We start from the raw sequence: 71,793 nt of genomic DNA, 5'->3' as shown, positions 1-71,793 counted from the left end.
GTTATTGGTACACCGGAACTCCAACTGGAAAGAGTAGGAAAATTGACCGCCGGCCGGGTTTTCCAAGACAACCCCTGCTCCTGCTAGCGTATCTGTTCTTGACCCGTCAAAATATAACACCCAAGGCTGGAGTGAGACTATGGCTTGATAAATCGTGGCGTACTCTGGTAAGCACGCTAAATCCGGGCGATCTAAAGTTATGGCAGCGACCTCTAAATCTCTAACCGCGGGGACATCCAGCATAAGGTGATGTGCCAGAAAGTCTGCGATGGCTTGCCCCTTTACTGCTTTCTGTGGCACATACTGTAGTGAGAATTCTGATAGGGCGAGCACCCACTTGCCAATACGACCTCTCAAGATAGGTCGTGATAGCATATATTTGACTAGATCGGTTTGAGCAATGATGCAAGTAGTAAAGGACAACATGTAATGCCGCAACTTGCATGCTGAGAAGTATAATGTAAGACACAGCTTTTCCATTGGAGTGTGCCTTGTTTCGCAATCTGTGAGTGTCCTACTGAGGTAAAAGATGGCATGTTCAACACCATTTTCATCATCCTGAGCGAGGAGGCTGCCAATGGAAGCCTCAGCTGCTGAAACATACAACTTTAATGGAAATCCCGCTCTAGGAGGAACAAGCACTGGCGGGCTTGCCAGATAGGCCTTGATTTTGTCGAAAGCCTCTTGGTGTTTAGGTTCCCACACAAACTCGTTCTGTCCTTGCAACTTCAACAGTGGGGAAAACGGATGGATTTTGCCTGAAGAGTTAGAAATGAATCGTCGCAAGAAGTTGATCCTACCCAATAGTCGCTGTAATTCTTTCTTCGTTCGCGGGGGAGATGCATTGATGACCGCGTTTGCTTTATCCTCAGGGACCTCAATGCCTCTTTGATGGACAATGAATCCCAGGAAATCTCCTGCCTGAACTCCAAAAACACACTTGGCGGGATTCATTTTAAGCTTGTGTAGCTGCATGCGCTCGAAAACTTTTCTGAGATCCGTGAAGTGATCTCCACTCTTCTTAGACTTCACGATGACGTCATCATGTAAACCTCTAAGATCTTCCCAAGTATGTCGTGGAAGATCAGGTTCATGGCTCTCTGCTATGTTGCTCCGGCATTCTTCAGTCCAAAAGGCATGACCACATATTCAAAAACTCCTGCAAACCCAGGGCAGCGGAATGCGGTCTTGTGTCTATCTTCCTCCGCGACCGGAATCTGGTGATATCCTGCTGTGCCATCCATGAAAGACAACAATTCATGCCCTGCAACTGCGTCTACCAACATGTCTGCAACCGGCATGGGGTAGACGTCTTTAGGTGTAGCCAAATTAAGGTCTCTGTAATCTACACAAACCCTCATCTTTCCATTCTTCTTGCGAACAGGCACTATATTGGATAGCCACTGATTGTACTTGGCTACTTTGATAATGCTTGACTTGTGCATCTTTTCAACTTCCTCTTTGACCAGAACTTGGGTTTCCGAGTTCATTCTTCGCGGTTCTTGCTTCACAGGCCTCTTATCAGGAAACGTTGGTAGTTGGTGGCATACCAAGTCTGATGATAGGCCTGGCATGTCCTCATATTTTTCCGCAAAGCAGTCCTTGAATTCCAACAATAATTCGACGAGCCTCTGTTTCTCGCTAGGCTCTAAGTAAGTGCTGATAGCCACTTCTATAGGCTCATCAGTTGTTCCCAGATTGACCTTATCAGTAGGGTCCCTAACCTTCGGAGGTGTATCATCCAATGCTGCTGGAGCAAGATGAATCTCTTCTTCCTCCTCTTCTTGGTCCGTGAACTCTTCATTAACAATTTCTAAGGTCGCGACTCGATCATAGGCCTCTTTTTCCACCAAGTATGAGGATAGCCTCTCGTACAAGGAATGGACAGCCTCTACCTCTTCCTCCATGAGTTCGTGATCCATTAATTAGCACTTGGAGATGGCACCGCATATCCAGGCCTTTCGAGGTCGTTTTTTGCGACCGCGAGCCCCCATTGTGCCAATTCAGAGGTCGTCACCCCTGTGGGGCGGCCCTTATCATCAATACCAATGACTTGTAAAGGAGAGATTGGTTCTAGGTAATACCTTGCGTCCAAGTAGTTGGCAGACACCGAAAAAGGTCGGGGGTCTGCTTTAATAATTTCTGCCTTGTCCGCGACTCTGTCCCATATGATCAGCTCCTGATGAAGGGTGGATGGGACACAATAACTCCTGTGGATCCAGTCGCGGCCCATAATTGCGCTATATGCCGCATAGCAATCTGTAACAAAGAAAGCGTAAACCCCTTCTGCTGGACCCACCTTGACTCGTAGGAAAATCAAACCCAATGTTTTGGTCACAGTCCCCGCGAAGTTCTTTAGCGTAAGGGAAGTGGATTGGATCTTCTCTTTCTTGATCCCTAGTAGATGCATGGTTCTGGTAGTAATGACATTCACAGCCGCGCCGGTATCAACCATTATCTTGCTGACCTTAGTCCCATTCATTTCTGCTGTGATATACAAAGGTCGCATGTGTTGCACCATGGCGGGTGTGGGTCTTGTGAAGCTCATGAAGAAACTCTTATTGTTAGCATCTTTAGTCTCAAGGAACACTGCTTCTTTCACCTGCGTTGTTGCGGCTGAAGTGATCTGCAACTGCTGTTCTCCAATCGCGTCAGTTTCTACACATTCCTGCGCAGCGACTGGTAAGGCATACTTAGCAGGGAGCACATAAACCATATTGCAAGAGGTATCCACCATTTCTGTTTCGTCCATGTCATCATCAAGATTGAGCTTGGGTTCATCTGCTGGGATATCGGCGTTGAGCCGTTTAACCATGAAAGCAACCAATGATTCTTCTGTGGGGATCACCACCTTAGCTTGTTCGTGCTCCTGTACCATGGAAACCTGGTTCAGTGATTCAAAAATTTGTTTTGCCGCTGGCACTTCCTCTGGGAGAGCGACCACCAAGCTTTGAACTTTCTGCACAATTGCGGACCGATTGTCTTTGCCCCCCAGCCTGTCAAAGATGGAAGGCTTGCTATTTCTTCCTTCGCGAGATACTCTCCGCCAAACATTGACTTTACGAGCTAGTGGCGGTTCTTGCCTCGCGGGAACTAAGGACTTCTCCTGAGCGCTGCTCTTGGGGGCACGTGGCTTTTGCTCTTTGTGCCATACTTTGGGCTGCTGTTTCTGAAGTTGCGGGGAAACGAATCTCTTGGAGGCCAGTGCCTCCAATTGTCTCTGATACTCTTCTGGAGGTTTCAATAATTGCGATGGTTTGATCAGTCCTTGATCTAGTGCTTCTAAGGTTCGCTTTGCTTCTCCAAACCTCCGCTGGAGTTTTCTCTTCCTTGAAGAGCTCATCTCCACCGCCTTGCCCTTCTTCTGTGTATACCATCTCCCTTCTTTGATGGAGGACGTTGACACTGGCCGAATGTAAGGTCTAGTTAAAACCCCTTGCCGCTTATCTACTTGCTCTTCTTCCCTCGCGGTTTTCAACTTTTTGAATAAGTTTGAGTCCCTTGGAGAAAGAGTTTCTGAACCACTGTATACTCTTGGGCTGCATGGTTGGAAGTTTCTAGAGGATGATACTAACTGTATTGACGGTAGAGATCCAAAGCGGACAGTCTAGTATGTTTCCTCATCTAGGGCTTGAGTGTCACATTCTTCCTTGCACCGCGAGCATAGGACGATGGGTAAACGAGTCTTGGATTCCCACTTCATGACTTTGTCTCCAACCCTTTTCAAATCCTTAGCCGCGTGGTCTGGACTTTGATTCTGCTGATCTTTTTCACCCCATGCCACGTCCACCATGTTGATGCCGGTGTCTGGGAAGGGATCTAGGTCCACCAACGCTACTGCTGTTTTTGGTGCCTCTACTTGCAAACTACCGTTATTTAACCAGATTTGGATCTGATCCTTCAGCTTAACACAATCGGCTGTATTATGATTCCACATATTATGGAGTTTGCAGTATTTCTTCCCCCGTAGTTGCTCTGGTTTGGGAAATGGGCTGAAGTCGGTTTTCACCATCTTCGCGGCGATCATTTCATCCAAGATTTCATGCGCTTTGTTCGCATCGTAAGTATAACTTGTGAACTCTGGTTTGGTGAAAACCACCGACTTGAGCTTCACCGGCTCTTTGCACAGTTTCAGTTGCTTTAGCGTTGCAGCCTTTTTCTCGGTGAGTTCCAGGGCAGCTATCTCATCTTCTTCAGACTCATCAGCCTCTGCTGTACTAGATTCCTCACTCTTGTAGTAAGGATCAAAGGAACTGGATTGATGGCTGAGTGCAGCCACTATTCGGCGTTTCCCTGGGATGTATGTCCCCTTCGAGGCGTTTTTCATAGCGTCCATCTCCCTGAGCAAGTGCTCGAAACTTCCTACTTCTGTGATCAGTTCCCCCATGGAATTGAACATGCTTCCATGCTGTTTTTTGCGTTGGCGTGGCTCTAAGCCTTTGATTGCCAATTTCACCAGTTCTTTCTCCGGCAGAATTACCTTCAACTTTCCTTTCTGGATCTGAAAGCGCTGAAGGTACATGACAGCAGATTCAGTTGGCTGCTGAGCCATCCGGGTGAGTGAAGCCAAATCTACTTCCGGCTCGATAGTCCCGAAGGTTTCCTTAAACAGCTTCTCCATCGCGGGCCAACTCGCAACTGATCCCGGTTGCAGCTTCGTGAACCAGGTGAAGGCAGACCCTGATAAAGAAGTAGCAAAGATGTTACACTTCAGATTGTCGTCATTCTGGTACTGCCCACACTGTACTCGAAACCTAACCAAATGGGCCGCGGCATTTTCGACTTCCTCTCCCGAGAAAGTAGAGAACGTAATGTTCTTATATCCCCTAGGATAAGGTGTCTGTGTAATATGCGGTGGGAAGGGACCTTGGTAAGCCTCCTCCAGGTTAGGCCTCTGGTTCGCGGCCCTGATCATTGCTTCTACCTCCTCTCTCCTTATATATCTTGGATCAGGAGGAGGTGGGTGAACCACTGTATCATCAACTGGAAAGATCGGCGGTGGCGCCTGTGAAGCCTGATTAACCAAAGATATGCCGCCTCCATGGGTCGTTTTGTGTCCGGTTGACGTCTGCGACGTAAAACCCACTGCTGGCTGACCCTTTGTGGCTGCGGTGACCTTCGCTGGACTTTCAACCCGATCGATACCATAATGACTTGCTGGAGGTGGATCGTGGTGCACGTATTCAACTCCGTCGCTGTCATATTGGGGAAACAGGCTATGACCAACAGAGGCCCCTTCATTGATTTTCAAAGTCCTGGTCCCTTGTGTGACTGATGACGCGGCGTTGTTCTTCCCACCCGTTGCCAGAGTAGTCTCTTTACCTCTGACTGATACAGCAGTAGCGGATGTGGCTGTATTGCCGCCGCTTGCTTTTTCTCGAGCATTTGGTGGTATGTACTTACCTGACCCTGTAGGCTGGCCGAGGGACCCTAGAATAGCATTGGGGTCCCCTAACACCTTATTCAGGACATCTCTTGCCTGATCCATCTCAGTTTTTTGCATGGCAACTTGGATCGCGGTATTGGATCCCTCACTGCGAATAGCCGCGACTTCTGTGAGAACGACCTTAGTCTGCGCAGCTTGGGCATTTATCAAGGTCACGAGCTGTTCATGTTGCTCCTGGGATTGTCGTGACGTGTGGTCTATATGCCCTTGCAACAGCTCCGTATTGCGCTCCATCTCCAGCCTGACTTTCGTTATCAGATTGTTGGACATCCGTCGCTGCTCCTCGAATATTTTAGCCGTCTTTGCCCAGAATGTACTATTGTTTTTTCGCATGATGTTAAGTTGCGCTTCCAGGCTGGTGTTTTCTGGGATAGGGATGGGTACAAAAATATCCGCTCTCACCTCGTCCTCAGCCACCCTGGTGGTATCAAACACTTTTCCGGCCTCATTAGGCTGGACGGTGAGAACTGCCTCGCCCTCAGTAGCGGGATGTTGATCTTCTCCTCGTTCGGTCGTCATCTCTGTTGATGGCGTGTGGAGAGAAAATCTTTGAATTACTAATTCTTCTAAAAGACCACGACAGTCTGCAAGCGTGTGCGGTCTGTAACTGGGGGTCTTATGTTTCAGGCAATTAACGTAAACCTTTTGGTAAGGGTTATCGTCTGACTTCCCAATGGTGAATATCTGGCAGTATGCTGTATTGTATAAGTAGCTGAATTCAATAAGACTCTGTGAATCAAGGTTTAGACTTGCGGCCCAAGTATAGTCGCCTAGACACAAACTTTCTTTCAAATCCTTTGGGCAACCTTACTGAAATGGCCAGGTGGGGGAGGGCGAACAAAAGAGGCAGAATCCATTTAGGCATGAACTACTCCCACATAGTGGTTTAGGCCCATTTGCACGCACTTCTGGATTCAATAACCTGTTATGAACGTTGTCCCATTTCTAGACACCATTTCACATAGGCTATACTTACTAAGATGAGAAAGATCATAAGTGTGAAGACAGTTCAACAATTGTTAATAAAAACTGCCCTTAACCTTAAGGGACCTGAACTAGGCACCAATAAGGAGTTTAGGTCAATATTAACAAAAGAGACTTCACCTATTCCGTTATGATTCACAACCCCTTACTAACCTCAATTTCTTAATAGTGGTGTGATTTACAGCTCACAATAGGTCCCACTGGGCGTGATAAAATGTTTTGGCTCCAATTTTGTTGCAGCTGGTCAACAGTCTCTTTTCTTGTGCGGGCGTGCCAGCACCGTTCGGGTGCGGTCGTCGGGGGTGTCCCTTGACCTGACTTCTTTCAAGAGATTGTGGACGAGGAGAGCACCAACCTCGTCATGGGATTCTTTGTGCCTCGTGGCGAGGACTTTTGCTGAGCTTCTTGTAAATCACAATCGATACTCGATGTTGTAGATCGAGCAGAGCGAGAACCACTGGGAAGTGAGGAGAACTTGCTAAAGCGTGACTTTAGCTTGGCTGGGTTGCTAGGGCGTTACCCTTGCTTGGCTGGTTCTGTAACCGTTGTGGTCGCGGCACTACCGTCGGCTCCCGAGGAGACTAGGACCGAAGTACGCTGACAGAGGGTTTGGTGGCACTGAAAGTCGGCTTCTGAGAAGACTAGGACTAGGAGTGTGATCACCGGTAAGAGAAAGAGAAGGAGAGGAGTTGCTCTTAGAGAGGTTGCTCTAGAGAGAACTTAGATCATCTTAGAGATGTTGTTGTTGTGAATGTGTGTTTTGTGATGAATTTGTAACCTCTATTTATAGGCTACCATGCCAACTACTTTGGCATTAAACAAATGAAAGTGGAGCACTAATTGGAGATAAGGGAGGTGGAGATGGAGCATTAATGGAGATAGAAATGATGAATTTCGGAGATAAGGAGATAAGGAATGATGAATTTGGGAGATAAGGAAGCACTTTCGGCTCCTTTATTCCTTCATGTATATCTCCATCAGGAATTCATATTTTGGCCGTGACGTCTTCATAACAAATGTTCCACTATGAGTGTAGATCATGCTGGTAAAATTTCAGAGCTTTTAGTATAGTGGTTGGGCCGGAAATGCTGTTGGACCCCTTACAGGTCCAGTTTTCCAATTTTGCTTCTGCAGAATAATGGACTGATCTTTTGAAGGCCTTCCACTTCTATCTGGATCTTGCACTCTTCATAAGAAATGTTTCTTAGGATGTCTAAAATGGTTCTGCAGAGTTTCAGCCCATTTCGAGTTCATTTGGTCAGGCGACCGCTCCTTCTGTTTAGCTCGGTTTCTCCTAGCCGAAGTAGGAAAATGTGCTAAAGTTGACTTTCCATTTCCATGCTTCCACAGTAGGCTTTATTTAGCCTCTAAATATATATTTCGAACTTGTCGACAATATATAGCTTGAGCCACTGACATTGGCTCAATTTCTCCAAAACGTGCCTTGTCAGGCCAAAATGCTCATTTTGGGTCCAAACAGGGTCAATGGGTCAAATAAGCTGGACACAATAGACCCGCCTTTATTTATGGTCAAATTATTCGGTGAGTTGTGGTTTGTTAGTTAGTTGATTTAATAAATATTGCGAAGGTCATCAATTTGATATACAAGATGAGTGCATTAGGATGAAATGGGTAGGGTGGGGAGTAAAAATAAATAAAAAATTGAAGAAATATAATTAGTGAAACAAATATAAGTTGTTTAATAAGGCATTCACCTATGAATTGGTAAAAGAGTGAGCTTTTTTTTTTTTTTTTATCCAAGCATGGACGTTCGAAAAATGACTAGATATTAAAAAATAGGACTCTGAGCTAATACTTTTCGATCAAGAAAATGCAATAGATAGACAAAACAAACTTGTTACTCAACAGATAATAGGCTCATTTTTTAGCAACTTGACATCCTAGCATTCAGAGAACAGATGCTTCAACGTAATCCACGATATGGCTCATTTTTCTTTTAGTTCCTTGGTGGCTTGTATTTTTTTAAGAAACATCGGCATTTGCAATACAAGTTTTTTGTGAAGATGTGTAGGGATTCTAGATAAGCCTTTCTTTTTATGACTAAAGCAGAAGATAGGCAATATTAGCTCCTCATTATTATAGTTCACATGAGACGACGGTTACCTTTTCCATCATGGAAAAATGACCATGACACCCGAAAACCAAAACTCAATGAACTAAAATGCCTACTTGTTCAGTCGTTCCTTCATTATATTTTACTAAAGAAAATAATGAGAAAATACATGATGGAACTAGGGTTGTCAATTCCCACACGATCAGATAACATGACTCGAAATCCGCACTAAATAAAGCATTAAAAAGTGAGTCGGCCGTTGGTCAACCCACCAACACAAACTGAACCTGTATAACCCGATTATGCAATACTTCTTCTTGAAATTTTGGACGTTGGGAGTATTTGATCATAGGATAAGACAATTTGAAATATTTTGCTTTATAATTATTGGATTTAATTATATATGAATTATATATAATTTTATATTCTTTGTCTTGTGGAGTTTCTGATGTATTTAATGAATTTATGCATTTTTTAAATTAAGTGGGTCACATTGTTAACCATTAAATAGGTCATTTTGTCTAACATGACACGACCTATTTATTAAACGGGTTAAGCGGGTTGGAAACGGGTAACCCGTTTAATAAATAGGCTAGGTTTGAGTTTAAATTTTTGACACAATTATTAAATGGGTTGGATTTGGATTTGTATCTTGTGACACAACAAATATCTTGACCCGACACGACCCATTGATAGCCCTAGATGGAACATGAGAAAATAATCCAAAATCTCTCCCTGAAAAAACCAAGGTTAAGCTTTGCTATTGGCAAGTGCAATATTGATGCTGCAACAATGGCGTATCACCCTAGAACCTGCTGTGGTCAAGGCAAATAAGAATAAACGTGGGCGACCTGTTGGTAGCCAAAAAAAGGTGCCCTATGGTACTGCTTGGAAAGGAAAGAAGACAAAGGATGCAGGTAATGAGAAGAAGAAGACCTCTAAGGTCAGGAAGAATCTGAATGAGGATTTGGTTAATGCTAGTGACTCTAACCCTAAAGGGAAGGAGTTGGCCCTATTTTAATTTTCTTTACATTTATTTTCAAGTCTGGTGTGTGTAATGACAGTTTCTAGAAGCTTTTTGAGATGTTTTTATGCTTTCAACGGTACCACAATTGCATGCCTGGCAGGCGAGGTATAGATGATTAATTTTTCCTTAGGAGGCGAGTCTATTATAGCATGTACTAGGCTTGCTTTTAAGCAAGCGTTATTGGTTTGTAATGAGCTGCGATCCTTGGATAGAGAATTAGTTGTTTCCCCGCAAATTTTTTTACTCTAAAGTGTTGTTAGCCTCTATCCTATTCAAGGCTGTTGATCTAATTTAATCCACTTTCATTAAAAAAAAAAAAATTCTCTCTTAAAAACAAAAAGAACACTCAATATAATGACAATTAAACCCAAAAAACTACCAAGGACACCCAAAAATTTAAAACCCAATGAACCTCCTTTCATCTCATGCCAATAGCAACACAACAAAAGTTACAAAAATTCATGTAATCTCCATCCGTTGTATAATCTAATGGCTAAGAAGGTAACCACATCACCTGATACAGCATAAAACTATGTGGTTTCCACATTGTCCTTAGGGATATTGACCCAATGCCCAATTTTGAGTCAAGTTACTCCCACTTACTCCACTAAGAAAATCTTACTCCCATCTACCCAATTTAAACACAAGTGACATTTTACCCCCAATCTAATTAATAACTACAAACTTCTCTCTCTCTCTCTCTCTCTCTCTCTCTCTCTCTCTCTCTCTCTCTCTCTTCGACGGCAAAGACAACGCCTCTGCTAGAAGTCATCGCCGGAGTCTCAGAATCCGATTTGGGAGTGGATTGATTAGGAGTTGACGGCGGCCTTTTCAGGTTCTATTTCGGTGTGTCAATATGGAAGAAGTTGAGGTGGCCGACAATTGGAAGTCGCCGGGTCTAGTTAGACTTGGTTTTGGTTCAAGTCCGATCTCTTGCCGGAATGGAGTCTAGGTCAAACGTCGGCAGTGTCTGAAGGATTTGGGTCATTGACGTCGGCGTTTGAAGATGGTTCACAATCTGGTCTGATGCACCAACAAGATTTGGATAATAGTACTCATCGTCCGGGTTCTCGGGTTTCGATTCCGATGGGGCTCCAAGTGACAACCGTTGTCGCGGCAACCAGTGTCATCGCTGCAAGGAGTGGGAAATGATCAAGGGATTGGGTTGGGATTTGTGTCCGGCTCGATTTCCAGTAGGACCTCGTCAGTGTCTTCCACCAATGACCAGCTAAATATGCACGACCCCAGTCAATTCGGGCTTTCAGGTTGGTTTGGATTTCGGGGGTTTTGCTGTTTTTGATCAAATTGAGTTTCGGTGAATTTGATTCAATTGAAGAGAGTAAGATGTACAGAAATGAGCAGTTTTATTGGATTTGGTAGTTGTCAAAAATAGCCGCCTTGTCTATTTTGTATCCTCTAAGAAACAATTGGTTTTGTTTGTCAATTGCTCAATGATCAGTTTCACGTTTGTATCTTCAAGTTTGGGATTTGGATTTTGTTTCTAGTTGTTTTTCCCTTAAGTTGATGATCAAAATAGCTGGATTAGCTAATTATTGGGAGGCAATAATCATTTTATTGGGGCAATACACTTATTCTTGAGAGCAATAATCATTTTATTGGGGCAATACACTTATTCTTGAGAGTAATAATAATATTATTGAGGGGCAATAATGTTTCTACTGGGGGCAATAATCATATTATTAGGGGGCAATAATGTTTCTACTGAGGGCAATAATCATATTATTATGGGCTATTGTGGGGCAATAATCATATTATTAGGGAACAATAATATTCTCCCATGACCTATGAGATCTCTGATGAGCTTTTTGAGAACTTCCAGCGACTTGTGACGGGACTCCAGTGACCGGTGACGGGACTTCAGCGACCAGTGACCGAACTCCGACGGCGGTGACCAGTGACCGGACTCGGTAGGCCGGTGACTGAAATCCGGTGAGTATTGACCGGACTCCGGTCAAGTCTTCATTGACTTCTCTCTAAGTGACAATGAGAGAGAGGGCAAAATTGTCTCAATAATATACACAAAATAATAAATAAAAAAATTTAATTGGGTATTAGGGAAAAAAATATATAATTTGTTGGGTAAGTGGGAAATCTGATAAGATGCTTAGGTAATTGGGGTTAATGAAGCTCAATTTTGGGTAAATGGAAATTTTCCTATATACTTGTCCTTAACGTTGTAGTTACCTCTGTTAAAAAAAACAAAGGGCATAAAGAAAGAAATTAAAGAACTGTCAAATTCTCAATCTTGTCTTCTTCTTCTTTCTCTGTTTGTCCCTCGCTATCATGATCAAATAGTTTCCTTTTAAGCGGCGATTATAATTTTGATTTTAGTCTTCTCTTGGTTTACAATTTTGAATCTTAAAGCTTTGATTTCTTTCACACGAAAGACTATGATTCCTTCCAAAAATAGCTTATGGGTTCATCAGTTACTACTTATTCCCTTCTACCCATTCTTCTGCTTTTTTATTTGCATCAATAATTTCATATTGGAGATGATTGTTTCTAATTAATTGGCTATGTATATAATTCTTGGTTCCTAGTTTATGCTTTAATTGTTTACTTTATACATCTCTCAGGCATACATACATTGAGCAGGTATTATCATTCAATTGTGCCTGAACTCCGGGCACCTTAACTTGAATTCTTAGCTATATGAAGTATGCATGAAGTATTGTTTGAAATGGCTATTGTTAGAGCAACTCCAACGGCTGGAGTCATAAGCCATTTTGGCTTTGGCTTCTGTGGGGGACGTCTCCAACCATTCTGCAAGGGGAGCCATTTTGGCTTTTGAGCTATAAGCTGAGTCAAAATGACTCAACATTGAAGAACAAAAGCCAAATGGGGGAGGGAAGAGAAGAGGCGGGCCCCGCCTGCATGTGTTGCATGCGCAGCTGAAGAGTGCGACGCGCCAGAGGGAGAAGACAGAGGCCACTCCCGCATGACGACAAAAAAACGGATCCGCAGTGGCTGACGCGCATCACACGCGCTGAGAAGCAGCCGACACATGGGGCCCAGCAGCGCAGAACGGGCAACAATCTCTCCAACGGTAAGAAATCTAATGGCCCAGATTCAACTTCATTAATTCTATTTAAAATGAAAGGCCCAGATTAAATCTTTCTAAACATAAAAAATTAATATATATATATATATATATATATATACATACTGAATATCTAATCTGACGGTTCAAAAAATTGTATGGATTAAAATCAATGGTCAATAATAAAGTAAATGTGTTTTAAACCCAAAAAAATTGAAAAAATAAAAGAAAATTTTCTAAAAAATCAGGAAAATATTTTTTGCCCGTTGGAACAGTAACTTTAACAAATTCTATAAATACCAACCCTCTTCTTCATAATTTTTCACACCAAAACATCTCCAATCTCCTCCAAATTTCATTCTTTTTCACCATTGTTCTTCATCTAGCTAGCTTTCAATTTTTTAGAAGATGCCTAACCCAAGACAAGAGTGTTGGAAGGACGCCGAAGATATAGCCTTGTGCATAGCTGTAGTTACCGTTGGTGAAGACGGCTCTAAGGGTACTAGTCAAGAAAAAAAAAAATTGTGGGAGCGTATACATGAAGTATATGAGACTTGCAAGCCTGCCGGAGGCGTGGTTAGATTGGGAGGAGGGTGTGATGGTCGTTGGAAAAAGATTACACCGGCATGCGCTTGATGGCGTCAAGCTCTTAACAAAGCGGCACTTCTTCGAGGAAGTGGTGATAATGCCACCGACGAGGTAACCCTCCTTATTCTTGACGTTTTATTCTTATTTTTAAAATTAATTTTACCGTTATTTTAACATGTTATGTATATTGACTTTCGTATAAATATATATAGTACATGATTAATATCTTCTTATTTATAGATATTACAAGCTAAGTCAATCTATCGTACCTTAGCTAAAGGAGAGGAGTTTGCGTTTGAGCATTGTTGGCCAATATTAAAGGATACAAAAAAGTTTAGCAATCCTCCGGGCATGAATGTCGGTAGCTCAAGTTTTCCTACCTCTATCAACTTAGAGGATGACGGCAGTCCCGCGAGTGAGTCCCCAAGCTCTTCAAATGTGCATGCACGCCCCCCAGGTCAAAAAGCTCAAAAGGCTGCTAAGAAAAAATCCAGGCAAGACGAAACAGATGAACTCTTATTGCAAATGCAAAGGATTGCAGACCAAGGAGAGCGCGATCTCGAATACAGGCTGCGACTCAGGGAGGAGACTAAATTAGCTGAGCAGCACGCGGATGATGCTCGCACAATGAAAGTGGATCCGTCAATTTTCACACCCAAAAAAAGGAGTTATTGGGAGAGGAAGCAAGCACAGATTATTGAGAGGGAGGAACAAAGCTCTAGTGCTAGTGCATTTCGTCAACCCTCCTTTTCTCCATAAGAAAATACACCACATAGTGAAAATGACTCTAACTTGGACCTCTACGTGCCAGTTCAAGAGACTCAATGGATGGGGAGAAATTAGAAATATTTTATTGGTTGTACTTTTTCACTTATGTTTTTCAATTATGAAATAAAATTGTTGCTATATTTTATAGTTAACAAATAAAAACAAAAACTTGTTTTTATCTCACTTTTATTCATAACAATAAAACACACTGCATTACAAAAGCATAAACACACTGACAATAAAATAAAACCACACAATCAAACCAAAGCATAAACACACAAACAATCAAACCACACAATGGCCACATTGCCAATTATTGAAAGCGTGAAAATACAATCTCTTCATCTGCGGTTCCGCTCTGCTTGCAACTTCATGTTCCAGAGGTGATTAACCAAATCTCCTTGAAGGACTCTATGCACAATTGGGCATCTAACCCCCTGGTAACGGGTCATGAACTCCTCAAGTTCAGGACGGTTGCGCTCAACCTCATTATCATCCTCATACCTCTCATATATTTGTGCTTTCCTTGGTCTGGTGGGGATATCATCGGGGTCAAAAGGCGACTCTTCATCTTCTTCACGCTCATCATCGACAATCATGTTGTGCAAAATAATGCAGGTCATCATGATGTATGATAGATCCTCCCTATCCCATCCACGGGCGGGTCCTCTTACTATTGCAAAACGAGCTTGGAGAATGCCAAAAGCCCTCTCCACGTCTTTTCTGTATGACTCCTACATCTTTGTAAAATGAGCTTGCTCTGGAGTAATTGGATTTCTAATTGCTTTCACAAAAGATCCCCATTTAGGGTAGATCCCATCGACTAGGTAGTAGCATTGGCCATATTCTCTATCACCTACATAGTACGAAACTCGAGGAGCCTCACCTGTGCATATTTCGTTGAATAATGGAGACATTCCAAGTACATTAATATCATTAAGGGAACCTGGAAGTCCGAAATAGGCGTGCCAAATCCAAGCATCGTATGATGCGACCGCCTCCAGAATGATTGTGGGTTTTCCCTTATAACCAGTAAAGTGCCCTTGCCATGAGGATGGGCAGTTTTTCCACTGCCAGTGCATACAATCGAGACTTCCCACCATTCCGGGGAACCCCCTTTTCTCAGCAACATTGAGCAACCGCTGCAAATCTGCCGGAGTTGGTCGACGAAGGTAATGATCGTGGTACACATTCCAGATTGCTCTAGTAAGTGCGACAAGATCTCCAAAGCTGTAGATTCAGCTACGTCTAGAAACTCATCACACAGGTCAGCCGGAAGCCCGTAAGCAAGCATCCTCATAGCACAAGTCAGCTTTTGTTCGGTAGACAAACCAACTCTGCCGGTGGCATCATCAGTTTGCACGAAGTACGGATTGTGGTTGGCGACATCATGCATCATTTGGTCAAACACATGAGGTCGCATTCTGTACCTTTTGCGAAATATATCGCCCTGGAACCTGCACGGCGAAGTGAAGTATAGATCTTTCAATCGTCGATCCATAGCTTCTCGATCTCTTGCGATGTACTGGCGCCCGGGCTGTGAACCACCCCACTGTGATTCTTCCTCTTGGATCCTCAAGATATGAGAGGAAGCTGCCTGCATCACCAGGGCTCTTTGACGATTTCTTGTAACGGCATCTTCTTCCTCTTGCATCAGCAATTTCCGTAACCTATTCATTGCAACAAGGAACCAAAAATATAAAATGAAAAGGAAGTTCAGAATTTCTAAGCTTCTGATATGAGAAGAGATGTGTTTGTGAATTGGTGAGCTATGATGGAGTGAATGACTCTGTATTTATGGAGGGTTGGAAAAGGATATCTGAAGATAGGATACGACACGTGGCAGATAAAAATCAAAAACGTAATCTAACCAGCTTTTCAACGACTGACACGTGGCACTAGAATCGGTAATAAAGTTGAGATAGAAAATCTTATCTTATCACGTGATAAATAAAATCTCAACCGAGATAGAGATAAGATATCGGATCCGAATAGCATTGACACGTGGCACGAATATATATATTCCCAAAAATAAATAAATAATTTTTTTAATCAATTAATGACGATATATTATATAACATAATTATATATGTATGATATATAAATTCATATTGTAGTTAATTAATTCTCTACAATGATTAATTTATTAAATGACTTTGGCTTTTGACTAAACATGGTTGGAGATGGAAAAATTGAATGAATAGTGATGACACTAGGGGAGTCAAATTTTGCATATGGCTTTGGCTTATGACTCTATTGTTGGAGATGCTCTTAGCGGATTTGACTTCTTCATATAAAACATGGTCTATGGAAAATTTTCCAGTGAAGCCTAGATGTAGTCGACATAGCATTAGAGTACATATAGCTCAAAGAAGAAGAAAAATGGCAAATCTTGTTTCTGTTAGGCTGAGTTTATATATATATATATATATATATATATATATTGTATCTGGTTATGTGAAACTTCTTTATTTTTTTCGAGTGTTCTTAGCTCGCTTAATTAATTATCTAGTTATTTTCATGCAAATTACTGAACAATATATCTTTTATTATAGATCGCTTAGAGCATTTTTAGCAAACTCTCTATTTGAGCTCCTTAGCTATTTTGGAGAGCATGTCTAGCTTTTTATATATTTTAGCTGCTACACCAGACTCCTAAGAGCATCTTTAGCAGTGCTAGCTATTTTTGAGTTAAATTTGAGCTAAAGTAGCGAGATAGCTAAAAGTTAAAACAGAGCCACTGGAGGCTGGTGCAGCAGCTAAAATATATAAAAAGCTAAACTTGCTCTCTAAAATAGCTAAGGAGCAAAATTAGAGTCTACTAAAGATGCTCTAAGTGGCTCTTTATTATAAATTTTAGCTATCTCGCTCCTAAATATAGAGAGTGAGATGAGGCTCTCTATAATTTAAAACATTCCTATTGAGTTATTTTATATAACATATAAATATATTTAAACTAAATATATTTAAACTATTTAATCTTCATTTAAAAAATAATATAAATTCAAAACTAGCTAGAATAGAGAGCACTGATGCAGATGTATTTCTAAAATGGATAGCTAAAATGATTTTTTAGCTACTTTAGCTAAAATTTAACTCAAAAATAGCTAGCATTGCTAAATATGCTCTTAGGGAGGAGATCGATCAATATACATATTGGTGGAGAAAACTATCGATCATAACCATAATCAAGACTGAAACAACTACTTGTGATTTATTCCTATTATACAGACAATACTCTCACATGAGTTTTCCACACAAGTAGACAACTATAGTATCACATATAATGCAAATCAAGTCCATCATGGTTTGAGTACTGATAAGGACTTGGTGCCAAATCCGCCATCAACCACGAAATTATGGCCGGTGACGAACGCCGAGTCCTGCGACGCCAAAAACACCACCGCATCCGCCACATGTTTCTCCTTCAGCAGCCCATCTCTGCTTTCGGAATAAACTGCTGCCATCATCTCCTTTAGCTCTTTCGCCCCAAGCTTAAATGTCTCCCTCACCATCGGCGTCCTAACCAAACCCGGCGACACGCAGTTCACGCGCCGCCAGCTACACGCTTGCCGATGGCACTAGCACCAACACCGCGTGCTTCGACATCGTGTAGCCCGTCACGCCCGCAGTCCCACACTCCGCCACTATGCTAGCCGAGCACACTATGCTGCCTCTGGCTCCCTTCCCCCACCATCACACGCGCCGCGTGCTTCATACATGCCGCTATCCCCCGGGCGTTCACCTCCATCACCTTATCGAACCATGACAGATCCAGCTCCAGCACCGTTTGCACTGACGAGGGGGTTATCCCCGCGTTGCTGTACATCACGTCGAGTTAGCCGTACTTTTCGACGGTGGAGACGACTAGCGATTCAACCTGGCCCTCATCGGTGACTTCGCAGTGGACGTAGGTGCAACAGTGGGAGTCGATGGATATGGCCACTTCTCGGCCCTTGGCGTCTTGGACGTTGGCGATCACGACGACGCGAGTTCTGTGGTCGGCAAAGTGGCGCACGGTGACTGCATCGATGCCGCTGGCTGCGCCGGTGATGATGGCCACCTTGCCGTGGAGCTTCTGGAGTTGTATGGGCTGCTCATTCATTGTGTTAAGCTACGTGAGTGGATATTTTATAGGGAGACTTGGAAATTTAAACTAAAAGAGTCAAAAGATTATGAAAATTACACCTGTCCCCTTTGATAACATTTTAATAGTCCACAATTATTAGGGCCGCGGCTGCATTGCACCAGCTTATTGTTGACTGCCTTTATGGCAGATTGTAGTTCATAAAATCGGAGTTTCAAAACAGAGGATAGGAAACAGTTCTAGCAGGCAGGAAAGCTGACTGAACCCAGGGGGCATGGCCGCATTGTACCTTCATCTTGGGTTTCCTTGGAAGAAATATTTAGGGGCATGAAAATCACTACTAGAAAAACCCCCTATCACATACAGATGAGAATCTGTGTGAAATCAAAGTATTCCATATAGAAATCCATATGAATACGTCAATACACACAGTACACCGACGGATTCAAAATCCATACATATTACTGACGTTGCTAATACTACTTGCACACGGATTTTTTTTGTCCGTCTAAATGCATTTGGTGGGTCCCACTTAAATCACAACTATTGCTCCTACGTCCAATCACCCAAAAAATCTGTGTGAACATATTTATACAATTTTTAAAATTGAATTTATTGAATTATTTAAATATGTACACATTTCATTTAATATTTTTATTTCTTTTTTCTTTTTTGCTTCACAATAGAAACTCATTGAACTCAATTGATACACACATATGAACTCGATTGATATACACATAAGAACGATACTTCTACAAAATCGATGAGTCAAAACATCTTGCAATTTTACTAAAAGCTGCACTTATGTTAATTACGAACACCCTCCTCATCCTCTTCCTCATCATCACCATCAGAATCACCATTATCATCTCTAGTTGCCTGACTTGCCTCTGCATGTTCCTCTAGAAAAGCAGAGAGGGCCAAATTCCCAGCCTTATCTACCTTGTGTTCTTTCTCAGTTGTAGTCTTCATTGATTTACCCAGGCTCATCTGTTGCAAGACAAATTTGAAACTATGATTTACCCCAACCTTTTCACACAGACGTCTGTGTATCACCTTAAATCATACGGATATCCGTGTGAATTTCATACGGAAATCCGTGTGTATTTTTGTGGCCCCATTTTTAGAATATATTTCACACGGATGATTGTGTGAATATAATTTTCACATGAACATCTGTGTGTACCACAGTATTTTTCACACAGACTTCTCTGTGTGTGAATATCATTTGTGTGCATTGGGGTGTTTTTCTAGTAGTGTTAAAGAAAGGAAGGAAATAATGTCATTCTGCTTTTGATTTCAAATGAAAGTAATGATTCCCTTGTTTATCCTGGATTTTCTCCCAAATGTTGTAGGATGGAAGCCGGAGATTCAATGGACAAAGATGACTTGACTTGACTATATCAGAATATTTCAAAAGAAGGGAGAAGCATAGAAATGTTGAAACTAGAAAAGATGGTAGTTATTCAACTGCATGTGAAAGTTCTGTTGATATTTTGATGTCAGAAACTGTCACGCCTCTAATTTTGAATAACAAATTCAAATCCGAAACATGAATAATAACCAATGCAAATAACGTCTTGAATTTTTTTCTTAACCAACGTCTCACAAAACATAAAACAAACCTCGTAGCAAACTATCTCTCGAGTCAAATATTACAATACCACCATAAATAAAAATTACGCTCAAAAGAGTCTATAAAACACACCAAAATAGACCAAGTGCTGACGTCAACCCCGCTGCCTTACTCAGCTCGCTCTCCACCCTGATTATCCTGACCTACATGATTATCCGCTACACCGTTTGAATAGTGTACCGGGATTGCAACAACACAAAACCCGGTAAGCTTTTTGCAAAGCTCGTGAGTAAATAAGAAATGAATGATTGATTTATTAAATCACAATTCTTTTAACTCAAGTAAACAACCAACAATCTCAACATCCACAAAGAAAACGTCAAACCAACTCACTGGAAAACAACAAGGAATACATTCCCTCAATCTCCTAACCACAAATATCACCACTTTGGTCCAATTCCACAACACGTTAGAGCTCTAACTACGTCGTACCTGTCACCTTGGCCTAGGTTCAAGTAACAACATATTCCCAGGTTAACTTAATAACCCTCGAACTTTGGACCTCCCTGTCCTTAGAACAATATACTTCGGTTAACATTTAACCGTCGAACTTTGGACCATTCCCCTGCCCTCAGAACACATACACTCCGGTTATCATTAAACCGAAGAACCTTAGACCATTTGGTCCTCGGAACCCTATATTCTCTACTTTCTATTCAACTCACAAGGTCAACATACTTATCACAAACATTCATCAATCATCATTATCACAATTAATCATGGCAATTGCACAAACAATATCATATCATAACAAGCTATCACAATTCCACACACACCTCAATGTCACACCATTCCATATATAATCACGTAAATATATATATATATATATATATATATATATATATATACGTAATCATCCACTCAGGAATGACCACTAATACCAACTATAGTTCACACGGAGTAAAAACCAAGAAATTCATTTTTTATATACTTTAAAACTCATTCCTTAAAACCATTTTTCATGCATAGCAATTAATTGTACAATAAGGAAATTCGGTTCGTAAATGAACCATGTGAGATTTACTCACCTCCAATCGCTATGCGTCTTCTCAACAGCTAAAAATACGGTTCACAATCGTCTGCCAACTCAAACCGTCAATCACCTAACCAAATACGATAATTAACTTCATGTACAATTCAAAAACGTACTTATATGAATATCCAACGGTCAGATCTTCACCCGTGACCACACAAAGTCTTCGGGACAATCCTACGATCATTATATCAAAACTATAAGTCTATCGGACGGTCTGAATCTTCACAGATCACAAATCGAACTATAGAAATCGAACGAAATCGTAAAATTCATAACTAAATCATACGATATCCAAAATTCACATGCTATATATCGAAATGATTGTATGAATACATAGAACATAAAAATGGGCAGAAACTACCCTTGGGATCCCTGGAGGTGGCCAGAAAAGGCCGCCGGAGTTAGGGACAGATCTGCCGTCGACCACCGCTAAAGGTGTCGGGGCCGGGCTTTTCCTCTTTGTTGAATCATTTTGAGCAACTTTCATAACTAGCTCGAAGTCAGAAAATGAACGCAAGTGATCGAAAATACCTCAAACAGTCTGGTTTGGCCGGAAAATTTGCAGAAAATGGTGAAGCCTCCTACGAGCGTGAAATTGATCTCCCCAGGTCCCCGCCTTCTTGGTGCTTGTTCAGAAAGTTTAGGCGAGTCTAATGAGCCAATAATATCGAGTTTTGGTGGCCAGTAGCTCGAGATATTCACTTCGCACTCAAAAAGGCTGGAAATGGAAACAAGCTTCCTGCCGCCGCTACAAGCCATGCCACTGCGCAAGGGTGCCACTGGCAGCTGCGCAAGGTCAAGACGAAGCCGTGGGAGGTGGTTTGGTGTGGTTTGGTGGTCTTAGGAGGGAGAATGGAGCCGGAGACTCCTTACTCTGTTTTCAACTCGGGCTAGGGAGAGAGAGAGAGAGAGAGAAAAAAAAAAACTGTGCGGCTACCAAAAATGGAAACCCTAGCTATTTTTAGAAAATCCCAAAAACAGTTAGGTATATATACCCAAAATGGAAACTTTTCAAAACGCGATAACTTCTTCGTACGAACTCCGATTCTTGCGTTCCACATATGCACGAACTTGTATCGACGAGCTCTACAACTTTCGTGAAGGAAGGTTTCCCAAATTTCGTACGTACAAAAAGTCGATTTTAATGACCCCCTTAAATAACGTTTGTTTTGAAAATAAACTCATTCGAAACCAAATTTCTCAAACAACGACATGCGAATCTTGCCCACAATTCATATTTTATATAATTGAACAAATATAGAATTACGAAATATTTAACTGAGAATTTCTAGTCTTCACAGAAACATCAGTGAAAGAGGTGATGCTACGTCCGACTTTGATTTGGGATGTAAGGCTAAGAGGAACCTGAAAACTGTAATAGTGAATAACACAAGAACTCGAGTTGATGAAATGGTAAGTAGGGTTAGCAGGGTTGAGTAACAGGTTTCAGAGCTTAAAGCCCTCAGAGTAATTCATTCCACCGCAGGGGATTGTCTAGCCCTCACATTTTTTCAATTAATCATTTTGCAGGTGTATGAATGTTTTCTCGCATTTATATAAGTGCTTGTATTAAGAGGAGCAGTAGGGGGTTATAATGAGCTCAAAAACTACAAAATTGAGCTGCATGAGCACGATTGAACCTCCATCCCTAAAACCTTTAGTTACAAAACAGCGAACCGAGTTCTAAAATGAGCAAAACAGCTCCAAAAAATATGCAAATATAGTCCATGTTTGCAATCAAATATACATAAATATCTTCTTCTTACACGTTATATCTTCATTTTCACTGTCTCTCGAGAATCAGCGTCTCTCAAGAGAGAGACTTACTTTATATACACAATTATGTTCATACTAAATCAATCCAAAGAGAAACTTACACAGAAATGAAAACAACCTATTATTACCAATGAAGCGACTATGATATGTGCACAAAGTGTGACGTTTTTAACAACATGTATTTTCCCGTATTTGGATAAGTTATTCTCTTAAAATCACTAACTCTGACATAGTTTATATTTTTAGGTACTTCAAGGTCGGAAATGGAGAAAAGAGGCGAAAAAGAGCAGAAATGAGCGTAAATAAAGGATATGTCATTTTAGAAACTTTCATCTTTCATTTTAGGAAATATTTCCTATTTTGTTTTAGGGAACTTTCTTCCTTTGAACCAACCTATTTCTGATTTTCCTGTTTTAAAGAGAGAATTTAGGAGTCCATCCCATTGAGGACTCTTGAGTGATGAAATCAAGGAAACTTGAAGGAGAAGATGAAGCACAAAAATAAGGAGGAAATCAAGGAGTTTTATTCACACAAATTCTCCTTATTTCGTGGAGATAAAAGGGGAGTGTTTATATTCAATATTTATTCATATTTATCTTATTCTCTACTGGTTATAGACTCTAATTAATTTATGATTTTCCTTCATTATAAGAGTTTGTTGTGTGCACAACTCTTGGAACAAGAAATTATTGCAATTCAAAGGAGGGAAAGGTGGAGTCTGCCGTGCAAAATTCTAGAGAGTTTAAGAGGATATGTCATGTACTCCTTATGGAATAAAATCAGAAAATACTAAAGAGGAATAAGCAATGTATTTGGTCACTATTCAAGGGAAAAAGAAGGAGCATTGCATGATTAACTCTAGAGATATCCAAGGAATATACTGTCAGTCATTTAGGGGAAAAGAGATCAGAAAATTCAAGATTTTGTCATGAGAAAATCAAGGAAATTTGGAGGATAATTCACCTCTAAATGAATGGTCAAGATCACATCACAAGAGAGGAGGATTCTCTATAAATAGCAGCAATTATTGACTCCAAAACCATTACTTCTTGACGTAAATTTCAGGTCATTAGCTGGGTTCTCTTCTCTCTAAAACCCTCCCCAAAATTAAGAAAAAAAAAGCCTCTTGCCATGAAGAGCTTTAGGACTTCTCCAAGGCTGTTTGTGTTCTTCAAGGCCTAGTTGTGTATTCTCTTGACGTTCTCCAAGCTTCCTTGAAGATCAAAAAGTGTAATCCATGACCCTTATTTCTGTTTGAGAAAAATGCACCATCAGTGCCTCAACTCTTGTGCACCGGCCAATTTGATACCTGCACTCTCAATGGTATCAATGTGATACCTGAACCCATATTTTGCTATCAATGAGATACTTCCGTTAGATTTTGCTAACGGCTCCGTCAAATATCTGACGTGGCAAGCACTTGGACCTAAAAATGCCATGAAATGACGTAAATGACATCAGACTCTATCAGACCTTGATTTCCCGCCATTTTCCATAGGGGATGACCACCATTCCCTCCATGTTTGTACTCTTACCATGAAAACACATATAAGAGAGCCATTTTCCATAGGGGATGACCATGAAAATGAAAATCTAATTTAATGGGGAGAATGGGTAAGCATTGAAAACACATATAAGAGACCACATGTACTGAGCAGAAAGCCAACTAGCCAACCAAACTTCCCATTCAATTCTCTTTCGTCAACGACTTCGTCACCACCATTTCCTCTGTCGTCGTTTTTCAGAACCGCCGCGACTCTTGCCTCTCCCACCTCCACAACCTCAGCTCTAAGTTTAAGCATACAAAATGTTCAATGCGATTTCGATTTCAGCTTAAACCAAAGTTCCAAACTTTGCTAAAGCAATGCTCCATTAAACCAAAACCCAATTCTCTAATCACAACCAAAACCCAACAAATTGTAAAATCCAGTTCTCCAATCACAACCAAAACCCAACAAATTGCACACAAACCTTCACAAGGGTACGAAGCAAATCACAATCAAATACCTTAGAGAGATTGCCAAAGAAATCGCCAGCTACAGGAGACACAAAACCCAAACAATTAGCAATCAACACAATCCATCAACACCGCCTTGCTTCTCCATAAGAAACAAATGAACAAAATCGCAATGATTACAGAGGAAACCTCCACCGCGTCCCCGGTGTGCCTCGCCAGTGGCTTATGCCAAACCCCAAATTTCAGATCGAGGTTTATGAATTGGTATTGGTATTGTGTTTTTCAAATATGGGACAATGATCGAGCAACCCAAATCTAAAATCCAAAAAATCGATAGAACGGAGTCCAGAAACTAATGGATGCGGTGGATTCAAAGAGAGAAAAAGAAAAAAGAAGAAGAAGAAGAAGAAGATGCGTTGTTCACAGATGCGTTGTTCATCTGGGTTTATTAAACCCAGAATTCATCTCCAGCTCAACCTTCACTTCTTCCTTCTTCAGTTCGGGGAGGTCCGCCTTGAAGATATGGGCATCCGGGGTCTCCTTCCAGTCGATTCTAGTATGGGCCAAGGCAAAGGTGTCGAAGTCCCACAGATGCGTTGTTCATCTGGGTTTATTAATCCCAGAATTCATCTCCAACTCAACCTTCACTTCTTCCTTCTTCAGTTCGGGGAGGTCCGCCTTGAAGATATGGGCATCCGGGGTCTCCTTCCAGTCGATTCTGGTATGGGCCAAGGTAAAGGTGTCGCCGGCAGTGGAGGAGGAGTTGATGAGAGAGCCTATGAAGGGCTCCCAGATGTCGAGGGAAAATGGGTCGAAGATGTTGCTATGTCGGCCGGTGCCAAAGAAACAAAGAGCCATTGTTGATGGGCTTGCTAAGGTCTTCGATTTGCTGGTGTAGGTAGGTATTGGAAGACTTGGTTGCTTTGAATGATTCTGATAATGGAGGAAAAGTGGAGGTTTTGATCGATTGGGATGCATTTTAGGCAAAAAGACATGTTTGCCCTTTTTTTTGGGCACACGTGCTTGGCACGTGACTTTTTTAATGGAGCTGTCAGCAAAATCTAACAGAAGTACCTTGTCGATAGCAAAATATGGGTTCGGGTATCACATTGATACCATTGAGAGTGTGGGTATCAAATTGGCCGGTGCACAAGAGTTGAGGCACTGATGGTGTATTTTTCTCTTTCTGTTTTCGTACTCTTTAGTACTGAATTTCAAATTTTGATTATGAACTTTGGTATTGGAGTTAGGTTTTTGTTAAGACCGAGTTTATGTTAGAAATTTTCAGATTCGTTTCTTTATGTTCTTTAGTTGTTTATGATATCTCTACAATATGATTTCGTGCCATCCTTTTATATCTTTAAGCATATGATTTTGGTTGAACAATGATATTAATCTGCAGGTTAATAAAAGCCAAATTTGTGTTCTAATTCACCTAATCGTTTTAGGGCAGAAATCAAAGTGGTAAAGACTATGAACAATGGTCGAGATTATATGCTACATGTTTCGTGCCTTTGTAACTTTTTATGGATGCATACATGTTTGAATTCAGAATTCTAATTGCAATTAATAATTCATATTTAATGTTGACGGATGCTCTTCAGTATTAACATAATGTTTTATATGAAATATTTTAAGTTATGGACTTTTCCTAACTCAAGAGATTTAAAAGAAGAATTAAAGTAGTACTCGATCACTTCAGACTTGTACTTTGAATTCAATTCTGATATTTAGTGTTGGCACGATTTGAGGCTGTATAGATTGAAACAACTCGTTGCATGTTGATATGGTTTGAAAATTCTAATTTGAGTGTGAAGAAGTCGATCACATGTATATAATTATCTCTTTGTTTTATCTCATAGGAACTTAGAAACTAAAAGTTGAATCCCCATTTTTTATGGCGTGTTTTTTGTGTACATTTGTAGATAAATACTTGTTTTACTAATTACTAATTTAAATTGACCCATCTTTGCAGGAGTACCCTCAATCCCCGGTTAGAACGATCCCTACTTACTTATATACTAACGAATGACAACAGGGTTTTAAATTGAGTGCTTATTTTGGCGACATCAATTTTTTGAGCCGTTGTCGTGGATTGAACAATTTTCTTGTTTATTGCGTAAATAAATGTTTAAATATATATACAATATACTTGTAAAATTGTTTTTTTTTGTTTTTGTAATTTGTGAATGATAGCGGTGGATAAGAGTTAGAGTTTGACTGTGAGTCAGAAACCATAACGGAATAGGTGAAGGACTCTTTCTTTAACATTGGCTTCCCCCTCCTTTCTCTTTCAAGTAGGGGCACCTTATTAGGACATGGTGTCTAGGTTGATTGGATACGAGAAGTGCATTCAAGTGGGCCTTGAGCCCCGCCAAAATCTTTCCTCTACTACCTAGCCAAGTTTGAAAAGAGTTACCAAACGATTGAAGAAGGAGCCTGATGTTAAAACTAGAACCCTTGGGTCTTGTTCTAAACCTTGGTGGAGGACTTGTGATTGAATTTGGGCTTTTGTAAATCACTTGTTTCACATCACTTATACATATACTTAAAATATAGAAGACGTCTTATACATACATAAATAATAATACTTGTGTTCTCATGTAATCTTTCTTACTCTATATACTTATTTATTTATACACTATAATTGTTTAATTATTTTTACTAGTACTAATTACTAACTTTTTCATTCTATTCCATCTAGCTGAAAGACGTTAAACTCAAGTGCTGCTTGGGAGGCAACCCAATTCAGAAGTAGCCGTGAAGGAGTCTACAAACATAGATTTGCTTTCTCTTTCCCTATTTCGTTTATTTTTCAATTTTTCTCCTTTGTTTTTATTTTAGAATTTATTTTTGTAAATACCTTCTATCTATGCTTACTTGTTTCATTGCATGCTTTTAATTGATTATATTGAGGACAATGCAATATTGAAGTGTAGGGGAAGAGATTTATATTTTTATCTTTTATTTTGAGTCATGTATTTTGAAAAATTAAACAAAAAATGTCAAAAAAAAAAAATTGTGTTATCTATTTTTTTTGTTTTTTGTTTCTAGTTTTTGAGTCATAGGATGCCCTTGCAACTGTCTAAGAAGATTCTATATATATGAAATTATGGCTAAGAAAAGATCACAATATTGAGATTACGTTAAATGATATTCTTTAGTTAATTGAGATATATGAAAAGCATGTGCATGAGTAGTAGATATGGATTGCGTAACCTTAGTACAAAATATGATCATGTTAGGATGAGTTTTGATTCATAAAAGCTCATGTGAGATATTTGAGCCCATGTCCCTTTTTCTTTGAGTGATAAATGAAAAATATTCTTATTTTCTTAGTGATGTTTTGATGATCTTATTATTCTTTCTTTTGATTGATTGATTGCCATAGATTAAGTTTAATGGACTAGAGAATGCTAGAATTCACTTTTATGCTTGTTGAGACTTTTATTAATACATGTCCCTGATTTGGAAAGGATAAAGGCACCATAGGAATTACAACCATTGCCAAATAAGCATGTGTCCCTAATTGTGTACGCAAGATGTACATCCCCCTAGATAAACTCATTTGAGCCTACAATTGTGAGCATTTTCTTTCATCACCCTAAAAATCCTTAACCTGAACCTTAGTATAGTGACAACCTGACCCTTTGTTCTAAAAACTTAGTGGAGCTAATTTTGAGACTTTACTTAAGGAGTTGGATAAAGGATGAAGGATGAGAAGAGGTGAAGGTTCAAGTGTGGGCTAGACTTGTCCATGAAAAGAAAAAATATGTATGTATTGCCGTGAAAAAAAATATATATATTTGTGCATGGCAAAAGAAAAAAAAAATGTTTAGGGATTTTAGTCCCTCATACTTTGCGGATTTGGAGATTATTTTGAATTGAAGACCCACTACAAGAAAATTTGGTATTTGTCCAGTTCACAAGAGTTCAAAGGAAGTTTAGAATGAAGTTTGGGCCCAACCTGAAGGCATTAGGCCCTTACATTTTGCTTCTATGGGGTTATAACGTTTTTATATCCCTTAGTAGATTTTTAGAAGTCTCTCTACATCAACATGAGCTTTACTAAGTTTTTAAGATACTTTGTGATATTCCTTACACTTTATTTCTTAAAACCTTGAGCCTTGGCCCCATTTCAACGTTTATTAAAACATTTTTTATCCTTAAGATGTGATAGCTTTTGATCTGTGGAGATGAGTTATAAGAGTTGAACTTATGGCTTGGATCCATTTGTGCAAGTAATTAATATATTTCATGAGATCTTTGAAAATTATATTCACAAAGTGCTTTTTGTTTCTTATATATGTGAACTATTTGATTGCCTCAAAATATTTTCTCTCACATATACTTGAGTGATTATGAGTTTTTAAGCATTGCCTTGATCTAAGAGAAGAAAAAGTAGATATACCTTGTGAGGATTTGAATTATACTTATGAACATGCTGAGCTCCATCCCATCACCATTGTTACAACTAGGTCCTACTTATTTATATGTGGATTATATATTTGAATTAACTCTTGAATAGCTAAATATTGATTCTTGGTTGGGTGTTAATCTTGATGCTATGAAAGTAAGAGATTTCTGAGACTAAATGTTGAAGGGCAATAGAGTCATTGTTTGTTCTAACATCTTTGTCTTTCTTTAAGTATTCGTTGAGTCTAAATTTGTGTCTTTGTTTTGATTTTGCTAAGGGACTAGCAAAAGTTAAGTGTGGGGGAATTTGATATGTGCACAAAGTGTGATGTTTTTAATATGTATTTTCCCTCATTTAGCTAAGTTATTCTTGTAAGGACCGAGCCCGGCCCGTTATATAATGTTTTCTGGCCGGGTCTTATAAAACTGTCAAATTTTTTTAAAGGGCCTGGACAGTTCAGGCCAGTTTCGGATTTTCGGGCTAAATGCCCAGCCCTAATGACAACATCCTTGTGAAGAACTATAATTCGAGACCCGTGGGAACAAAGCATATTCCGGAGTCCAATTATAGTCGCGTCCCTAAGGAAGGGCGCCAAGAGCGAAACCCTAAATTTAGGGACAATTCTGGACTTTCTAGTCCATATTCTCGCTCGAATGAGGAAGGTAACCGCTAAAATAGGCAAACACGGAACCGAAGAGGTCAACATGGAAAGAGAGAGGGAGGCAACGCCTCTGACCATGTTGGGTGCGCCACAAACACTAAGAGCCATCCAAATAATGCTTTCAAAGTGCCTCAATCAATAAATTTTGAGCACAAAGATGTATATTCTCAATGTGGAGTATCCGGTCATTGGGCACAAATTTGTAGATCTCGTGAAGATATTGTCATCGCCTACAAAGCATATTGTGAAGTAAGAGAAACTCACTATGTGGAACAAGAAGATCAAGAAGGTGATCTAGAATGAAGGGTTGAAGACTTCAAATTTGGCTGAGATCAATAGATCACCAATTTTGTTTAGGTCTTTATTTTTTAAGATATGTGATAGGCAATTGCCATATATTTTGTAGTAAATGTCATTGCTTTAGTTTTTCTTCACATAGGCTCATCCAAAATAAGTATGATGTCTAGGAATGTTTTGAGATAAGTGGTACTTAAACAAGCTTTGCTCCATCGATATCTCTCTACTCACCTGGTCATATTTATTATGGAGTTACCGAAAGAAGTCAAACGACTACCATTGTTTTGCATTAGCTAGAATTTCGATTAGATTCTCTTAATGGTTAAGAAACAAAGATGTACTCTGTTGACTTATGAATAAAATTTCGAGTTCTTTTCATTATGACTCCATTTTGATTCTGAGCATATTACTTTGTGAGTACGATGGCGGGGCCATCAGAATTAATTCCAAGGATATGGAATGACCCAAATTCCGCTTGCCACATGGCACCTTGATTATTGTCAAAGAAACTCTCTACGCTCCTAGGGAGAATCGAACCCTATTGAGCCAACAGATTTCATGCAGAAACACATGTAGCCTTTACAATATCTCTAATGATTACGAACAAAAGCACATCTTAGAGAAGTTAATGTGTCTCTCTAGTGGACTCCATGTCACTATTCGAGATATGAAATCTAATAAAGTCATGACATAAGATCCCTTGGATTTAGACTTGGGTTTGTCATGACAGGATAGGTCATCCTAGTTATGATATGATGATTCATGCATCTACTAAAAACTTCACACGGACATCCATTCTTTCGAGCGAAACGAAACAAGAATCAAAAGTTTATTTCTAGACTAAGTGTGATCGCCACCGCCGCTACCTATGGCATTGCTGTAGTCCATCACAGGCCCAGGGCAGTCATAGTCCCCTCTAATGACGCCATGGATGGTGTCCATCATGGTGATAGCGCCTCAGGTGATGCAGCAATCACCAACTTTGCATCAATAAGCATTTTAGTATAGCATTTTAGACCATCAGGCCCAACTAAAATGCTTATTGGTTGCTTCTAAGGCCTCAAGCACATTCTACAAGCCTGTTCCTCATGGAAATTAGGACCGAGACCATCCTATGCAAAGGATAAGAAAATAATCACTCTGATCTTACATAGAATCTGAGGGGTTCTGTGGACTGATTTAACCAACTTGCGGATATTTAAATATTTTATGATGTTGGTTGACACGTAAACACGCTGGTCATGTGTTGTGCCATTATCCACCTGTAAATGATCCATTATCCACCTGTAAATGATGCTTATAGTACACTCCTAGCACATATCATATAACAACGGGCTCACTCCCCAGATGATCCTATTCAGTCAGTTGGACTTGACAATGCTAGAGAGTTTGCATCGAATACTTTCGATGGTTATTGCATTGGGACTGATGTTGGACATCATATTCCCATGAATACATCCAAATGGTCACGCGGAAACGACTAAGATGGTAGCCTGGACATTGGTAATGCGTATCAATCTCCCTACATCTGCTTGTGGTGATGCAATATCGCATGCAGCTATGCTAAGTCGTCTATGGCCCATCACCACTGAACCTATCTCTGTGTTACAGGTTTAGGGCCCTAAACCCTAAACCCTTTCTTACTTAAGCATATTTGAGTGTGCCATTCATGTGCCTATTGCTCCATCATAGCGCACAAAGAAGGGTGCATCATGAGTATGAAAACTATGTGCAAATTTGTGTATGATGTGCCCTACTCCCAAGTATAGGAGGTCAAGTTTTAGTAAAGGTAAAGTGAGAGTATCGTACCCAAGGGATTGAGTAACTCTACCATAACTATATCACCATGAAAACAAACCTAGAAAAACACATGTGAGTCTATCTTTTTACAAATTAATAGTCTCGGCCCTTTGGAAGCCAAAACTATCAATAATGATATTTACAATGGTAAAGTGGTGAATCGGTTTGGTTGATTTTAATTATTTATAAATAGTAAACTTAGTTGCACAAAAATAAACTAAGCTAATAAAAACAAAATATAATAGAGACTTTGATCAATGAGATAAATAGGTTGTAAGGCATCACACCTGTGATGACCTGGTTTTCTGTTATTTAATTTTAGTAATTAATAATGGACCAGTTGTACGAATAATTGTTATTGTGCTTTATTCATAGGTTGTATGTGAAGTGGAATAGTTTTTGTACATATAATTATTCGAATTTCACAGTTTAGGGATTCGAACGGCACAGAGTAGACAGAAGAGTTATGCAGACTTGAAAAGGAGACAGGTTGAGTTTAAAGAGGGTGATCATGTGTTCTTGAAGGTCTCACCCATGAAGGGTGTGGTGAGATTTGGCAAGAAAGGGAAGTTATCACCAAGGTTTGTCGGACCTTTTGAAATTCTGGAAAGGGTAGGAGATTTGGCTTATAGGCTTGCCTTACCTCCTACTATGTCTGGTGTGCATAATGTTTTCCATGTGTCTATGTTGAGGAAGTATGTTCAGGATGAGTCACATGTGATTGATTATGGTACGATTGAGGTGCATGCGGATACGACCTTTGTTGTTGAACCTGTTCGTATTCTGGATAGGTCAACAAAGCAACTTCGAAGGAAGGAAGTTGACTTGGTCAAGGTATTGTGGAGTCACCATGATGAGGGTGATGCTTCTTGGGAATTGGAGTCGGATATGAGAGCGAAGTACCCACAGTTGTTTGTTGATGAGCAAGCGTGAATTTCGGGGCGAAATTCCTTTAAGGAGGGTAGACTGTGATGACCTGGTTTTCTGTTATTTAATTTTAGTAATTAATAATGGACCAGTTGTACGAATAATTGTTATTGTGCTTTATTCGTAGGTTGTATGTGAAGTGGAATAGTTTTTGTACATATAATTATTCGAATTTCACAGTTTAGGGAGTCGTGTGAAGTTTGACTTTTTATATGTTGAGATTCTCGGAAAACTTCCTTCACGAAAGTTGTAGAGCGCATCGATACGAGTTCGTGGACATGCGGAACTCGTCAATAGGAGTTCGTATGAGAAAGTTATGGCTAGCGGAAGAAGTTTCCGTTTTAGTATAAATATGGAAAATCAGAAATTATTTTCATGATTCCCACTTTCCTTTTCCGGAAGTTTTTTTTCTCTCCCTTTTCTCTCTCGGTCGATACCTTCAGTATCAAAGATTTTCGACTGACCCGACCCGGCTTTTCCGGCGAACTGCGGCGGTCTCCGGCCGTGAAACTTGGTCAGCTGGTTCGCCTCCTCCGTCCGGTCATCCCTGTGGTGTTCTCTAGCGACGAGATCCACCGTGTGCGGCGCTGCAAGGCTGTACAGTTAGAGTTTTCGGACCCGGCCGGAAAACACAACTTCGACGACTTCATAGCTTCATGCTTCCTTGGTTGAGTTCAGAATAGGCTTCCTGATCGATCTATGGTGTTTGTTTTGATCGATTTACGTGGAAATCGGTTCAACTCAGTTTGAGCAATAATCCAAAGCTTGTGAGGTAGTTTTCGATCCCTTAAGCTTGTTTTCTGACTTCGATCCAGTTATGAAAGTTCACAAGCATGCTTAGATGAAGCTTTTTGATGTTGGGAGTTTTGTGAAATATTGAGTTTTGGCCGGCGGCGGTGCGCCACCGCCTGTGGCGGCGTTCCAGCGGTGTTCTGGCCATGTATGGGACTGTTTGTGGTATTATATATGTTCTAGCCGTTGATACGAGCGTTTCGATATATAATATGCAAATTTTGGAGTTCGTATGAAATTGTTATGATTTTTACAGTTTCATACCGATCGATTTATTCGATCCGTGAGGATTCGAGCGTCCGATCGACTTGTGGTTTGGTCACATCGATCGTGGACGTATTCCGGAGACTTTGGGAGGTCTCGGATGTGGTTTTGCCTCGATTGGCGCCACTTTGAGGGTTTTAGTTCAAAACAGAGGGTTTCGAACTTAAATCAAATGTAAATCGTCACTAAATTGGAAACATATGTGAATAGGTACTTGACGAAGTACAGTGGACGATTATTTGTGAATTGGCGGCTTTGTGTTTTGTTGAAGACGCAGCAGGAGTTCGAGGTGAGTAATCTCACAAGGTTCTTTATGAACAGAACTACCATTATCGTTTTGGCGTTAATTATTTAACTGCAAACTATAGTTGGTATTAGTAGGCATTCCTGAGCGAATGTCTACGTATATATATATATATATTTACGTGAAGTATATATATATCCTTGTGGATGATTGTGATGAATAATAATATGCATGATGATGTTCATATTATTGTTGAATGTGACTTTTCAGGGAACAATATTGTGGAAAAAGATGTTTTTTATTGTTTGAAAAGTATTGAGCTTGATGTTACATTTTTGAGTCAAGCGTGACTCATTTTAAATGTATTGGTCCTTGTACCAAGAGTCACAGATGGTGAGCAGGGGTTAGGAAAGCCGAAGCTAGATGTTGTAACGTTTTTAGGTCGGTTGCGACTTATTTAACGTTTAGCTTTAAGACCAGATAGGGTCTAAGAAGATTTCATATCACAGATGGTGATAGGTTGCAGACGGTGACCTTGACGTTTGATTTCATGACCAGACGGGGTCTGAAGATCATGTGTCACAGATGGTGGCAGGGCACAGATGGTGACAGGGCACAGATGGTGACCTAAATGTTGATTTGAGACCAGACGGGGTCTGAAACCACATGTCACAGATGGTGACCAAGGCAGGAAATAGGTAATCACGTCCGTAGTCGGACGAGTGATTTCGATTTCAATAGGGCGACAGTTTGTCTGCCATTATAGATTATGGGAGTAACGGTCGAGGTTGCTGGAGATTCATAAGTATGTAGTTAAAGAAGAATTCCTTGAGCATTCTTCTTTTATTGTCTAGATGAGACTTGAATTGCTTCTTGATGGTTAAGTTAGCAAATAGAACATTGTCACAGCGGTGATTTATGTTTCCCTTTAGATGGAAAGGTTTTGGAGTGTTAGAAGGAATCATGGCTGCATGGTTTCCTTTAGCTGATGTGTGTGAGTTGTTGATTGATGTTCATGAGTTACTCATACGAGCTTTCATAAGCTTACCGGGTTTTGTTGTGTGGAAACCCGGTGCACCATTCTTTTGGTGTAGGGGTTAATCTTGCAGGTCAGGAAAATCGTGGCTGAAGCTGAGGTAGCTACAGGCAGCTGAACGGGTAGGAAGCAAATTTTGTTAGCTTTGCCATTGTTATGACTTCCGCTATGGAGTAAGCTCTGAGGAGCATTTACGCTTTATTTTGTGATGGCAACTTAATTCGTAAATTTGTGTAATATATGACTCTATGGAGCGAGTGCATATTAACTCGGACGGTTTCAGGTATTTGTATTGATGACTGAACATTCACGCAAATATAATTATGGGATTATATATATCGATTTTCATGTGTGTAAAATCAGGGGCTTGACAACACCTAACCTCCTTGGTGCCAAATCTAAGTAACCAAATCTAACATGTTCATGCCAAGATGGAATCCCCCTCTGTTCTCTTGATTATCGAGTAACCAAGAAACAATTATACTAGATAATGTATTTAAGCTACACCTTGATTATCGGACATAACTCTCCTACAAACCTTTTAGTTTCTACATATTCCTTGATTATCGGACACAAGTAGACCTATGTAAATGCAAGCTAAGATCCCTTGACTATCGAACACCTAAGCCACATCCACATGATAAGCCCAATTGTAAGGACCCAAGCAACCTTATTTGATTATCACAAGATTACCATTTCCACATTTGCAACATGCTTTAGTTACTAAGTTTGTCAAGCCTACCATATTTCCATGAAATTATCAACACTTACCAACCTTAGGTGACAAATCTAAGATGCATAAATGATGAACAATTAAACTAGCAAAGTAGAAATTCATGGCATGATCCATATTAAATTTAACAAAATAGTTTGTACACAAATTCGGCTAGGGCTAAACCCTAGCCCCAAATTTATTCTACTCACAACTCATATTTACATAAATTAAAGCCATAAACTTATAAAGCATCAATTAAAGAGAGAAAAAAAGTAGAGAGAGGATGGAATACCCACATGTTTGGTTCCAAAAAGAACCAAACCGTACCTCTATGAACACTTTCTACCCTCCAAGATGCAAAACAAAGTGAGAAATACTTCCTAGTATGGTATTTTTGGTTTCTAATAAGAGAAAGGAACCAAAAACACCATAAAATTCCACAAATCTCTTAGAACTATGATGAACAAGGCTTGAATATATGAAACTAGAGTTGTGATTGATCGAAAGTGTATAGATACTTCGGTTTTGGTAAGGAAAAACCAAAAACCCAAGAAGCTATACACCTATCTCTACACAACCAAGGAACTATCAACTACATGATGAAGAACTATGGAAAATAGAGAGAGAAAGGAGATGAAATGGATGAAGGAAGACATGAAAAACGTCCAAATGAGGGGATTGTGATTTTATAGGCCGAAAGTGATGAATGGAGGGTGGAGATCAAAGAAAATGAAGGGTTAGATGTGATTGACAAATGTGTAAACACAAAATGTAGATCTAATCTTTAAATCCACATAGAAATGACCTAGAAAGCCCATAGATATTTTGGTGGAGGAGAAAAAGTAAGGGTAGAAGGGTCATTGGGAGACAAAGGTGTAAGATGTAATAGGAGGACCATTTATCATCTTTCAAATTTTGAATGTTAAAATAACCTACACCTAAAGTCTTCCCACCTAAGCTCTCCAACCCTAGTCAACAGCTGTTCCATGCCCTCCACACATGTCCTTGGCTGGAATTGGTTGCAATTCGACTTTGACCGGCGTTGACTCTCATTTCGTCATGTTTTTGCACTTTTTGCCTTCAATTCAATCTCCACCAAGACTTCAGAATTAGCCTTCTATTTCTTCATACCAAATGTTCCTACATGAGTGTGGATCACCTTGATAAAATTTCAAAGCTTAGTTCACCGTGGTGTGGCCGGAAATGCTGCCGGAATCCGTACAGGTCCGGTTTTGCAGTTTTTGTCTTCTAGTATAGAAATTTGCACCAATCTTTTGAAGGCCTTCCATTCCGAACTAGCTCTTATACTCTTCATAACAAATTATCCTTAGGATGTCTAGAATAGATCTGGAAAGTTTCAACTCATTTTGAGTTCATTTGGTCAGTCTGCCGCTCCTCCTTCCTTACCTAGCTCTGTTTCTCTTAGCCGGAGCAGGAAAATATCCTAAGATTGACTTTTTAGTGCATTTCCAAGATTTTCCATTATTTTCTAGCATGATAAGGAAAATATAATAAATACCTATAAATGAACACAAAGGTTAAGCAAAAGTGCAAGATTAGGGGAATAATTATTTGGTAATTTTGGACCTAACAATGGGTCCTCACTGACGAATGGGTAAATATGTTGGATTTGAGACTCTAACAATCATCCGCCACTTAATATCTTTGCTAGGCGATCTCTTAACCGCATGCCTTGCTGATTGTTATTTTGATGAGATAGTCTTGCAGTCGTTAGGGGGAGATAAGAACACGGATGTTCAACAGGAACGATAGGAATTGTCGTGGTCTGTCCCCACTATATCTCATCTTGATCCCCACCAAAGTGATGAGATCACACAAATATGCTGCAAATATGCCTGCAAAAAGATGGACGTCCTTAAGAGAGGATGTAACGTCATCGTACATGGAATTAGGCATAGCACCTACGACATAGAGAGTGGCACTCAAGCGTTACAAGCCATGGCCCCAGCTAGGATGCGTGGGAGACCCGTGGGTTTGAAGGATACTTTGGCACAATCCAATCCTTTGATCATCGACACTTAAAATCTGTCTCATAAGAATGTTTCGGATTATGGTTATCATTGGGGAACACCTAAATGTGAGAACCTATTCCTGAGAATATAGAACTCTCTAAAAATTACACTAGTGTACATGAGACGTGGGATAGAAACTCCATCATTATTGATAATGTATTTGTGCATTTGGTTGCGCATAAGTTTGTTGAGTCCGATGATATCGAACCACACTCCATTGATGAATGAATGCAACGTAGAAAGATTTGGCCTAAATGAAAAGATGCAATCCAGATTAAGTTGGATTCTCTAATGAAGAGGAAGGTTTTCGAGCCAGTGATGCCAACACCTCCTAAACATAAAACCTATTGACTAATGGGTCTTCGTTAGAAAGCGTGATAAAAAAAAGATATAGTAATCTTGCCTTATGGCGCAAGACTTCTCACAAAACGCCCTGAAATAGACTACGATGACACATATTCTCTCGTAATGGACGTCATTGTACTCCACTACATTGTCAGTTTGGTAGTTTCCGAATAGCTGAACATGCAGCGTACAAATGTGGTCACTACATATCTCTATGGGGATCTAATATGGAATATACATGAAGATTCATGGTAAACTTCATTTACCCAAGTCGAGTGGCTTTAGACCACGGAGCGCGTTTACAAAGAGGTTGAAATGCTCACCATAGTGACTACTTGATTGGGAAGGGATATACCCGCTCGTTTCCATAACAAGTTTTGGATTCTATCGTGGTTCATGTTGGTAAACATGATCTTCATTGGAAGCCCTTAAAGAGTTAAGGGAAACCGCTGAACACTTGAAATCCAAGTTTGAGATGAAGGATCGATCTTGGGAGAACATGATTATGTCTCGATTTGAAACTTGAGGATTGTGTTGATAGATGCTCAGGCATTTTGACATGGTCAATTCTTCAAGCACCCCCATGATCGTCCGTAGTCTTGATCCTGAAAATGATCCTCTTCATCCAAAGGATGATGACGAAGACGTGCTAAAGGCAGAAGTACCCTACTTAAGTACAATAGGCACATAATTGTATTTAGTTTAATGCACAAGACCAGACATCTCATTTGCTGTGAACTTGTTAGCTAGGTATAGCTCTGCACCAATGTGACACCATTGGATATCTTTCGATACTAGAGATGTATGATTGATATGGCCATGCTTTATCCCTACAGAGAGATGATGGATTCAGCATCACACACCAGGAACGCCGCCAACACTGGCCTGCATCCTTTATCCCCATCCCAAAACAACAGTGGTGTTTTGGAAGGTTTTGCTGAAGCTGGGTATCTCTCTGACCCACACAAATGTCATTCCCAAACTGGTTATGTGTTCACCATGGGCAAGACTGTGATATCTTGGAGGTCCACAAAATATACCCTAGTGGCTATATCTTTGAACCATGCAGAAATTATTGCTCTTCACGAAGTAGTTCGTGAATGTATATAGATTGGATCTATAATTACGCATGTTCGAAGCAATTGATGAGCCTACAAGCATTTATGAGGATAATGCTGCTTGTTTTGAACAAATGAAGCAAGGTTACATCAAAAGCGACAACACCAAGCATAATCAGCAATAACAGACTCTCCTCAAGATCAAAATGAACTAGGTTCGATCTGAGGAAAGTGTGGCAGACTTGCTTACTAAGTCATTGCCTAAATTCCACTTTCAAGAAACATGTTGGTAGCATTGTTTGCAGAAGTTATCCGAACTCCCATGATCGTAGTCATCAGGGGGAGATGTCTACTTGTATGGTCTCGAAACGTAAAATGTGTGTTATACTCTTTTTCTCCTTCGACCGAGGTTATTTTTTTCCCACTGAATTTTTGTTACTCGGCAAGGTTTTTGACGAGGCAACAAGAGGAGCACCACATTTAGGCGACACAATGGGGAGTATTCAAGTAAATCCATAATATGTGTTTGGCCCAAACTCTAGGTTACTTGCTCTAGGTTGTAATAGGGTTTGTATTAGAGATAATCTCGGAGAATCTTCGTAGTATCCCATCAATGTACGATTATGTTTCCATGTACAAATCTATCTCTATGCTTATAATCCTTTATATAAAGAGGCCCTTATTATCAATAAAAACACGACTCAATTCTCTCCTAATTTCAGTTTTCCTAAAACATGAACTAAATACTGAAGATCATCATTTACAGAATTTAGATTAGACACATAACTTTGATTGGATCATCATTAACTGAATACTCGTTCATCCTTACCAGTTCCATATATAATTCTTTTGTTTTTCATGACTCTAACCCGACTAGTATCTCTAATATAACCAATTACACCCATTCGATTAACCATGGCCATTCAATTAATTAACCACGGAAACCTAAAGAACACTACTTCAGTCAGGCTTCAATATAAAAATGTCAACGGTAAAACAATAATTGTAAAATGAAGACACTATAATTTTTTTCTGCAAGGTTGTGTTCAGGGAGTGAATTTTTGTTTTTCAAACTCAACATTTTGGAACATGAGATTCTTGACCACCACTATCTTTAAACGAATTACTCCAAGCCTTAAGAATTCACTTAACTTGGTATATAATTTCTAATTAGGAGGTGGAGGTGGTCTCGGGTCTTATAGGTGGTGGAAGACAGTGACAAGGGACGGTGGTGATGGTTTGTCGTTGAAGGAGGTGTCGAGAGATTAATAGGGGTAAGATAGGAAGTTTATGGGAAAAAAAGAAAAGGAGGTCTAAATATTAAATTGAGAGGTATGAATAGAACCACTCATTGAAGAAACAAATATAAGTTGTTTAATAAGCCAATCACCTATGAATTGGTAAAAAATTGAGCATTTTTTTTTATCCAAGCATGGACGTTTGAAAATGATTAGATATTAAAAAATAGGACTCTGAGCTAATACTTTTCAATCAAGAAAATGCAATAGACAAAACAAACAAACTTGTTACTCAACAGATGATAGGCTCATTTAATCTAACGTCCTGGCATTTAAAGAACATATGTATCAACCCAACCCACTATAGGGCTCATTTTTCTTTTAGTTGCTTGGTGGCTTGTAATTTTTTAAGAAACATTGGCATTCGCAATACAAGTTTAATGTGAAGATGTGTAGGGATTCTAGATAAGCCTTTTCTTTTTTATGACTAAAGCAGAAGATAGGCAATATTAGCTCCTCATTATTATAGTTTGCGCGAGACAACAATTACCTTTTCCGTCAAGGAAAAATGACCATGACACCCGAAAACCAAAACTCAATGAACTAAAACGCCTACTTGTTCAGTCGTTCCTTCATTATATTTTATTAAAGAAAATAATGAGAAAATACATGATGGAACATGAGAAAATAAACCAAAATCTCTCCCTGAAAAAAACAAGGGTAAGCTTGGCTATTGGCAAGTGCAATATTGATGCTACAACAATGGAGTTATCACCCTAGAACCTGCTGTGGTCAAGGCAAACAAGAAGAAAAGTGGGCGACCTATTGGTAACCAAAACAAGATGCCCTAGAAAGAAGGCAAAGGATGCAAATGAAGAGAAGAAGAAGACCTCTAAGGTCAGGAAGAATTTGAATGAAGATTTGGTTGAAGGACCTGACCTATTTTAATTTTGTTTACATTTTATTTTCAAGTGTGGTGTATGTAATGATATCTTGTAGGAGCTTTCTGAGATATTTCTATGTTTTCGGTTGTACCACAATTGCATGCCTGGCAGGCGAGGCATAGATGATAATTGATTTTTCCTTAGAAGGCGAGGCTATTATATTAGGTACTAGGCTTGCTTTTAAGCAAGCGTTATTGGTTTGTAATGAGCTACAATACTTGGGTAGAGAATGTTTATGCGCAAATTTATTTACACTAAATTGTTGTTAGTCTCTAACCTATTCAAGGTTGTTGATCTAATTTAATCAACTTTCATTTCAAAAAAAAAACAACAAAAAAAAATCTCTTAAAAACAAAAAAAACACTCAATATAATGAAAATTAAACCCAAAAAACTACTAAGGACACCCAAAGATTTAAAACCCAATGAACCTCCATTCATCTCATGCCAATAGCAACACACAGCAAAAGTTAGGGAAATTAATGTAATCTCCAGCCTCTATATAATCTAATGGCTAGGAAGGTAACCACATCACCTGATACAACATAAAACTATGTTGTTTCCACATTGTCCTTAACGTTGTGGTTACCTCTGTTAAAAAAAAAAAAGGCATAAAGAAAGAATTTTAAAAAGTGTCAAATTCTCAATCTTGTCTTCTTTTTGTTTCTCTGTTTGTCCCTCGCTATCATGATCAAATAGTTTCCTTTTAAGTGGTGACTATAATTTTGATTTCATTCTTCTCTTTGGTTTTCAATTTTGAATCTTAAAGCTTTGATTTCTTTCACATGAAAGACTATGATTCGTCCATTAACCTTCCAAAAATCGCTTATGGGTTCATCAGTTACTACTTTGGGGTACTTGAGATGCATTTCCTCTAGCTCCCAAAAAAGGCATCATATGGACTGGATTAAAAGGGTCGCTCCCTTCTACCCATTCTTCTGCCTTTTTATCTGCATCAATAATTTCATATTGGAGATGATTGTTTCTAATTAATTAGCCGTGTATATAATTCTTGGTTCCTGGCTTTTGCTTTAATTGTTTACTTTATACATCTCTCAGGCATACGTACATTGAGTAGCTATTATCATTCAATTGAGCCTGAACTCCGGGCATGTTAACTTGGATTCTTAGCAATATGAAGTATGCATGAATTAGAGCATCTTTAGCAATGTTAGTCATTTTTTTAGTCAAATTTTGGCTAAAATAGCTAAAAAATCATTTTGGCTAACCACTTTAGAAATACGTCTGTATCAGTGCTCTCTACTTTAGCTAATTTTAAATTTATATTATTTTTAAAGGAATAATAAATAGTTTAAATGTATTTATAAATTACATAAAGTAACTCAAAATGAATGTTTTAAATTATAGAGAGTCTCATCTCGCTCTCTATATTTAGGAGCGAGATAGTTAAAAGTTATATTAGATAGTCACTTAGGAGTCTGGTGCAGCTGCTAAAATAAATAAAAAACTAAACATGTTCTCTAAAATAACTAAGGAGCTAAAATAGAGTCTGTTAAAGATGCTCTTTAGTATTGTTTGGAATGGCCATTGTTAGCGGATTTGACTTCTTCATATAAAACGTGGTCTATGGAAAATTTTCCAGTGAACCCCAGATGTAGTCGACATAGCATCAGAGTACATAAAGCTCAAAAAAGAAGAAAAATAGCAAATCTTATTTCTGTTAGGCCGAGTTAACGTCAGCCGGAAAAAAAAATAATAATAATAATATTTAAGTTGTATTGGGTGATGTGATTACACGAACTTCTTTTCTCTTGGCCTAAAGATTACACGAACGTCTCCTTACAACAAAAAACAAGGATTACACGACCTTTCCAGAATTTTACTCCACACCATATTACAGCAATGATCACTACACCAGAAACCAAATAAGTCCCAACAGCAACACTCTTTTTTCCGAGTGTTCTTAGCTGATCTTAATTAATTATCTTGTCATTTTCATGCAAATTATTCAACACTATATCTTTAAATTTAATCGCATAGGAAGAAGATCGATCGATATATCTATTGGTGGAGAAAACTCTCGACCATAACCATAATCACGACTGAAAACAACTGCTTGTGAGTGTGATTTATTCCTATTACAAAGAGACAAAACTCTCATATAAGTTTTCCAGACAAGTAGACAACTAGTATCCCTATGCAAATCAAGTTGATGATGGTTTGAACAATGACTTACCCTTGGTGCCAAGTCCCCCATCAACCACCAAATTATGGCCGGTGATGAACGCCGACTCCTCCGACGCCAAAAACAGCACCGCATCCGCCACGTGTTTCTCCATCAGCGGCCCATCATCGCTGCTTCCCGAATATACCGCTGCCATAAAATCCTTCAGCTCTTCCTCCCCAATCTTAAAAAGCTCGCTCACCATCGGCGTCCCCACCGCACCCGGAGACACGCAGTTCACGCGCACCCCACGCGCCGCCAGCTGCACGCTCGCCGACCGCACCAGCCCCAGCACCGCGTGCTTCGAGATCGTGTAGTCCGTCGCGCTCTCCGTCCCCCACTCCGCCACGCAGCTCGCCGTGCACACTATGCTGCCCCTGACTCTCTTCCCCACCATCGCACGCGCCGCGTGCTTCACACACGCCGCCATCCCGCGGGCGTTTACCGCCATCACCTTATCGAACCATGACAAGTCCAGCTCCATCACCGTCTGTACCGACGCGGCGGTTATCCCCGCGTTGCTGTACATCACGTCGAGTTGGCCGTAGAGTTCGACGGTGGAGTCGACTAGCGACTTGACCTGGTCCTCGTCGGTGACGTCGCAGTGGACGTAGGTGCAGCGGTGGGAGCCGATGGATGCGGCGACTTCTCGGCCCTTGGCGTCTTGGACGTCGGCGATCACGACGACGCGAGCTCCGTGGTCGGCGAAGTGTCGGGCCGTGACTGCACCGATGCCGCTGGCGGCGCCGGTGATGATGGCCACCTTGCCGTGGAGCTTCTGCAGTGGTATGCGCTTCTCAGTCATTTTGTGGAGCTACGTGAGTGCAGTAAAGCTCTACTTGATTTGGATATTTGGGGAATGATTTGTGGACATCTAATTATCTATCAAGAGGCTTGGAATAAAGAGTCGAAAGACTATTAAAGTTACACCTATACCCTTTTAAACTAACAAGCCTTCTGCTCTGTCATTTTTGGTTATTTTGTATGGGCAGGTAGATTTTTTTCTTTTATACAGAGATATAGAGCATGAGGAGGATATATAAGCAACTACAACGGAAGGAAACCAAATTCTAGAGTATATATTGCAAATTATTATGCTGTCTACTTTTGATTATTACGTTTCATGGAATGACTATTTTAGATGTATTTTATTTGTTGCAATGATAAAATATAGATATGAAATGAGACTAAAGTGGAATGATTTTTTGTATTTTTCAGATTAAATGAGAACATCAATGACATGAGCAAAATTATATTTGTTGCATATAATGTTTACAGTCAACACTAGGAATAACAATATCTATTGTGTAAATAATAATAATAATAATAATAATAATAATAATAAAAATCAAATTTAAAATCTGTTGTTTCAACTACCTAAACACCACTGCTTCAAATAATCTATTCATGGTACTTATTAACCAACTCAAAACAACATATATAAGCATGCAAAAATAATAAAAACATATTGTGTATAATCAAATTAAAAAACATATAATATACTTGCCTTTTTAGTTTTGGGCTGAGGAAGGGCTCTCTAAACCCTAAGCAAAAGATGTTTGTTCAAAACCGAAGCCATCTTCTCCAATTCTCTTTTTCTTGTCCGGTGGCGCTCCGATGTCACTTGCTGTCTTTGTGACGCTGCCGGACTGGGAATGATCAAACTATGATCCTTTTAACCTCTGGGGTGGCCTGGTTCGTGGCGTTGATGGGGGGTTAAGTCTTTCCGATCGAGGCAGATCTATGTGGCGGTGTTTTTATGTACATCGTTTCAGGGTGAGCGAAGGCAGTAGACTGGATTTCAGGGTGCTTTAATTCTGAGTCGTGATAGAAATTAGCTCTACGTTCTGGTCGATCGAGTACAGGGAATCTTGATATTTCCTATAATCGTTAACCTTGGGAATATATACCTGACTACATCAACAACTTGGATGACCTATATGCGGTGGAGTTTGAAGCCACCAATATCATATACATACCTATCGATATAGATACATATGTATTTATCTGTGTAATTTCCAATCATCAAGCTCCTATACATGTTGTTTTTGGGTATAATCACTACTACAATTATCCCCATTAGCACCATTTTTTTAGCCACAAAAAAATCATCAGTGCCAAAATGAATAGTATTACATTGATATAAAATATCGGTGGAATTTTTTTCCCTCTCACTGATCATTAGTGTCTAATATATACAGTACATACAAGCAATTAATTGTTTAATCCCAATGTCACTGTTAATAGTGTCAAACAGGAATAGTACTCTTGCTTTAAAGCACTGTTTATCTCAGACCCAAAAAAAAAAAACACTGTTTATTTGCTTCAAAACTAACAGAATGAAAAAGTAGGACTTCAACAGTTTTTCACGTGGCTATGCCATAATCAATTCTAATTATAGTCGTTGGATTAGTGATGAAGAGCTGATCTGACAATGAGATAAAACCTCCTTTACCCCCTTCAGAGTTCAAACCTAATTTAGATCTATCCCCTCATCTCTCTCTCTCTCTCTCTCTCTCTCTCTCTCTCTCTCTCTCTCTCTCTCTCTCTCTCTCTCTCTCTCAACCTAAACAAGATCAAGTTTTTCTCCTCTCCTCCTAATTTTCGATCACTCCCTCTCTAGTGTTTTCTTATGGGTAACTGTTGCAACCCATCACAATCGTCATCCGTTTTCAATCTCAGCACTACAAAGAACTCGAAGCCACCATTGACATGCTTCCATGCTCTGCGTTGAGTTCCAAAAGGCGTTATCATCAAGGCCATGGAAGGATTCTCAAGAAGATGATCAGGCTCCGATCACCGTCGCCGATTTCAGCAACCAGGAACTGATAAGTTTGGGTAATTTTGCTAATTAATCCTTGATTTTGAATCTAATTACATTTTTGAGGGCTGATTGGGATCGGTGGAAACAGAGATGGGGAGACAAATCCCTTCTATTTCTTTGGTAGCGGAAGAGGACTCGGCGTCGGTGCATTTAGATAATCTGGTAGAGCAGGCGGTTGATTAGGCCACGCAACCATCTACTTTCCGGCAGAAGAAATTTTTGGTGTGTTGAAGTGAAATAGCTTTCGCCACGTTTGAGAACATGCAGTATGGAGAAGGTTTGTTTTTATTGTTTTTTTTTCTTTTCTTTTAAACTTTATTCCTGCTGTGTCTCTTTATGAGTTATGAATATTTGTAACCTGTAGCATTTTGTACAAAGCAATCTCAAGTTATGAAATGAACATGTCAGACTTGCATGCAACGGATTAATTTAGCAGTCAGCTTGGTATGTGTCATATGGATTAATTTATTTACTAGTCCATGCATTTCTTAGTTTTCATGGATATAAGTATGATAATGGTGATAATGATAGATATAAGACACGGATTAGCCTCTTGGCTTTGTCGTATTGCTCAAGTGACAATGTACTGCTGACTCATAGTTGTTGTTACAAAGCAAAGTTCATTCTTTAAGAATCAAATTTTGAAATTTTACATTTTATCCTGTGTTCTTTCAATTTTTCTTATCTGAGAATGTGGATTTTTGACAAATTAGTTGTTGTTTCAAGTTCAAGATTCAATTTTCTTGGTTTCTATTATGATACTGGTCATTCCCTCAAAGTTTTAAAATGATATGTAGAGTGCAAGATGTTGCTGAGTTACTTGGCATGATGGTTGAAGACCACAAGCGGTTGCAGCCTAATGTGAAAACCTATGCATAAGTACTTATGTAAATGTTATTGGTGTTTCTTTCTTTTCCTTTTTTCCTTTTTTGTCTAAAACATTTCAAATTGTCACAGGCCATTCTAGTTCACAGTGAGTCCTCTTGGCATTGTTCTGAATTCATATTTACAAGGGATGCCCTTGGGCTTCTAGTGAAGGGAATTTGTCCCAATTAATTTTAGTCAAATCCCTCTTCACTTTCCAAACTATCACCTTCTGAGATAATTAGATATGTACTGCACTTTGGAACTCTAACTTCTAACCTACTAAGACCTTTTAGCAGATCAGTCTCTGTTTCTATGTGTTCTATGAAGGCCATTCTAGTTCACAGTGAGTCCTCTTGGCATTGTTCTGAATTCATATTTACCAGGGATGACCTTGGCCTTCTAGTGAAGGGAATTTGTCCCAATTAATTTTAGTCAAATCCCTCTTCACTTTCCAAACTATCACCTTTTGAGATAATAGATATGTGCTGCACTTTGGAACTCTAACTTCTAACCTACTAAAGACCTTTTAGCAGATCAGTCTCTGTTTCTATGTGTTTTATGAACTTTTGTCTGTGATGTGTTGGATTGGTTTAGTTACCATTTTTATCACTATTTTTTGTCTAATGAATTGGGTTGATTATAAAAACTGCTTGAAATTTTATTTCCTTGTAAGTGATAGTTTTTCTAGAGCATATATAGCTAACGACCGTGTTTCCGATGTTTAGGAAAATGTGAAGACAAAAATTGTATTTAGGCCAAATGTTTCTATGGCGTTGTTCTTTCAATACAACACTGCTTTGGGAGCCGCCTTACCAGGTTTTGGTAGATATCAACTTTATCAATTTCTCTATCCAGAATAAGGTGAGTGTTTAGTGCTAATTGCTTCATGTATAAGCTACAGCTTGTTCAAGTTTTCTGTATTAGAAAATATAATTGTTTTTGTTCACTACCCATATGCAAAGTGTGAGTCTCAAAGTTATTCACTTGTATTAATGTTTAGTGTTTCTTAGGAATTGGGTTTGAATGTTCAGTTTTATATATAACAAGAATGATTCACATAAATTAGTTAACTTACGATAGTGACCAAAAGTTTTGATAGTTAATGCACGGTAATGTTCCATTTTTCTTGTTTATTTTTCTCTAATAGTTTATTTGTCTTTTAAATATACAGGTACTCCTGGTATCACAGATTATGTAATGGTTGAGCTTGAAAAGTTGGGTCAGAAATATCGTGTGGCTCAGAGGTATTTTCCTATGTTTTCTACATATTGTTTTCATGACCAAAAGGGTTTGAAATTGAGAGTGTATATGTTGATGTGCACTGCTATCCCTTGTCATTTTTATACCTATTGTTATGTAGTTATGTTTATTCGAATGCTAAATTTCTATAAATAGCTGATATATTATATCCTTGTATACTACATGTTCATAACCGAAGAGACACCTCTAGCTTCACTCTAATGTTTTTTATATGTTAAGTTGGTCTGTGTAATTGTTAGAATAAGAACTAATTAACCTGATATAATGTTCAGGTTGTTTGTGTCAAACGAAGAGTTGCAGCTGTGGGATGAAGTCTTGATGTTTATATATTGATGGGTGCATCTGTAAATTTATAGTTAGTACATACATTTATTGCATTATACAATTCAAAATACAGTATATAGTACAAGAATGTAAAGGTGCCAAACGACACCTTATTTTTTTAATACAACCTCATAAATTTGCCACTGATATCAGTGGCATTCCAAAACCACTAATATCAGTGTGAATTTAGATGCTGACTTTACCTTGGATTCCGTTATTCCACTGTTGTTTTATCAGTGCCTATTGCCCCAATGGCACCTGCTATAGAGGGGACTGATTCCTCAATAGTGGTTGCATAGTGGCTGATTCTATTAGCAACTATTTTCAGTGTGCTTTGTCCCAATAGGGACTAATTCAAATCAGTGTGCTTTGGGGAAATTTCTATTAGTGAATGCTCCTGTATATTTTGACATGTGCGTATTTATTTATACCATAGATCAAGGGAGTTCAATTTTACCTTCTATTGAGAGGGAGAGAGAATGTGATGGGAGAGATTCATAGTTTTCTTTTTAGTTTGTTAGAAGGGCAAAATAGGATTTTAAAATATTTAAAAATAAGAGGAGGGTCAAATAACCATATTGGAGGTATGAATAGAAGCACTATTTTTTCTCTATACACCTTACCTTTATCTCCAACCTCCACGTCAAAGAGAGACTCATTTTGCTGCGAATCATGTATGTAGCCGAATCCACCATCATCCTCGTTCTCCTCTTGAAGCCATTGTGAATTGTCTTTTCACATTGTCTGCAATCTCTTTTAGAGAGAGATTACTACGGTGAACCATAGATCGAGAATGAACATGACAATATTTTGATGCTGATATGATATTGATATGGGTTCATTAAATCTTAGAAGTTTCAACTAGAGTCCGGAGGTGATTGGTCTTGGTATTTGAAGAGAAAATCATATCATAATTAGAGAAAAATTCAATTATGGGCCAGAGAGTTCAGTTATAATTCTCTATGTGCTTATAAAAGAGGTCATATCGTTCAATGTTTTAATAAGATTTAGTATCAAAAATTTCATTCACTTGTTCTGTTAATTAACAATATTCAAAACAAACCAACAATGAATCAAACAAAATATGTCTTCCCATAAATCAAAGGCATTGACGAGATAGAGGGCTTTTGTGCAATAATAGTTTTTTTTTTTTTTTCTTTTCAGATTTCTAGAAGGACAAAGTTGGAAATAAAATTGTACAAAAATCATGGGAGGTGTACATACCAATTAAGGAGGTATGAATAAAATTTTCCTTACATTTTTCTAAGACAAAGCTAGGTTTTCATGATGAGCATATAATTGAACTTGCTGTGTACGATGAAATTACCATTCTTCTTTTAAAGAAAGATAGAATTTATCATACTAATACATACGTGTGTGTATCCATAAAACATATACTGCTTTTCTTTTCTTTTTTTTTTAAATAAAAATTGCATTGAAACAAATCAACGAGTACACTCGTTTAGAATAACATCCCTTATACACTCGGGAGCAGAACCAAACCAAATTTGGCTGACATTATTACAAGCTATACACCGCTTGTTGTTTAGATGAGTTATAAACAAATAAAATAAAATAAAAACTTCTTATTTATTTGGGGTTGAACATGAGTTGACATAACTATCACCTTCCTCCCCACTCGTTGGTTGTTTGATATAATTTTGTATCATAATAATCTAATACCAGGGTCTGACCTTCTTATTAAATATTCCTGGTCCATAGGTAGAAATGAATATCTCAACGATGAGGGAAAACTGCATCCATATAGATATGGTGATCGGAAGAAAAGCCAGCAATAGATTTCCAATAAAAGTCTTGGAATTTCCATTATCACCAGTCATAACAATGACGGCAGCAGAAAATGCAATCATCATGGCAGAAATCGAGAGGAAAAGGGTGGAAAGACCGATCATCATTTTTGTAGGCAAAGATGCGAGGAAGTCATCTTCTGCATAACGTGATGTGAGGATTCCCAAAAATATAATTACCGAGGTCGTGGATGTCACTAATGATATAACATCCGAAATGATAAAAATCTTAAACAACTTTTTATCCATGAAAATGGGAAGACCTGTGTTACTATCGCTTCCACCAGGAGCGGTGAATGCTACAGCAAACATGATGGTAACAATGAGAGCAGCTACAACTGTACAAGAAGTTGCTGTCTCTTTAATGGACTTTTCTGCATTGTTCATTAATTTCTCGTGATTTTTGGTAAAGAGCTCACGTGGTGTCATATGTGAAGTATTTAGAGATTCATGCATTTCAACTGGTACAATACTCTCCACCTCCTGGATTCCAATTAATAAAAAGGTATACAAAATAAGTGATCAAGAAGTAACTAATTAATGAGGGCATACAAATAAATCTTCCAATATCAATTGTTTAAGGGTGCACCACATTATGCAAATTTAACCTACCTGGATTCCAATTAATAAAAGGGTATACAAATAAGTGCTCAAGAAGTAACTAATTAATTAGGGCATACAAATTAATCTTCCAATATCAATTCTTTGAGAGTGCACCACATTATGCAAATTTAGTTTATATTGGAGATTAGATAGTAGAGTTAAAAAAATATGTTTATAATTTTCAGCTTGTAAGAATCACATATCGGCATTTCGACATTTTAGTTTTTACGTGCCAATGTATTTAGATCACTTACACAAATTTTCAACCAAATTGGTGACAGTTAAGGTATCAAACTAGATTAATTTAATGGACGAACCAAATCCATCCAACATGAACCGTTTATGTTTGTAATTGTAAATCGCAATTATGAATATCTAAATAATTATCAATTTGGTTGAAAATTTGCAGAAATGATCTATTCAGAGAGAAGGATCTATTTTTTTTTTAGCCATTTAAAGGAATTGCTTATAAGACAAACTTTTTTATTTTATTTTTTTAATTTTTTTTATCACATATCGGCATCTCCACCATTCAGTTTTTAGGTCTCTATGAGTATATCAACTATGTAAATTTTCAGCCAAATTGATAATTGTTAAGGCATTCATAACAGTTGAGGTTGAATACATTTGGTTTGTTCATTGATTTAATCTAATTCGATACCTTAATGGTCATCAATTTCGCCAAAAATTTGCAGAACTAATATATTCATATAGACCTAAGAACTGAACGGCCAAGATCCCAAGATGTAATCAAAAATTTGGTTTAATAAAGGGAGGATCTAGAGAAGACCACCTTAAACTTGAAAAGTGAGGATGTTTTTACTTTTAGGATGTATTTTAATAATCACAACCACTCATTATATGGTTACCTACACACATATGAATCCTACAAAAAATTAGTCAAATCGAAAAACATTTAACTTTTTTTATTAGCACAATATTCGTTTTAATTTTATCTAATGGATTACATTTGTTTACACAATTTTGAATGGCCAATTGATTATGGATTTGGTTGATTTTTTTATAGATATCATTCTTACATAGGAATCTAAAAGATCACCAGTTGAGATCATTGAATTAGGTCAAATACTTGTGTAAAATAACAAATATCCTCTCTCTCTCTCTCTCTCTCTCTCTCTCTCTCTCTCTCTCTCTCTCTCTATATATATATATATATATATATATAGGGAGGATCAAGAGATGACGTCCTTAAACTTTTAAATAGAAGATTTTTTTATTTTTAAGATGTTTTTTAATAATCACAACCACTCATTCTTTGGTTATCTACACACATATGAATCCTATAAAAAATTAGCCAAATCAGAAAATGTTTAACCATTTGATTAGCACAATGTTCGTTTTAATTTTATCTAACAGACTCTATTTGTTTATATAAGTTTGAGTGACCAAATGACTATGGATTTGGTTAATTTTTTGTAGACACAATTCTTGCATAGGAATCTAAAGGTTCAACGGTTGAAATTATTGAATTATGTCATATACTAGTATAAATTGTAAAAATCCTCAAATTCTTAAAGTAAGGATGTCTTATCTTGATCATTCCTATATATATATATATATATATATATATATATATATATATATATATATATTCATGATGGATATATGGCTTCCCATATGAAATCAGTAATAAGCAAAAGTGGGTTCTGACTGCCCCTATCCCATTATGGTTGAGAAATCTGATGCCTATGTATTGGCGTAATGGTGTCAACTCGCTTGTGTGACTCGGAATATATCAGTGAGGGATCTACTAGCCCTACTATTGTTATTAGATTCGGCTGAATCTTCAATCAACAGAAAGAAGATGGGCCACTCTTTTGGAGCCTAGAATATATCAAAAGATGCTACAACTTCCTTTTTGAAAGCAAAGAATTCAAGTGTTGGGAATAAATCATCTTTTGATGGAAAGAAGATATCACTGGCGGGGGGAGGACAAACTTTTCTCCTATGATGGGAAGATCAAGAATGATTCTTGAAGTAAAACAAGAACTTAGACGTTAGAACGTGCCCCACGCGCGAAGAAAAACAAAAAAACTCTAAGGTTTTTGTTCTCTCCCTGCCGAACGTTGCCGGCGCTTCTGCCGCAACGTTCTGGCCCGGGAGGGGATGCTGATGATAAGTAGCGGCGGGCTTTCTGTGCAGAGGTGCAGTCCAGGGAAGAAGGATGGGTCTTTGACCTCGGGTTGGGCAGACAGATCCGGTTATGTCCATCTCGGATCGGGGACGACGGCGCTTGTGGAGCAGTGACTCAATGGCTCTTTCTGGTGGTGGGTTCGGGTGCCAGCGGTCCGGCTGTATGTGTTGCGGCGGACGAGATCGAATTTAGGCCAGTTTCGGTCTCCATTTTGGATCTGGTTGAGGTCGTCTACAGGCTGTCGAATCTCTTTGCAACGTGGCCAGGCAACGCTACGATGTAGGGTTGCGGCGGAGGGCGTGGTGCTACGTGGCAGCGGAGTGGTGACATTGGATTTCACCGGCGTCGGGAAGGGCTGTCTAGGGCGCTTGCTCTCTGTTGGGGAAAGTGGTGGTTGGGTTAGGCTATTGTTCTTGGGCCTCATTGGTGGTGTGTTGTTTTCAATTTTTTTGCGTTTTGTTGTGTCTGTCGTTTGGCATCAATTAGGGTTTCTTGGTTGGTTTGGTTACTGTTAATAAGTCCCTACTCTTCTAATCTAGGGGTGGGTTCCTACTCTTTTGAGCTAGGATTTAGTCTAGGTTCTATGCCATGCAAACGGTGTCATTCCCGAAGACGAGGACGATTTGGTTCAACTCTGGTTTACCTTTGTTGTCGATTTGCTGATAAGCGATCCTTTACACGTGGTCTAGTACCTTCGGACACGGTGTTGAAGAGGACGTTGTCTTCTGTGTGGTGGATTACAAGGTTATACTGAAACTTTCGAGTTCATAGGTTTCAAAGTAGCCTGGGAAGAGGCGTATGGTGGTTAGAGTTTGGGCCCTTTGGCCTGATGGTCTCTGTAACCGCGGTTTATTAGGGGTTTATGTCCCCCTTGTAAGTTATATTGATTAATGGTTATTTTCTTTCTCAAAAAAAAGAAAAATGATTCTTGAAAATGGCAACTAATCTATACTATTAATTTTTTTTTTTGAATAAATAATCTATACTATTATTAAGAGAATGAAGTTTGTCAACCAAAATATCCCTCAAATATTAAAAAATATTTTAACTGAAGTATTTAAGAAAGACAAAATAGTCAATTCACAAATAAAACAAAAAAAAAATATTAACAAAAATCAAAAATAAAAAACAAAATATGTGCAGTAATTTTCTCCACATTATGTGGAATAACTTTTCAAGTAATTATCCACACCCATAGGGTGTGTTTAGAGTCTAGTTGATTTACTAATAGAGGACTCTCACTTAGATGTTTTAATGTAACTTCGGTAACAACACGGTTAATAGGGTTTGATTTTTTTTTTTTTTTAATGTTGCTTTGTACTCTTTATTTTTTATTTTTTTTGTTTTCTTTAGTTGTTAGGTATATGCTACTGTAATATTATATATGAGAAATTCACTTTTATTGAGCTAAGCATGATGGATTCCTATGTGATACTGTCACAATATCCAATAAAGTTATTGTCTCTCCTAAAAAAATAAAAATGAAATAGTAAGGGGTAGAAATTAGCACCCAATTTTTTCAAACCACACCCCTCCATCCTTTTGTCATGTACATGTTTATTGTAAAAACACTCCTACAAAAGAGGGGATGGGAGTGTAGTTCGCAAAAAGAGGGTGCCAAAAATTTTTACTCCTAAATTGAGTAAATGATTACGTGTAATTATTTGAAAGGAATTCTGACCTTGAACCATTGCAGCTCTCTCTGCAGTTGCAAATATGCACCTTGAATACGATCGAATTGCGAGAGCGGAGACAATTTCCCCGCCATATGGAGCATACTTTCGTGAGAACTCGTTACAGTACATGCCAAATTACTTCTCTTTTCTTTCCGCAGTCCATATATAAGGTTATAAATATTAATTTGGCGGCATTCAATGGCAGCATGAAATATGTTCCTTCCTTTCTCATCCTTTGTTCTAATCATTCCAACCTTTCGATTTGCCTTAAATATTTCAGTGACATACTCAACATTTCCTCGTTCTACAGCTAGAAAGATTGATTTTTTCGCCATTTCCAATTGCACTTCTGTAAGTTTCTCCGGTTGTATCATTTCACCCATGCAACGTATGAATCCAAGGATTTGCAGATGTATCACTTTCATTTCATATATGGATTCGATTCCTAAATAAACATTGAGTATTTAATTGATGGTCAATTTTTTTTAAAAAAAAAAAGGAAAATAATATAAGTGATTGTGATTGTTGCATTACCCAAAAGTTTACGGACACCCCTCATGGATCCTCTGTATAAATTCATGACTGCATATAAATTAAAAGAAATATTAATACATATACTATGGGAAAGTTGCATTTAAAGAAACACATGAATGGCTGAAAACATAAAGCTTATCAACTTTACGTTCTTTTTTTTTTTTTTTTTGAGAATGCAATTTTACGTTCTTTTGCTTTATTATCAGTAGATAAATTGGAATTTGACACTAATAAAGTTGTGGATTTTCTATAAAGTTGTGGATTTTCTGAGGCTCTAGAACGCGCCCCACGCGCGTAGGAAAAAAGGAGGAATCCCGGCGGAGTTCGTTTCTCTCCCGGCCGAGCGCTACCGGCGATCCTGCCGCTGCGTTCCGGCCCGGGAGAGGATGCCGGTGATGATTGGTGGAAGGCCCTTAGTGCAGAGATGCGGTCCAGAGGAGGAGGAGGAGGAGGAGGGTGGGCTCTTGAGTTCGGGTTGGGCGGATCGGTCTCGATCTGGCCTTCTGGGTTCAGGGGCGACGACGGCCGAGTTATTGCGGCGGTTTGGTTCTTTCCGGCGGAGGGACTCGGAGTCATCGCCTAGGCGGGCTGCATCATGGTGGCGGCGGTCAAATCGCGGCAGAAGGGTTCCCTGTAGGGAGCTGTTTCTATCGTGCGTTTGGATCTGGGTGGGATTGTCAACAGGATGTAGATTCTGTTTGCAACTTGGCATGGTGGAGTGGCGATGGCAGGCAACGGCGAGGCAGTGGGGTGATGACGATGGTGGTTGCCGGCGGGGGGAATGGTTGTCTGCGGTGATTGGGTGTTGTTGGGGAAAGAGGGCTCTGGGCCGGGCCCCTGTCTTTGGGCTTTGTTGTTGTGTGGTTTTAATTAGGGTTTGTAGTTTGGTTTTGGTTAGGGTTTTTAGTTTGGTTTTGGTCAGGGTTTTTAGTTTGGTTTGTTTAGGTTTAATAAGTCCCTACTCTTTTGAGCTAGGGTTGGTTTCCTACTCTCTTGAGCTAGGAATTGGTGTAGGTGTTAAGCCATGTAAATGGTGTCATTCCCGAGGACGAGGACGATTTTGTTCAACTCTGGTTTACTTTTGTTGTCGATTTGCTGATAAGCGATCCTTTACACGTGGTCTAGCACCTTCGGACACGATGTTGAAGAGGACGCTGTCTTCTTCGCAGTTGATTACAAGGTTTTACTGGAATTTTCGGGTTTATCTGTTCAACGTAGCCTTGGAAATAGGCGTTTGGTGGTTAGAGTTTGGTGGCCTAATGGTCTCTGTAACCGCGGTTTCTTGGGGTTTTGGTTCATGTCCCCCCAATGTAAGCTTTGTTGATTAATGGTTATTTTCTCTTCTCAAAAAAAAAAAAATTGGAATTTGACACTCGGTTTGTGTTTATGTGCATATTGAAGGAGGTTCTAAATAAGTTCTTATGATTTGTGAAATAATTTCTCGTTATACTTTCCCTTTTGGTTCTGAATTCTGTTAAGAAATTTGTTAGGATTTTTTGTTTAGGGGTATATGGATAACCGATTAGATCAAAACTAAATTTACGCTTCTAATTAAGATGCAACATACCTGAGCAATTGGTCGTCCACCTTGCACCAGAGTGGTTGTTTGCAGTTGCACACACATCTTCTTCTAGGTCTTGGGTTGGACTGCCATCTGAGGATAGCTTACAACCTAACGAGTTAATTCCCAAATGCAATTTTAATAAAACAAACATACCTGACTAGTTAAGACTCCTTTGATTACCTTGATCATCTTCCGGTTTTGAAACATTTATAGATATCTCATGACGGATAGGATCAACAGGCTTCATGTGTACACCTATCAAACATTCAAACAGAAAATATATCTACATAATCAATATAGTGAACCGTACCATTTTTTCTATCAAAGGAGAAGTAGAATAAAAAGAAGAAAATAAAATATATGGACAATGTATATGTGTTCGTCAGCGTGTCTAGGCAAGGACTGCTGAGGAAGACTTTTATGAGCTTGATCTCTAATCATCCTAGAATTCACCTTTTTAGGTGTATCGAGGGAGGAGAAAATTCGGTAGTCTATAAAAATTAAGTTTATGAAAATTACAACTACCGCATTCAAACACAGCCTTAAGGGAAAATCTAGCACAAGTGTGTGTGAGTATATAAAAGTTGCATAATGAAAACTAATAAGTAATTATTGTGAACAAATTGGATAACTCATTCGGGGGTACATGACAATATGCATGAATTAATAAAGAGAAATTATGTTTTGAAGGTCTTACGATTTATCTGTGGTGTTTGAGCCCAAAAGTAATTTTGGTAAGATCCCTTTAGTGGATTGAGCATAGCGGGCCGATACCTGCGGCCCAAAAATAAAGCTACTAGGGTTTGGAGAATAGCTTCGCCCATTCCGTGACTCATAAGGAAACGAAATCTTCTTGAGATTGAGTAGTAGAGATTGAATAGGAAGCTTCAATTAATAATCCTTCTAAGGCAAGGAGCAGTCGAAACCCTAGGGTATAAGTACAGGGTTAAGCGGCGAAATCAAGGACCTCTCTCGAATCAACTAATCCCAGCGATTACAAAGCCTCCCCGGAGCAAACCTTCAACCTCGTTGAAACCCGGTGACCGCCCGCCAGTCCTAGTCTCCTTGCGAGCCGACTGTCAGCATCACCAGATCAACCCAGCGACCGTGCTTCCAGTCCTAGTCTCCTCGCGAGCCGACTGCCAGTACTACTGCCACCGACACAACCAGCGAAGCAAGGGTAACGCCCTCGCAACCCAGCGAAGCTAAAGATACGCTTTAGCAAACCCGTGCTTTCTCCAACTTCCCAGTGATTGCTCTGCTCAACTTACAACGTTGAGTATCGATTTTGGTGACCGAAGAGATCACACCTGAAGTCCTTATCCGTAAGGCAAAAGTCCTTTTCCGAAAGGCTAGAGAAGAACCCTGTGGCGAGGTTGGTGCTCTCCTCGTCCACAGCGCTTGAAGAAGAAGTCAGGTCAAGGGACTAGCCCGACGACTGCACCCCGCGGTGCTGGCACGCCTACGCAATCACACGCTCAAAAGAGACAGTTTGCACCCCTACCAGATTTTCGTGCCAAACATGTGGTTTAAGATTTAGGTAATTAGTTTTCTTTTCTTTTTTGGCGAAGGTAAACTTCATACTAACTTACCTAGGTTGAATGTTTGACTAATTGACTCAGAGGTAAAGTCACTAAATAGTAGATAATGATTATTCTCTGATCAAATGGATAACTAGAAGAAAAAAAATGTAATACTAACCGTCAATGTTTAAGTTGTCATAGATCCACTTCTGCCAATGTTTAAGTGGCCTTCCATTGAAGGTTGCCGAATCCACACAAGCCAATACGGACATAGGAAACTCTCCGTCGTAATTTTTAGTAAGAGCCAAGATTGAATTACGTCTCAGTATGTCCCTTGCAATATCTAAAGTAGAGTGGAAAGAATGAAGAGTTATTCAGCAATTAAAACAATGAAGGCACAAGTAACTGACTAAATGTTTTTATCTCTTACCAAACCCTTTCATATGCTTAAAACAATAGGTAAGAATTTGAGGGCCATCAGGCCTGGTCTCTGCCAATAGATCTTCATGGGGAGTGACAGAATAGAGATAGCGAGCCAGTTCCCATCTGTTCCAAGAACAAGCCTCAACAACTGGAAACCAATTGTGGGGAGGATTAATTCCAATGGTGAGTACATTCTTGTTCTTTTCAACCATGTATCTCGCCACTTCTTTGGCATTTGATTCTCCGCCATAGTCTTTTTTTGCGACAATGCCTAAAGGTGTGTAACCGCTAGTGTTTTTGACTTCCAGCTCTTTTTCAGTCATAAACGACAATAACTCTTTCACAATCTTTGCATGCCCTTCCTTGGCAGCAAGGTAAAGAGCTGTGTATTGATATTTTAGATCTCTTACTCTTACCGCTTCGTTGATATCTATTCCTACTTCTTCAAGACACTTCTTTGCCTCTGGCCAATTTCCACTGCTCACATGATTGAAGAAAGTTTCATAGCGTTTGAATTTGTTGGTATTGTTCTCACCTGCATTGTTTGTGCTTATATTATGTTTGAATATGATCAGTCAATCTTATTGGTTTTCAATAGTATTGCTTTTCCAGAGTTTCATTATTTCTAAAATTTTATCTTTGTAGCAAAACTTGACTTCTGAAATGAAGTCTTAGATCAGGAGGATTTCAAGGATAAATATGAAAATTTTAATGTTTATCAATTTGACTAAAAATTTATCAAAATAATCTATTGAAAATTTAAGCAATATACGGTCGAAATGTTGAGATGTGATCGAAAATGGGTATCATAAGCAATATCCCTTATAACGATTAAAAAATAAAAAAAGAAACTTAAAAACCTTACACACACTAGCCTCCTTCTTATATGCTTTTGCATGTGTAACAATTTTTCCTTTTTTAAGATGTAGTGGCAAGTTATTTGTAGAATGGTTGAGTTGTTTACCACTTCAAAATACCAAACAATGTGTCTTCTTTCTTATATGACCAAAAACATATATATCAGAGATAAAAGAGTAAAGAGAAAATTAGAGAATAAAAAATCTATACTATAAAGCCAAGGCAAACGCTTTGGTATGAAAAGCTAGCTTCACCGAAATATGAATTGTCTATAATACGCTTTAGAATAAAAGATGAAAATTTATAATAAATTATCCAAAAGGTGATTATAATAATATCACCCCGTACAATTATTGCATGTAAATTATGCTAAGAGATTGATTACCCCAAAAAAAAAAAGATTGATAAAACTAAGCCCAACTCGAACTGACCCACTTTTTGTACTGTATTTTCATATTTAAATTAAACAAATAAATATAGAAAGGTAAATTGGCATGTGTAGAGTGCATGTCCAGTGACTAGTAATTTACCCTATACTATAGTACCTTTATTTTCCTCGTCTTCTTCGTCTTGGGTTTGGATTCCGGTACGGCCAGATTTTCTTTCCTCTGAAAATATAAAACAAAAATCTTGAAAATTAGTACCACTAATATAAGTGTCAAATTTATTATTATTACCGATGAGCTGTGACATGTTAGTAAGTTAAATATTATGAATTTAATTTTCACTGACATATGTAAGGATGAGGTGGGCTAAGAGTTTGTTTACTAATTTTTTTAATGTCAAATTTATTATCAAGCCATATAACTTATAATTTTTCGATGGAGCAAAGGCTTCCTATAGGCCCATAGTTATTATTATTATTTTTTTGGCCAGCAAATTGAAATGTGTTTAAGGATATCTCTATTTGTGTTTGGTCCAAACTCTAGGTTACTTGACCTAGTGGTAATAGGATTTAATTAGAAGGATCTAGAATCCTAATCAATGTAGAATTACTTTCCTTGTATGATTGAGATTCTATGCATTGTAATCCTCTATATAAAGAGGCCTCTATTATTAATGAGAATACACAGCGATTATCTCTCAATTTCTGATTCCCTAAAACACGTTATCAGCACGACGCCCTAACCCTGAAACCCTAAAATCGTAGCCTTCAAATCTTAGCAACCTCCGACACCCACTTTGAAGCTCTCAATCCCAGGATCCCAGAACCGCAGCGGCATCACCGGAACCTGCCGGAAGAGTACCGACCCGGCCCTCCAAAGAGAGAAAAATATCTCTTCTCGGTTTAAAAGCTTCCACACCGCCCTTCTCAGTAAAACTTGGTCATCATCCCCAGATTGACCCCAGACTCCAGGAACCGGAACTATCTCTCCAGAAACCGGCCAAAAGGTGACTGGACCGGTAGCATATCCTCAAAAAAAATAGAAAAAAAAACAGCAAGAGAAAAGAAAAAAAAAAAGAAGGGGGGGGGATAAGAGAGACGGAGGCCTGCGGCCCAGAAGAAGAAAGAAGAAAGAAGAAAAGAAAGAGAAGAGAAGAAGAAAAGAGGGGTGGGCCCAGAAGAAGAAAAGAAAGAAAAAAAAAAAAAAGGGAGAAGGAGGAGCAGCCCACGTGCTGGGCAGAAGAAGAAGAAAAAAAAAGAGAAGGGGACGCGGCCCAAGCAAAAGAAGAAGGAGAAAAAAAAAAGGAACACAGGCCCACCACCAGAAGGAAAAAGTTAGGGACCCACTGCCACGTCAGCACCCCGGTCAACGGCCAGTCAACGCCGGTCAACCCTTCGGTCAATGAACGGTCAACACTTTTCCGTGCGATATTTTTCCGACCAATTTTTCCGGTCAAATTTTCCGGCGACTTATTTCGAGGTAATTTTTACTAAACGTTCCCCTTTTTTTAGAGTTTTTAAAATCAATTTCTCTTCTTTTTCGGGGACTTCCAACATCCCTTCTTCTACCCCCCTTTCTTCATTATAGGGGAGACCAAATTAAGCCGAACTGTGGGGGTTCGTGCTCACTCCAAGCTTAGAGCTTGTTAAGATCTCCAAACTTAGAGTTTGTAGAGAATTTATGATCTACCACTTACATCATTGTTTCTATCTAATCCAATATCTCTTGGAATCGAATTTCTTGGAAGCGATTATGCTCGGAAATTCCTAATTTCTTGGAAGCGATTACGCTTAGAAATTTCATATGTTTTCGTGGTAGCCTATTTCGCTCCGAAACTAACCCTAATTTCTTATTCTCTTTCAGGATGAGTAACCTGAACAAATTGGACTTTGCTCCATTGGGAACAACTGGCTCTGGATATCACAGGTGGGTTCGTGATATCCGCCAGCATCTCAAGGCTGTAGGAATCTTGGATATGATTCTCGAGCCTAGCCAGGACGTGATAACTGTTGAGCAAGCTCAAGCTTTGGAAGCAAATAGAGCAGCCTTAGAGGCAAATAAGGCGAAAGCCATCATCCTAATGACTCGTCATATGGATGATTCACTCCAGTACGAGTATATGAATGAAGAAGACCCCAGAAGGCTATGGGTCTCACTCGAAGAAAGATTTGGCATCACAAGGTTTCATGAGCTCATTGGAGCTATGAATGTCGCTGAAAAGCATGACAATATCCTTGTGAAAAACTATAATTCGAGATCCGTGGAAACAGAGCATATTCCGGAATCCAATTATAGTCGCACCTCTAAGAGAGGGCGCCAAGAGCGAAACCCTAATCTTAGGTATTCTTCTGGACATTCTGATCCATATAATCACTCTACTTGGGAAGGTAACCGCCAAAATAGGCGAACATGGAACCGAAGAGGTAAACGTGGAAAGAGAGAGGGAGGCAACGCCTCTGGCCATGTTGGTGGCACCACCAATACTAAGAGCCATCTAAATGACGCTTTCAAAGTGCCTCAATCAATGGAGTTCGAGCAAAGAGATGTATGTTCTCGATGTAGAGTCTCTGAGCATTGGGCACACATTTGTAGAGCTCGTGAAGAACTTGTCACAGCCTACAAAGCATATTGTGAAGCAAGAGAAGCTCACTATGTGGAACAAGAAGATCAAGAAGATGATGTAGAGTGAAGGGTTGAAGACTACAAATCTGGCTGGGATCAATAGATCGCCAATTCTGTTTAAGTCTTTATTTTTCCAAGAGATGTAACAGGCAATTGCCATATACTTTGTAGTAAATGCCAATGGTTTAGTCTTTCTTCAAAGTAGGCTCACCCAAAGTAAGTGTGATGTCTAGGAAGGTTCTGAGATTAGTGGTACTTAAGCGAGCCTTGCTCCACCGACATCTCTCTACTCACCTGGTCATATTTATTTTGGAATTACCGAAAGAAGTTAGACGACTACCATTGTTTTGCATTAGCTAGCATTTGGATTAGATTCTCCTAATGGTTAAGAGACGATGATGTACTTTGTTGGCTTATGAATAAAATTTCGAGTTCTTTTCATTATGATTCAATTTTGATTCTGAGCATATAACTTTGTGACTACGATGGCTGGGCCATGAGTATTAATTCAAGGACATGGAATAGCCCAAGTTCCACTTGCCAAATGGTACCTTGATTACAGCTGTCACAGAAACTCTCTACGCTCTTAGGGAAAATCATATCCTATGAATAGCCAAAGAATTCCATGCGAAAATGCATGTAGAGAACGGAAATGAGTTCCTTTGCAATACCTTTAATGATTGCGAACAAAGACGCATCTTAGAGAAGTTTATGTGTCTCTCTAGTGGATTCTATGTCACTATTCGAGCTTTAATCCAATAAAGTTATGAGAGAAGATCTCTTGGATTTAGACACATATTGGCTTTTTCACGATAGGATAGATCATCCTAGTCATGATATGATGATCCATCTACAAAAGACTTCACATGGACATCATTTCTTTTGAGCGAAACGAAGCATGAATCAAAAATTGATTTCTAGACTAAGTGTGACCGACCCAGCTACCTAGGGCACTGCCTCCGTCCACCACCAGCCTAGGGCTGGCGCAGTCCCTATCCATAACGCCATGGATAGCGTCCATCATGGTGATGGCGCCCTAGGTGATATTGTAATCACCAACTTGCTTCACATAGCGTTTCTGACGCTCAGGCCTAACCAAAATACTCAATGGTTGCTTCTAAGGCCTCTCGCTCGTTTTACTAAGCCCGTTCCTTAGGGAAATTAGGACTGAGACCGTCCTATGCAAAGGATATGACATTACTCATTCTGTTCTTACAAAGAATCCGTAGGGATTTTGTGGATTGATTCAACCAACTTGCGGACGCTTAAATATTTCATGATATTGGTTGACACGCAAACACGCTGGTCACGTGTTGTGCCATTGTCCACCTATAAATGCTGCTTACGCTACACTCCTAGCACATATCATATGACAACGGGCTCACTCCCCATATCATCCTATTTAGTCAATTGGATTTGACTATGCTAGAGAGTTTACATCGAAAGACTTTCGATGGATATTGCAATGGGCTTGATGTTGGACATCACATTCCCATGTACACACCCAATTGGTCTCGCGGACACGACTACGATGGTAGTCCGAACATTGGTAATGCGCACCAATCTTCTTACATCCGCTTGGGGTGATGCAATATCGCATGCAGCTATGCTAATTCGTCTACGACGTACCGCTACTCAATGTACCTCTACATTACAGCTAGTAACTGGGTACACGTATTTTGTACTTACGCACATTTGAGTGAACCATTTATGTGCCAATTGCGCCGCCACAGCGCTTTATGATGGGTCCTTACAGACGAATGGGCAACTACGTTGGACTTGAGACTCCAACAATCGTCCGCCACTTAATGCCCTTGCAAGGCGATCTCTTTACCGCTACATTTGCGAGTTGTCACTTTGATGAGACAGTCTTCCCGTCGTTCGGGGGAGATAAGAACACAGATGTTCAACAGGAACAACAGGAATTGTCATGGTCTGTCCCCACTATGTCTCATCTTGATCTCTATTAAAGTGATGAGATCACACAAATATGCTGCAAACATGCCTGCAAGGAAGGACGTCCCTACGAGAGGACATAGCTCCACCCTACACGGAGGTAGGCATGGCACCAATGCCAAAGAGAGTGGCACTCTGGCGTTATAGGCCATGGCCCCAGCTAGGATGCGTGGGAGGCCCGTGGGTTCGAGGGATACTTTGGCACATTCCAATCCTTTGATCATCAAGACTCAAAATCCGTCTCATGAGTATCTTCCGGGTTATGGTTATCGTTGGGGGATGCCTCAACGTCAGAACCTATTCCTGAGAATATAGAGCTCTATGAAACTTACACTAGTGTACATGAAACGTGGGATACAAACTCCATCATAATTGATGATGTAGTTGAGTATTTCGTTGCGCATGAGTTTGTTGAGTCAGATGATATCGAACCACGCTCCGTTGATGAATAAATGCCAACGTAGAGAGTTTTTGGCCTAAATGGAAAGATGCGATCCAGGTTAAGATGGATTCTCTAACGAAGAGGAAGGTTTTCAAGCTAGAGATGCCAACACCTCCTAACATAGAACCTGTTGACTAATGGGTCTTCGTTAGAAAGCGTAGTGAGAAAAAGAGATGGTAATCTCGCCTTATGGCGCAAGGCTTCTCACAAAACGCCCTGGAATCGACTACGATGAGACATATTCTCTCGTAATGGATGTCATTGTACTCCACTACCTTGTCAGTTTGGTAGTTTCCGAATAACTGAACATGCAGCTTACAAATGTGGTCACTACGTATTTATATAGGAATCTAGATACGGAATATACATGAAGGTTCATGGTGAACTTCATTTACCCAAGTCAAGTGGCTCTAGACCATGAAGCGCGTTTACAAAGAGGTTGAAACGCTCACTAAGGTGACTACTTGATTGGGAAGGGATATGCCCACGCGTTTCTATGACAAGTTTCGGATTCTATCGCGGTTCATGTTGGACATGATCTTCATTAGAAGCCCTTAAAGAGTTAAGGGAAACCGCTGAACACTTGAAATCCGTAGTTTGAGATGAAGGATTTTGGGAGAACACGATTATGTCTCGGTTTGGAACTTAAGCATCGTGTCGATAGATACTTAGGCATTTTGACAAGGTCAAGCCTTCAAGCACCCCCATGATCGTCCATAGTCTTGATCCTGAAAAGGATCCTCTTCGTCGAAAGGATGATGACGAAGATGTGCTAGAGGCAGAAGTGCCTTACTTAGTACAATAGGCGCATTATTGTACTTATCCCAATGCACAAGATCGGACATCTCATATGTTGTAAACTTGTTAGCTAGATATAGCTCTGCGCCAACGCGACGCCATTGGTTTCGATACTTGAGATGTATGAGTGATATGGGCTTGTTCTATCCCTATAAAGAGATGATGGATTCGGACCCATCACACACCAGGTACGCCGCCAACACTAACCTGCGTCCACTATCCCCATCCCAAAACGACATGTGTTTTGGAAGGTTTTGCTGATGTTGGGTATCTCTCTGACCCACACAAAAGTCATTCCCAATCCAGTTAAGTGTTCACTATGGGAAAAGACCGTGACATCTTGAAGGTCTACAGAATAGACCCTAGTCGCTATATCTTCAGACAATGCAGAGATCATTGCTCTTCACGAAGTGGTTCGTGAATGTATATGGATTGGATCCATAATTACGCATGTTCGAAGCAATTGTGGTTTGAAGTTTACCACAGATGAGCCTACGAGCATTTAGGATAATGCTGCTTGTTTTGAACAAATGAGGCAAGGCTACATCAAAAGTGATAACACCAAGCATAATCAGCAACAACAGACTCTCCTCGAGATCAAAGTGAACTAGGTTCGATCTGAGGACAGTGAGGCAGAGTTGTTTACTAAGTCATTGCCCAAATCCACGTTCGAGAAACATGTGGCAAGAATTGGCTTGCGGAAATTATCTGAACTCCCATTATCGTAGTCATCAGGGGGAGGCGCAGACATCAGGGGGAGATGTCTGCATGTTCACCTCGAAACGTGAAGGGTGTGTTGTGCTCTTTTTCCCCTTCGACCGAGGTTATTTTTGTCCCACTGGGTTTTTGTTACTCGGCAAGGTTTTTAATGAGGCAACGAGAGAAGCACCGCGTTTGGACAACACAAGGGGGAGTGTTTAAGGATATCTCTATTTGTGTTTGGTCCAAACTCTAGGTTACTTGACCTAGTGGTAATAGGATTTAATTAGAAGGATCTAGAATCCTAATCAATGTAGAATTACTTTCCTTGTATGATTGAGATTCTATGCATTGTAATCCTCTATATAAAGAGGCCCCTATTATCAATAAGAATACACAGCGATTATCTCTCAATTTCTGATTCCCTAAAACAAAATGTAGTTTTTTTTTATCTACATTTGTTTTCATTTATTAAAAAACAACTAATAGTAGACAGCAAAAATCAAACTTAAGACATTCCATTTACAAACGAAAGACTAGATCAAATCACGATGGCAAGGAGAAAATTTAGATTTCTGTTTTAATCTTAGCCTATTACTATGCAAATCTAGCTCATAGTTGAATATGCTTGATTTAAATAAATCAGTAAAACATGTTTAATGAATAAACTTATCCTATGTACCACAGTAATTGTATCACAACTTCTTGTCTTTCTATAGTTGGCCTAGGAAGCCTTTGGGTGTGCTCCCCAACCTAGGTTCGAACCCCGAAGCTGTCAAAGTGGTCAGGCACTGTGCTGCAATGTACAGTTGGAGCATTTCACATGCGCCGAAGGGGTTTATCTTGGGCCTAGGAAGCCTTTGGGTTCCCCTTGACAAAGTCAAAAAAATAGATGGCAGCGGGAGGGTATGTAATAATTATCTGACCTAACATTTTATCAATGAAAGTCTGTATGATGATGTTATTAAAAAAAAATATATGGTGGATAGTTATTACTTTATTTACATTTTTGTGTTGGGAAAAAAAAATATTATAGATACTTCTAATGGGAAAACTACTACTAAGATTAATTCTGCAAACAAATTTTCGACTTAGCCAGAACTTTTACTATTTCTGTTGCGCCAAAAATATGATTTTTGTTTCTGGGCCAAACGAACAATTGCAAAAGTAGGATTACTGGGTGACCAAAATGTGCTGTATTAGTGTAAGACAAATAATTCATAACCTACATGACTGACATGTATAAGGAATTGGTATGTGTAAAGCACATAATTAATAGCTGTAACTTTGTAGTCTCCAGCATTTTAAACTTTAACAGATAACTAGTTGTGTCTATAGAAATAATAGAATATGTTGACCAGAACAAACCTTCCTCTTCCACGACTATATCTGTGTCTGCCTTCACTTCCTTGCACTCTCTTTCTAAGATCTCCCATGCAGTTTTGGCAGTGTCAATATCACATATCAGAGAAAACATATCACTCCCGCACGAGTTTTGGATTACATGCAGAGCTTTCGCATTCTTCATTGTCCAAGCCTCAAACCATTCCGCTTCAGAATCATCATCTTCTGGTTTAGTGGTTTCTTTGACAACGTTCCATAAACCTTCGGCCAACAAGTAGGTTTTAACCCGCATATTCCAGTGATTATAGTTATTAAGGTTAAGAGGTTCAGGGAAAATGGAGGTAGCAGCAAACATAGTACTTCCCATACTAGACCTGCCAATTGATCGAGCTAGATAGCATCATTTTTCGTGGACAGAGATATGAAAATAACGAGAGAAAAAAAAATGGAAATCTCGAGTCATATTGAATTCGCGAAACCTAAAAGCCTGCGTGCAGCTTGTAAATTTCACTACAGATTAAAATACATGCAGTATTAACGAACTTGTTATGTTTTGAATATTCTAAAAATATAAAAATGAAATCCACCAAGTAATGGAAGTACCTGTAGCATGAAGGTTAATCTGAGTGTCTGACCGTTGCAGAGTTGGTAAATTCGCTTGTTGGTTAATTAGAAATGGAGATGAATATATAAGACGATGGAGATCAAGAAAAATTGGAAACTCAGTGTGATAGGAGCTCTAGCTGCTTTATTTATTCTTGTCTTTTAACTTCATGCAATTCATGTGATATTGTACATTCTAATATAATTAAATTGGAGAGTCAGTGTCTACGGGCGCTGCTTTATTCTTTTTTTTTTTTTTTTTGTTGAGAATGGCGCTGCTTTATTCTTGGCTTGTGCTTTTTTGCAATGTTAAGTTACAGATTTAACGAATTCAAGCAAGGTATTTCTCCTTTATTGATCGAGACAATATCATTATGTTTGCAGAAAAGAGAAACGAGAGGCTAGACCCGCATTGTTAACGCGGACATCTTCATTAAGCGCAATGCTAACGGGAGTGTCAGATCTCATTTACAGTGGCCCCCGCCCCAATGTCTTAGAATTTGACAATTTCACCTACTTTTTCTCTACATGATTGGTCACCCGATCTAGAAGTGACAAAATTAATATTGAACATAAGTCACGTGATAATTTAACCAAAAAGTAGACGGAATAATTAAAGTGTATTACCGTTAAATAGTAATTAAAGTGAAATTTAAAACAAAATAGTGTGAAATGAACAAAAATTTAGTCGTGTTTTAGGAAAAAGAAATTTTAAATAAACACATCTAATTACTTAATAGTTAATACACATTCCTTACTCAATATACCTACAATTTAATTTCTCATTCTCATATTTTATTAAATACACAACTTAAATTACCTAAATTATCCTTAAACTAAAAAAACCATGAAATACGCTATTTATCAACTACATTAAGGCTACTATTTAATTTGATTAGTATATATAATCAAATTTATAATAAATTATCCAAAAGGTGATTATAATAATATCACCCCGTACAATTATTGCATGTAAATGATGCTAAGAGATTGATTACCCAAAAAAAAAAAAAAGATTGATAAAACTAAGCCCAACTCGAACTGACCCACTTTTTGTACTCTATTTTCATATTTAAATTAAACAAATAAATATAGAAATGTAAATTGGCGTGTGTAGAGTGTATGTCCAGTGACTAGTAATTTACCCTATACTATAGTACCTTCATTTTCCTCGTCTTCTTTGTCTTGGGTTTGGATTCCGGTACGGCCAGATTTTCTTTCCTCTGAAAGTATATATAAAAAAAATCTTGAAAATTAGTACCATTAATATAAGTGTCAAATTTATTATTATTACCGATGAGCTGTGACCTGTTAGTAAGTTAAATATTATGAATTTAATTTTCACTGACATATGTAAGGATGAGGTGGGCTAAGAGTTTGTTTACTAATTTTTTTAATGTAAAATTTATTATCAGGCCATATAATTTATAATGGGTGCTTCTAAATATACCCAGCAAAAATCTATGTACACCCAGCAACCTATTTAAATTAAAAATATATAAAACAAATTTGACTAGTTTCCCATTATGCCCCCATCGCTAAACACTGACAACAAAATCTTTCCAATATCTTATACTTAGCACAGAGTCAAGTCGTCTGGAGGAGGTAATGGAATGGCGGTGCCACGTTTGAGGACGGCGAAGGAGGCGGCAGGGCCTGGGTGGAAGGGTAGGTGGCGGACTGAACTTGATGGGTGGTAATGGCAGTGGTGGTGTTGCAGTTGTTGTAGTTGTTGGCATTGTTGTCCATTGGTGGGATTAAAGTTTTGATGTGGCAAACTGGAAATGGGGGTTTGATAAGAGGATGCGGTGAGGTTTGATTTTTGCAGGGAATTTTTGTAGTGGGAATTCAAGAGTTGGAGTTTTATTAGCACAACATCAAGTTCGAGGTTGTTTTGTCTGGGGATGAAGTACTCTTAGTTTCTTCTTCTATGTACTACTACAATCTAATATTCTTGATTTTGGGTATCAATCCCACCTTCCTTGACTCTTGAAAAAAGTTATTTTGCTTTAATTGAAAATTAATTGAAAATCAGTTAAGCCAAAAACTTAAGTATATTTGAAACTTAAGCAATAAGCACCGTAGAATTGCTCCAGGTACACATTCTTACCAGAACATATGGAAACCCAATCTGGGTTTCTAACCGACGAGAAAAGGGAAGAAGATGTTGTTGGGTACAAGATGAGGGTATTTTAGAAAATTTAGCTGAATTTAATTAAATATTATTGGATATAAATAATTAGCTGGGTATACTTAGAACTTTGTTGGGTACATTTAGAAAGACCCTTCTTCGATGGAACAAAAGGCTTCCTATAGGCCCATAGTTATTATTATTATTTTTTTGGCCAGCAAATTGAAATGTAGTTTTTTTTTTAATCTACATTTGTTTTCATTTATTAAAAAACAACTAATAGTAAACAGCAAAAATCAAACTTAAGACATTCCATTTACAAACGAAGGACTAGATCAAATCACGATGGCAAGGAGAAAATTTAGACTTCTGTTTTAATCTTAGCCTATTACTAGGCAAATCTAGCTCATAGTTGAATATCCTTGATTTAAATAAGTGAGTAAAACATGTTTAATGAATAAACTTATCCTATGTACCACAATAATTGTATCACAACTTCTTGTCTTTCTATAGATGACAGCGGGAGGGTATGTAATAATTATCTGACCTAACATTTTATCAATGAAAGTCTGTATGATGATGTTATTAAAAAAAAATATATGGTGGATAGTTATTGCTTTATTTACATTTTTGTGTTGGGAAAAAAATATTATAGCTACTTCTAATGGGAAAACTACTACTAAGATTAATTCTGCAAACAAATTTTCGACTTGGCCAGAACTTTTACTATTTCTGTTGCGCCAAAAATATGATTTTTGTTTCTGGGCCAAACGAACAATTGCAAAAGTAGGATTACTGGGTGACCAAAATGTGTTGTATTAGTGTAAGACAAATAATTCATAACCTACATGACTGACATGTATAAGGAATTGGTATGTGTAAAGCACCTAATTGATAGCTGTAACTTTGTAGTCTCCAGCATTTTAAACTTTAACAGATAACTCGTTGTGTCTATAGAAATAATAGAATATGTTGACCAGAACAAACCTTCCTCTTCC

At 39.0% G+C, this 71,793-nt stretch overlaps 5 protein-coding genes and 1 long non-coding RNA gene across 9 annotated transcripts in view; 2 read left to right on the top strand and 4 right to left on the bottom strand.

Annotated features, from left to right (window-relative positions):
• Positions 1-1,301, bottom strand: part of LOC121050703 — a 2,984-nt gene extending 1,683 nt beyond the window's left edge. Inside the window, exons 1-3 of the mRNA XM_040511573.1 lie at positions 1,168-1,301; positions 519-1,054; positions 1-350 (exon numbers count right to left, since the gene is read on the bottom strand). The exon at positions 1-350 is cut by the window's left edge and continues 1,683 nt beyond it. Of these exons, the coding sequence (XP_040367507.1) occupies positions 1-350; positions 519-1,054; positions 1,168-1,301 (1,020 nt within the window). The remainder of the gene's footprint in view (positions 351-518; positions 1,055-1,167) is intronic.
• A 12,988-nt stretch (positions 1,302-14,289) lies between these two features.
• LOC112178464 lies at positions 14,290-17,463 on the bottom strand. The gene is made up of 3 exons (XM_024316605.1): positions 17,276-17,463; positions 14,835-15,618; positions 14,290-14,682 (listed from the first exon to the last, which is right to left on the bottom strand). Exons 1-3 carry the CDS (start codon positions 17,461-17,463, stop codon positions 14,290-14,292), a joined length of 1,365 nt encoding a protein of 454 aa, XP_024172373.1.
• Positions 17,464-42,926: 25,463 nt separating this feature from the next.
• Positions 42,927-44,541, bottom strand: LOC112178594 ((-)-isopiperitenol/(-)-carveol dehydrogenase, mitochondrial). Its single transcript, XM_040511430.1, has 2 exons — positions 43,408-44,541; positions 42,927-43,306 (listed from the first exon to the last, which is right to left on the bottom strand). The coding sequence occupies exons 1-2, from the start codon at positions 44,198-44,200 to the stop codon at positions 43,233-43,235; spliced, it is 867 nt and encodes a 288-aa protein (XP_040367364.1). The 5' UTR covers positions 44,201-44,541; the 3' UTR covers positions 42,927-43,232.
• A 1,365-nt stretch (positions 44,542-45,906) lies between these two features.
• On the top strand, positions 45,907-48,880 carry LOC112178980. 2 transcript variants are annotated; one of them, XR_002927597.2, is made up of 5 exons: positions 45,907-46,233; positions 46,308-46,496; positions 47,812-47,947; positions 48,258-48,330; positions 48,619-48,880. It is a non-coding gene; the product is annotated as an uncharacterized LOC112178980 (long non-coding RNA). The 2 variants fall into 2 exon arrangements; XR_005802593.1 differs by having other exon boundaries at positions 47,812-48,330.
• Positions 48,881-50,168: 1,288 nt separating this feature from the next.
• LOC112180081 lies at positions 50,169-68,803 on the bottom strand. Of its 2 annotated transcripts, XM_040512071.1 has the most exons (11): positions 68,665-68,803; positions 68,086-68,435; positions 60,360-60,422; positions 58,964-59,491; positions 58,712-58,876; positions 57,191-57,265; positions 57,014-57,100; positions 55,447-55,494; positions 54,918-55,357; positions 50,742-50,961; positions 50,169-50,618 (listed from the first exon to the last, which is right to left on the bottom strand). In XM_040512071.1, the coding sequence occupies exons 2-11, from the start codon at positions 68,426-68,428 to the stop codon at positions 50,347-50,349; spliced, it is 2,241 nt and encodes a 746-aa protein (XP_040368005.1). In that variant the 5' UTR covers positions 68,429-68,435; positions 68,665-68,803; the 3' UTR covers positions 50,169-50,346. The 2 variants fall into 2 exon arrangements, with proteins under 2 accessions (XP_040368005.1, XP_024174364.1); XM_024318596.2 differs by having other exon boundaries at positions 50,169-50,961.
• On the top strand, positions 54,952-56,778 carry LOC121050817. 2 transcript variants are annotated; one of them, XM_040512073.1, is made up of 3 exons: positions 54,952-55,082; positions 55,193-55,263; positions 55,702-56,778. In XM_040512073.1, the coding sequence occupies exon 3, from the start codon at positions 55,833-55,835 to the stop codon at positions 56,772-56,774; it is 942 nt and encodes a 313-aa protein (XP_040368007.1). In that variant the 5' UTR covers positions 54,952-55,082; positions 55,193-55,263; positions 55,702-55,832; the 3' UTR covers positions 56,775-56,778. The 2 variants fall into 2 exon arrangements, with proteins under 2 accessions (XP_040368007.1, XP_040368006.1); XM_040512072.1 differs by lacking the exon at positions 54,952-55,082 and having other exon boundaries at positions 55,128-55,263.
• Positions 68,804-71,793: the final 2,990 nt, after the last annotated feature.

This window comes from Rosa chinensis, chromosome 7 (genome assembly GCF_002994745.2).
Source record: "Rosa chinensis cultivar Old Blush chromosome 7, RchiOBHm-V2, whole genome shotgun sequence".
Classification (NCBI taxonomy): Eukaryota; Viridiplantae; Streptophyta; class Magnoliopsida; order Rosales; family Rosaceae; genus Rosa; species Rosa chinensis.
This window is presented reverse-complemented; position numbering and strand designations above follow the sequence as displayed.

Coding starts and splice junctions, on each gene's coding strand:
- LOC112178464 (XM_024316605.1), bottom strand. CDS start 17,463: ATGGTGAGGGAGACATTTAAGCTTGGGGCGAAAGAGCTAAAGGAGATG. Junction 15,619..17,275: donor GATGGCGGATTTGGCACCAA/GTCCTTATCAGT, acceptor TGCAATGAATAG/GTTACGGAAATTGCTGATGC. Junction 14,683..14,834: donor ATTCAACGAAATATGCACAG/GTGAGGCTCCTC, acceptor ACAAAGATGTAG/GAGTCATACAGAAAAGACGT.
- LOC112178594 (XM_040511430.1), bottom strand. CDS start 44,200: ATGACTGAGAAGCGCATACCACTGCAGAAGCTCCACGGCAAGGTGGCC. Junction 43,307..43,407: donor TGGGGGACTTGGCACCAAGG/GTAAGTCATTGT, acceptor TCTTTGTAATAG/GAATAAATCACACTCACAAG.
- LOC121050817 (XM_040512073.1), top strand. CDS start 55,833: ATGCCGGTGATGATTGGTGGAAGGCCCTTAGTGCAGAGATGCGGTCCA.
- LOC112180081 (XM_024318596.2), bottom strand. CDS start 68,428: ATGGGAAGTACTATGTTTGCTGCTACCTCCATTTTCCCTGAACCTCTT. Junction 60,423..68,085: donor TATAGTCGTGGAAGAGGAAG/GTTTGTTCTGGT, acceptor TTATATTTTCAG/AGGAAAGAAAATCTGGCCGT. Junction 50,962..54,917: donor GAGAGCTGCAATGGTTCAAG/GTCAGAATTCCT, acceptor ATTGGAATCCAG/GAGGTGGAGAGTATTGTACC.